Consider the following 60,948-nt stretch of genomic DNA (forward strand, 5'->3'; position numbering starts at 1 on the left):
CGGTGAAACCCCGTCTCTACTAAAACTATAGAAAAAAAAAATAGCCGGGCGTGGTCCTGTAGTCCCAGCTACTTGGGAGGCTGAGGCAGGAGAATGGCATGAACCCAGGAGGCGGAGCTTGCAGTGAGGCGAGATAGGGCCACTGGACTCCAGCCTGGGCGACAGAAGGAGACCCCGTCTCCAAAAATAAAAAGAATAAGGGAGATCTGTTTTCCTCAAAATGGAATGATATTCACAATGTTAAACGAATACAACCAAACTGCACAATAATGTATACAATGTGATACTTTTAAATTAAAATGCATAAATGTTTTTTATGCATTATAAGCATTAACACCCCTTCTCCTAACACTAGGTGCTTCTGAGGGAGAAGGAAAGGGACCAAGAGTAGGACATGGTCAAACATGGTTTTAGTCTCATTTTTTACAAAGAACATGTATTAATATGTTGTTTGTCTAATTGAAAATGTTTATTTCTTCTCTTTTTTCCATTCTGATAAATGTCTCTCAATGTTTTATCACATTAAGTCATTTGGGGAAACATATAGTTTTATATTAATTTATTTGCCTGTATTCTCAGAAGTATTTAAAAATTTATTATGTACTAGTAAATTCACTATGCTTCTGTAAGATACCTGCTGTTCAACACGAATTTACGGAATATTTCTTGAGTTATATTTTTATTCTATATTTAGATTTTAAGATCTGTTTGTTTTTATCTAGAGCTTTTATGTGACAGTTTTTTTAAGATACTTATATACTTACCACAATCTTCTTTAAACTCTTAATTCTAGTACATTCCTAAGGTATTTCTCATTCTAATCTTTGTAACCAGTTTCTCCTCCTTTAACAAAATTAGTCCATACTAAAAAAAATATTGCTTTCTTGTTGGGACTATGCTGTCTCTGGCTTTCTTCAAGGCCTTCTATGGGTTGAAACTTCTCTGTTCAGACTTGTCAAACTAGTTTCATTTCAACTACTTATAATTTGTTTCCTTATTTCTTTGAGCCGTAGACTTCTAATACATCTAGAGATGTCACATTGTTGATTAGAAAGTTGAGTTCAGTGGGTGCAGACCTGCAAGATCATATTCTTCCTCCTGTACATGATGTATCGGTAAGTTCAGTTCTGTTTTATAGATGGCTTGTTTGATGTACTGTCTGTCAGTGGCCAGATTCCTGATGTGTAAGAGGACTGCTAGTGAGGTGTCTTTAGTGGATTCAATCTGCATTGGATTTTTTTAAATTTCTGGAATTATTATAGCATCCTGGATTAATTAATTTCTGTGTTTGAAATCAAAGTTTTTGTATAAAAATTGTTAGCATTATTTCATGTGGCCAAGTTCAATAGTTAAGATTTTAGAAAAGATTAATGTAAAACTATATTACATTGTGTCTTAATTGGTTTTGATTTTTTTGTGTGTGTGGAAGGAGGGTGTTTATGTATTTTAAAACAAGCCTCCTTTCAGCAATATTGACAAAATTTAGCTTCTATGGCGTTTTCTCTTTCGCTGTGTTTACTTGTCCCTTATGGTGGGTCCTTGTGGGACTAATGCAGATTGAGAGGTAAATAGCAGAGACAACTGCCTCCATTTTAGAAGACCCAGGGCTTCCATGTGGGAGAATGAGAAAACAAGCTCAATACTGGGAAAACATGGCTATTCTCTACAATTCTTCCTATTACATTTTGAAGAAAAAATACATGAGTTATTTGGATATTGTTTTTCAAAATGGGGTATGCCATGTGCAAAGAATATGAAAAAATAAGATTCCTTGGCATAACTTTATATACAGTTAAAATAGTGATTTTAAACAGCCATGATGATAATAATATTTCACCATTGTTTAGACTTGTACTATTTTTGAAACATCTTTATGTATGTTATTTCCTTTAATAGCCAAGACAGCTTTGTGGCTAAGTAGAACAAGTATTGCAAGTATCATTAACTCCCATTTTAAAGCAAGGAATTTGAGGAAAACAGAAGTTAGGGGACGTCTCCAGGTCTAGAGGGCTGTCAGAAGCCAGAATCATGGCTATAATTCTTTGGAGTCCTCAACTCCTTGGAGTCAAGTCTTCCTTATCAGCTACTGCAGCCTGTCTGGGTGGCAAGGATTCCATCTGGTGAATTTCAGAGCTGATAATTTGATACGAGATTGGCCACTAAGTTAGTGAACTTCACTAGGCTTCCTTCCCCACTCATAAAATGCATGTTTGCATCAGTCCTTCAGTAACCACATAGTAATTAACAAAAAGTCTCTGAGACCCTCAGAAAGGGTCTTCAATGCTTCAAACATAACCAGTACTCCATAAATATTTGTTGAACAAATGAATGGGCAAGCAGATGTAAATATCTAGCATTAATGTTTTACTGTTAAAAATTATTTTAAAAATTAATAATTTACTATTAAATTATTAAAGTATATTGAATGTGAAAATGCATATCCATGTTTATAGAATCACGATATTGTAAGACAGGATTTCCAGTTTTTCATATTTCATATTCTCCAAATCATTCTTTTAAAATATCAAACTCATAATTATGGGCACCAAAAATGTCCTTTTCTATGAACATTAATATATTTATAGGAGTGTCTGCAGCTTAGGGAAGTAAGTTACAAGGGTAGTATCAGTGGTCAATGCCATTGTTCTGGACATCAGTGACACCTGCTGATAAAGAAAGGAAACAGGCTGGGCGTGGTGGCTCATGCCTGTAATCCCAGCAGTTTTGGAGGCCGAGGCAGGCAAATCACTTGAGGCTAGGAGTTAGAGACCAGCCTGGCCAACATAGTGAAACCCCATCTCTACTAAAAATATAACAATTAGCCGGGCATGGTGGCGCATGCACCTGTAGGCCCAGCTACTTGGGAGGGTGAGGCAAGAAAATCACTTGAACTTGGGAGTCGGAGGTTGCAGTGAGCCAAGATCATGCCACTACACTCCAGCTTGGGCAACAGAACAAGACTCTGTCTCAAAAAAAAAAAAAAAAAAAAAAAGAAAGAAAGAAAAAAAGAAAGAAAAGAACAGAAAAGGAAAGAAAAGAAAAGAAAAAGAAAGGAAATGGTGGGAAACATTGAATGGTTATGGTTTCTTTAAGCCATATTCATGCAATATTAATTTAGGATTTGGAAGATTTGCAGGAGATGTCAGGTCACACCAACAGGTAGGCTTAAGGATTGAGGCAAAGCAGATGGATAACAATTACTACAATACCCTATGTCTCACCTACAGTCATTCTACAATATGTTCTACAGTCATGCTAGCCATTCTTACTTCTCCATTAACAAGAAACACAATATGGAAGCCTTGTCAAATATATTCGATTCGTATCCTTGCTCTTTCTGCTATCATGAACCTTGGATCTCTTCTCTATGGGTTCTGTTACCCTCTTCTGTGTATTGCAGGGATTCTTTCTGTTTTGGTGTGAATCTCTGTTTGAATTTTCCTTTAAGAATAGCCATACACCTACTTTTTCCTGCACTTTTGTTAATTGAATGATTCACTCACTTAAGTACCTCAATTATCTTTCTTACAAAAGATAAAATACCAAATGACTTCTTCAGGTGAGATTCTTATCCTGTTCCCAGAAGTCTGGCATCTCTTTTTCCCATAGCCCTTTATTTTCAGTATGGTTTAATAAATGCAAAAAATCAGAATTCTCCTCTTCCTCATCACGTTTAGAGAAAAAGATAGTCCTGGGCAGGTCCTTTGTAAGCTTTCATGTTTTATATTTTAATTTCACTTCAGATGATCGTTTTAATCAACTTTTAATTTGCCATGAGCAATTCCTAATATATTCTGAAATTATACCTTCAGAATTAAAACAAAAATAGCAAACCCACCATGTTAGTTACTAATTACTAAACTTGTTATAAATTATCAATTAAAAATTACTTTTTGGTTTAGTTTTCAGCAAACTCATAGTGCTTACTATAAATAAGCATTCAAACTGTAATATAAATATTACATTATGTTGGTGCATTTAATTATCTCATCAATCCTATGACTTAGGTAAAATTATCTCCATTTTATAGGTGAAGAAATTAGCCCAATATCACAAGCTAATAAGTGAAGGAGCTGGAATTTCAACCTGAAAAATAGAGCCAGAGCCTGAGTTTAACGAATAGGGTAACTTAACTTTATTTCTTTCTTTTTAGTAATTTCTAAGAGAAGAATAACTGTTTTTTAATTTAATTTTTTTAAAATTTCAACTTTCATTTTCGCTGTAGTGGATACATCTGCAGGTTTGTTACATAGATATATTGCACCCAGGTAGTGGGCATAGCACCCAATAGGTAGATTTTCCATCTATGCCCTCCTCCCAACCTTGCCCCTCTAGTAATCCGCAGTGTCCATTATTCCCATGTTTATGTCCATGTGTGCTCAATGTTTATCTCCCATTTATAGGTGAGAGCATGTGGTATTTGGTTTTCTGTTCCTGCATTAGTTTGCTTAGGATTATGGTCTCCAGCTTCATCTATGTTGCTGCAAAGGACATGACTTCATTTTTTACAGCTGCATAGTATTCCATGGTGTATATGTAACACATTTTAAAAAACTGAAATCCACTATTGAAGGGCACCTAGGTTGATTACATGTCTTGCTATTGTGAATAGTGCAGCAATAAACATATGAGGGCATGTATCTTTTTGGTATAATGATTTATTTTTCTTTGGATATATATTCAGTAATGGGATTGCTGTGTTAAATAGCTCTGTCTTAAGTTCTTTGAGAAATCTCCAAACTGCTTTCCATTGTGGCTGAACTAGTTTACATTCCCACCTACAGTGTATAAAAATTCCCTTTTTTCTGCAGCCTTGCCAGCAACTGCTGTTTTTTGACTCTTTAATAGTAGCCATTCTGATGGATGTGAGATAGTATTTCTCTGACGATTAGTAAGGTTGAGCATTTTTTCATGTTTATTGGCCACTTGTATGTCTTCTTTTAAGAAGTGTCTGTTCATATCTTTTGCCCACTTTTAATGGGGTTATTTGTTTTTTGCTTGTTGATTTGTTTAAGTTTTTCATGGATTCTAGGTATTAGACCTTTGTCAGATGCATGGTTTGTGAATATTTTTTCTGATTCTGTAGATTGTCTGTTTACTCTGTTGATAGTTTCTTTTGCTGTGCAGATACTCTTTAGTTTAATTAGGTTTCACTTGTCAATTTTTGTTTTGTTGCAATTGCTTTTGGAGGCTTCACCAAAAATTCTTCACCAGGGTTGATGTTAAGAAGGTTATTTCCTAGGTTTTCTATAATTTGAGTAAAACATTCACAATACTAGTCACTCAATAGTGTTCTGTCTATAGTCAATGAATTGAAATACATGTGCTTATCATTCAGATTTAAAGGCAGATTTGTAGCATCCTCTTCTTGATTTGTTTTCCTTCTTTTCCAAAACTCTGCCTGTATTATTCCATTTTCATGCTGCTGATAAAGACATACCTGAGACTGCACAATTTACAAAAGAAAGAGGTTTAATGGACTCACAGTTCCATGTGGCTGGGGAGGCCTCACAATCATGGCAGAAGGTGAAAGGCATGGTTGTCTTTCTTACACAGTGGCAGACAAGAGAAGAGAGCTTGTGCAGGGAAACTCCCCCTTATAAAACCATCAGACTTTGTGAGACTTATACATTATCACAAGAATAACATGGGAAAGATCTGCCCTCATGATTCAATTACCTCCCATCAGATCCCTCCCACGACATGTGGGAATTGTGAGAGCTATAATTCAAGATGAGATTTGGGTGGGGACATAGCCAAACCATATCATTTTGCCCTTGGCCCCACCCAAATCTCATGTCCTCACATTTTAAAACGAATCATGCCTTCCCAAAAGTCATCCAAAGTCTTAACTCATTTCAGCATTAACTCTAAAGTCCACAGTCTCATCTGAGACAAGGCAAGTCCCTTCTGCCTATGAGCCTGTAAAATCAAAAGCAAGTTAGTTACTTCCTAGATACAACAGAGGGACAGGCACTGGATAAATAGACCCATTCCAAATCAGAGAAATTGGCCAAAACGAAGGGGCTAAAGGCCCCATACAAGCCTGAAATCCATCAGAGCAGTCAAATCTTAAAGCTCCAAAATGATCTCCTTTGGGTCCTTGTCTCACATGCAGGTCACACTGATGCAAAAGGTGGGTTCCCATGGTCTTGGGCAGCTCCAACCCTGTGGCTTTGCAGAGTATAGCCTCCCTTCCAGCTGCTTTCATGGGCTGGCATTGAGTGTCTATGGCTTTTCCAGGTGCATGGTGAAAGCTGTCAGTGAATCTACCATTCTGGGGTCTGGAGGACAGTGGTTCTCTTCTTACAGCTCCATTAGGCAGCACCCCAGTAGGGACTCTGTGTGGAGGCTCTGACTTGATAGTTCACTTCTGCACTTCCCTAGCAGAGGTTCTCCGTGAGTGCCCTGCTCTTGCACCAAACTTCTTCCTGGACTTCCAGGCATTTCCATACATCCTCTGAAATCTAGGTGGAGGTTGCCAAACCTCAATTCTTGACTTCTGTGTACCCGCAGGCTCAACCCCACATGGAAGCTGCTAAGGCTTGGGGCTTGCATCTTCTGAAGCTATAGCTTGGCCTCTTTTAGTCACAGCTAGAGCAACTGGGACACAGGGCAACAAGTCCCTAGACTGCACACAGCAGAGGGACCCTGGACCTGGCCCACGAAACTATTTTTTCCTCCTAGGTCTCCAGGTCTGTGATGGGAGGGGCTGCCTTGAAGACCTCTGACATGCCTTGGAGACATTTTCCCATTGTTTTGGTGATTAGCATTCAGCTCCTCATTACTTATGCAAATTTCTGCAGCTGGCTTGAATTTCTCCTCAGAAAATGGGATTTTCTGTTTTATTGCATTGTCAGGATGCAAATTTTCTGAACTTTTATGCTCTGTCTTCCTTATAAAACTGAATGCCTTAATAGCACCCAAGTCACCTTTTGAATGCTTTGCTGCTTAGAAATTTCTTTCTCCAGATACCCTAAATCATCTCTCTCAAGTTCAAAGTTCCACAAATCTCTAGGGTAGGGCAAAATGCCACCAGCCTCTTTGCTAAAACATAACAAGGGTCACCGTTGCTCTGGTTCTCAGCAAGTTCCTTATCTCCATCTGAGACAATCTCATCCTGGATTTCCTGTCTAGATCACTATCAGGATTTTGGTCAAAGCCACTTAACAAGTCTCTAGGGAGTTCCAAACCTTCCCAAATTTTCCTGTCTTCTTCTGAGCCCTCCAAACTGTTCCAACCTCTGCCTGTTACCCAGTTCCAAAGTTGCTTCTATATGTTCAGGTAACTTTTCAGTATCACTCCACTCTATTGGTACCAGTTTACTGTATTAGTTCGTTTTCACACTGCTGATAAAGACATACCCAAGACTGGGCAATTTACAAAAGAAAGAGGTCTAATGGACTCACAGTTCCATGTGGCTGGGGAGGCCTCAAATCATGGCAGAAGATGAAAGGCATGTCTTACATAGTGGCAGACAAGAGAAGAGAGCTTGTGCAGGGAAACTCCCCCTTATAAAACCATCAGATCTCATGAGACTTATCCACTGTCATGAGAATAGCATAAGAAAGACCCACCCCCATGATTCAATTACCTCCCATTGGGTCCCTCCCACAACACAACACATGGGAATTGTGGGAGGTACAATTCAAGCTAAGATATGGGTGGGGACACAGCCAAACTGTATCACTGCCGTAAAAGGAATAATATTTGATAGATAAAAGAGAGAGGATGACAGAAATGTGTATAAAGTACTTGGAAGCCTAGTTTGTAAGAATTTATGATCAGATAAGCATATGATTCCACAGTGGGTGATGATTCATTTGTAATGCATCAACAGCTACCATTTATTATATACTTACTAAATTTGAGTCATTTCGTGCAGATTATCTCATTTATTTCTTACAATCTTCATATGAGTTAGTCCCTGTGCCTGCCCTATTTTATAGGGGGAAAATGCTGCCTTAGATCACAGTTACTGGACGTTAAACTGAAGCTATCCTTATCTTCCTATTCCCAACAGATTCATAGATATGTTTCTGAAATATCTCTGGCAATGACAAGAAATTGACCCACTGGAGATATGGAAGTAATATAAGCAAGATCTGAATATACACTATTAAAGGCTTTTTTACATCATTATCAAGGTGATCTGGTTACAAACAGAACAGATGGCTTTGAAGTCAGACAGATAAATCTTTCCCTTACCTTAGCTCTGCCACTTGTGTTGCTTTTCCTCTCTGAACCCAAGTTTCCTCATTAGTAAATTGTTAATAATAAAGCCTACCACATCAAGCTGTAGCAACAATTACGTGAGATCACTTCTATGACAACTCCTGACCCAGAGTAGGACTTATGCTAGAGTCCCTCATTTGCTCATTTCTTGGCTTTACATCTCTAGGTAGTATTTATTATCACCAATTTACAGGGAAGAAAACTGATAACTAGAGAGGTTTTATAAACTTCTCAAGATACATGTTAGGGTCATAAGCAAGGACTGACACCAAAGTCTACTGACCCTAAAAGGTAGTTCCATATCTGTAATACCAAGATGCCTATAGAAGGCCTCTTTTTTAAAATCTTAAACTCTCATTTTTGTTAACTTAATGGAAATTTGTTATTTGTGTTATTTTAAATATTTACAGAAAATAAGTTTACAATGCTTCATGAGTTTCAATGTCATAGCACAACTTGAGACAAAAGTACTAAAGATTGTACCATGAATTGCATGAGGGTAGAGAAACCATGTCTTACTCATTCCTGCCTCCCTAATCCAAACACGGCACCTAAGATATAGTAGAGGCCCACTAAAACATTGTGGGAAACAAAAATTGGTGGATGAGTGGATGGATGGATGGATGGATAGATGGACAGTTAAATGGATCCTAAGACAGACAAAAGAAAGGACAAAGAAGAAATCATAAATATTGTAATGGCTGGTAAATTCATAGAAGTAGTTTGTCAAGGCATATTTGTGTTGTACAGGACCCTGACACAGGCATTTGAATACAAACAATTCCTTTTGCATGCAGGCATATCATTTCAGCATGAGCCTAAACCTCCAACCTGATACCATATCATACAAACTTTAATAGGTGATACTGTACCTAGTGCCAAAACATGTTAAAGCTAAGTGTGTGTACACACACGTGCAAACATACACACACACACTGCACAATGTTAAGCACTACCTACCATTTCTAGAAAGTAGAACATTTTATAATAAGTTTTACTTTGTGGCTCAACCCTTTATTCCATTTTTAATATCGTACTAATTAAACAGCATCTTCCTTTTATTATGTCATTCTAAGCCACACTGGAGTACACTTTGTGTTGGTTAATGTTGCATTAACAGTGTTCCGGTACTTCCTGATACCTTACCTATGTAAACTCCCTCCTATGGGGCAACTCCAAGATGATCTTGAAATCCAAAATGCTACTGTCATGAAAATTACATACAAAATGTATCCTCACACTAAAATGCTCATTTTCTCAGCATGGCTGATTTCTATCAAGTATGTAATAATAATAACAATAAAAAGAATGATAACATCTCACATTTATATATTATTTACTCTATGTGGGTTACATTTAATATGTATTCATGCATTTAATCTTCATACAAATCCTATGAGATAGGTATCAATTTTATTTGCATTTTACAAATGGAAGAACTAAGACACAAAAGGGCCAAATGCTTTGCCTCACATTGCAAAGCTACCAAGTGGCCAACTCGGACTTGAACTCAAGCAGGCTGGCTCCAGATTTTGGCTCTTATTGTTAATGCTGTACCACTCCCAATTAGAAGTCAGTTCATTCATGTCACATTAATTTAAACTAATATGTGACTATGCTCTATCATTAATTCAAAGTCTAAGTTCAATGCTATTTAATAAAGCCTCTGCAGCTATAAGCTAGGATGATAAAACTCCATATTTTGCTAATATCTCAAGGTGAGAGGGAGTTAAATGCCAGCCATAGCTCAGGATACAGCTAGAGAGGGACCTTCAACTGAGTGAGGGCAGGGAGATCTAGAAGGGATAAGAAACTGAAATTAATTTCACTGATTAGGGTTGGATGGATGCTAGAGGAAAGACAGGGCTACAGGAACTTGGAGTAACTCCAGCCTCGCAGGCCAGATGTGATCAACAGTGAGTATCTGTGTGCTTGTCCTGAAGTGGCAGGGGATTGAAATATCCCTCCATGGGGATGAAGTACATCCATGGGGAACCCAGGAAAGGTGCTCTCAGTCCCCTTCAGCCTCAGTCTCCTGAGTTATGCTTTAATTTTTCCGTTTTTCTGTTTTGTTTTGGTTAGTTTGCTTAATTTCTGTCCCTGGGACCAGGATGAAGGCATTTTTCTAGATAAGTGAGGAAATGAAGTATTTTCTTTTCTTGGTTCCTAACTTTCCTTCCCTGAGTTCCTTGAACTCAGCTCAGCCTGAATCTCTTCATCATTTTCCACAGAGAATTACCTTTGGTCTGGATTCACAGTGGTATTTTATTCAATGCTGTAATTCCCTCTTTGCTCCACCTCACCCCTACTTGTATCTGGGAGTTAGAGGCAGAAGGAATAGAAAATGTTTTCTTTGTTTCTTCCTCTTCTGTTGACCTATCTGACCACGAGATATCCCATGAGAATACATCTAGAGCCAACTTTTCAAAACTGTTCTGTGGAGCAGAAGGATCCCAAGAAATACTTTTTTATTTTTTGAGATGGAGTTTCACTCTTGTTGCCCAGGCTGGAGTGCAATGGTGCAATCTTGGCTCACTGCAAACTCTGCCTCCTGGGTCCAAGCAATTCTCCTGCCTCAGCCTCCCCAGTAGCTGGGATTACAGGCATGTGCCACCACACTCAGCTAATTTTGTGTTTTTAATAGAGATGGGGTTCCTCCATGTTGGTCAGGCTGGTTTCGAACTCCCAACCTCACGTGATCTGCCCACGTTGACCTCCGAAAGTGCTGGGATTACAGACGTGAAGCACCACACCTGGCCCCAAGAAATACTTTTTTACCACCATCCCAGTAGAGATGGGAGTAAAAAAGTACATTTGGAAAACTTTTATTTCAATCTAATTCAACAAGTAGTTTTCAAGTCTGTAAGAGCTAGGTGGTGTATTAGGCCCTGGGGTTATATTTGTTATCAGATATATTAAAAAAACTAAGAAAAGCTGCTCATCTTTAATCTCATTTGAAACCAGTAAAGGCGCTAAGACTTGCCTAAGTGAGGATTCTATTTAACTTCATTTGAACCAGGGATCCCCAAGTCCCAGGCTGCAGATCAGTACCTGTCCATGGCCTGTTAGGAACTAGGCAGCACAGCAGGAGGTGAGCAGTAGGCAAGGGAGCATTACCACCCTAGCTCTCCCTCCTGTTAGATCAGCAGAGGCATTAGCTTCCCATAGAGGCATGAACCCTATTGTAAACTGCACATGCGAGGGACCCAGGTTACAAGCTCCTTATGAGAATCTAATACCTGGTGATCTGAGGTGGAACAGTTTCATTCCCAAACCATCCCCCCAAGCCCTGTCCATGAAAAACTTGTCTTCCACAAAACCAGTCCCTGGTGTCAAAAAGGTTGGGGCTGCTGATTTAAACCATTTTTTTCCAAATCTACTTGAATGCATGAAACCTCTCTTCCCTCCACTACTTGGAAACACTATTTGAGAAATGCCCCAATGCTGTGTATGATTTATTCACCATCTTCAGGATCTTGCACACTTAGGGGGAAGAAGATATGCATACACATAACATATCAAGAATTGAAACATATAGAGAATATTTGGAAGCATAGAAAAAAGCGTCAAATTAAATAAAAGCCTTTGAAGTTTACAAACAACCCCAAATATAGTCACTAATTTTTCCATACACACTTACCTCACAGGCCTCCTTTCCATGACATTACTTTGGCCACCATTATGGGAACCTCTGTGGGGATGGGGAGGAAAGGCATTCTAACCTTTTGAAAGTATGTAAGAATTTAAAGCCAGTGGAAAGGGAGGAGATATGAAAGCAAAATCAAATTTGAAACATAATCACAATGAAGATTTGGTGGAGCTTCATATCAGTAAAACCACCTCTACACTCATTTTATAAATCCTTTCACTTACCTTTTATGCTACTTGAAGTTCCACAATTATTCATTTGGGTTAAAAGGAAGCCTATTCTGAAGAAGGAAAAAGAATCTTTCTCAAGGGCAATTTGACATAACAGAGAAAATAGGCTTCTAAGTCATAGCAGCCACACAGTAGGTTCTAATTCTGCGTACTGGCTGTGTGAATTGAGCAAGTTATTGCTCTCTCAGAGTAAGTTATTCACCTATAAAACGATGCCAAATAATTCTACTGACAGCAGTGTTTGGAGAATAAAATGGGAAAATATATCAACAATCCCTACAAAGTCAGCACTTCCTAAATAGCAGTTCTATAGTCTATCATTTCGAGTATTAAATGGTCATTCTAAAAGAGTCATAGCATACCCAGACAGATATCCACATATCAGAGTATATTAAGCCACCACAAAAGGTTGCTTTCCTTGTAGCAAACAACTAAGTTCAGTCCCTCAAAGAGAACCACAATTTCCTTTAGTAAAAGGAGAGTTATCACTTTGCTTCTATAAGAACTTTCTTTTAGAAATAGGTCCTAGGCTACGAAAAGGGAAGCAAAGCTTTCTGGATGAGATGGCTCCATGGAATTTAGTACCTTAGCACCTTTGTTCAGTTACATTAGGAGTTAAGTAGACTTGTAGTTTGGCCTGGACAGCTGACCAATAACCTCTTTTAAAATCAGTTAATGTATTTTGGACTTCTTTATGAAGACTTGTGGAAAAATATCCTGTCTGTAAATTGTCACTTGTGTAATAGTCACATGCATCTACATTTATACACTGTTAATATATATGTACAAGAAAGCAAAAAAAAATCCCCTCAAAAGAAGAGACTTGGAGCTTAGAGATAAAATGACAAAAGCATGTGGTTGATCTTGGAGTGGCCAAAGTGGTTGCCTTCAGGGAAGGCTTTTCTAGGAAAAGTAAGATCCTTGTGAAGTTAAGGGTTTACAATGTCTTTGTCTTGACTCAAGTTATCTTTGAACTCACATACACAGAAGTTGCCAGCTCAGAACTTTGTTACTGAAAAACTGCAATTCCCAGCTCTGATCATTAACAATCCATACCGCTTTATGTATTCTTCAATGAATGTGTCTTTCGGTCTATAAGACTGCAGAAAGCAAAGTCATGAAATTATTCAAATTATCACCATGTTTTCACTGACAGCATCTTTAGAAAAAACCTGGCATGACTACATCCTTCTAAATCCCAAATAATCAAACTGAATGAAGGTCTAATGGATTTGGATTGGTCTAATTGGATTTCACGGAAATTATAGGTTGTGTTACTCTAAGGATAATGTGTTACTGTGAATAAGGATCATCTGTACTCTGGGGACCCACATCCTTTGGGGCTGTCTGTCCCACAGGGGTCTCCCCATCTCTTGTTTGGCCAGATGACTTCCAAAGGTGATGCCTGCCTTTGCCTTGGTCCACCAAGGCTCTTCCACCTCACCAGGGGCTCCTTCTTGGCCACCTTTACATCCCCAAAGACTGCAGAGTGCCAAGTAGTCATAATCAGGGATTACTTTTAGCTTTCTTCCTATTTTAATTTTTAAGCACTTTGTATTTCCAAAATTACTATTTCAGTAAAATATCCCTTAGTTATTTTTAATTCTATGCTTACCATAAAATTCTCTTTTCATCGAATAGTTCTCCCTCAAAAATGAAAGAATATTTAAATCTCACATGCTTTCTTTGAAGGCTATAGGTTTCTGTTCATTTTCCTGAAAGTCATAGTATTTTCAATTATGGTAGGCAGAATTCTAAGAGGGCCCCCAAGATTCCCACCCTCCAGTGTACATACACTTTCTCCCAATTATTCAATCAAACACTAATCTAGGTGCTGCTGTGAGGAAATTTTGCAGATGTAATAAAGTTCCCAAATCAATTGGCTTGAAGATGGGAGAGTATCCCTGATGGGCCTACCCTAATCAGATGACATTTTTAAAGAGCCTGGGCTTCCCCAATAGAGAGATTCAAAGTGTGAGAGAGATTTGATGTGAAGGAAATTCTCCATCGCTGGCTTTGAAGAAGGAGGTGGCCAAGTAGCAAGTAATGGATGGCATCTGGGAGCTGAGAGAGGCCTCTGACTCACAGCCAGAAAGAGAACAGAGACCTCAGTTCAGCTTCAAGGAACTGAGTTCTGCCTAATAACTAAATGAGCTTGGAAGAGGATCACAAATTTCAGATGAGAAAGCAGGCCCAGTCAACTCCTTGATTTCAGCCATGTGAGATCCTGAGCAGAAAGCCCATCCATGCCACATACAGAGCTATGAGCTAATAAATAGGTGTTGCTTTGATCTGCTAAATGTGTAGTAATTTGTTACAAAGCAATAGAAAATTAATACACCCGTTTTTGTTTTATCAGCACAAGCAAAGCACAAAAAAATGCAGGAGCAAAATGGTTCATCTTTAATTTCAAAAAGGTTAGATTCCAAAAGGATTTACCAAGTGTATTTCTTTTCAAATCTGAAGTAATATTACACAAATGACTAATATGGCCTCTCCAGAATGAGAAGGTGATGATACTTTTTTTTGAGATGGAGTCTGACTCTGTCACCCAGGCTGGAGTGCAGTGGCGCGATCTCAGCTCACTGCAACCTCCACCTCCCGGGTTCAAGCAATTCTGGTACCTCAGTCACCCGAGTAGCTGAAATTAAAGGTGTACACCACCACACCCAGTTAATTTTTGTATTTTTAGTAGAGACGAGGTTTCACCATGTTGGTCACAAAGGTCTTGAACTCCTGACTTCAAGTGACCTGCCCACTTCAGCCTTCTGAAGCGCTGGGATTACAAGCGTGAGCCACCACGCCCAGTGGTGATATGCTTTTGTTTTTACGTATTCCTTGTTTATATTCATAAAAGTGGGCAGTAAGTTGAAAATTTATTCATATAGGATTTAGTAGCTGCAGCTTTAACCTATGGCTTCTGCAGCTTTTGTAATCTGGCAGTGTACATCTGCTATATTATCTAAATGTTTCCTCAAAAGGAGAAACACTCTAACAACTTATCACCCTAGTCTGCTGGCCACCATTTTCCCTCAGATGCTCACAGCTCCTTCCGTGGGATTTGAAGATATGACTTCCATGACACTTGATCAGTATGTCAATGGGTATTGAACCACTTTTCAGCTCTGATTCCATGATTCAGTTCCTATCGGTGTGACTATGTGTGTCTTGGTGGTGGGAGATGTGATTCTTTCATCTACTTTCTCCATTTATCTTACTCAGAGGAACTGTGCTCTAATAGGGAAATAGATTGAAAGCTTATAAATTTCCTTGAGTTTTAACTTTTCTCCTTTGGTCTTTTTTTCTTTTCAAATGACTTGAAGACATATTGATAAGATTCTATGAGAAAATGAAGAGTTGAACAAATTGAATATGTATGAGTGAATGAATAGATTAATACATAAATGATAAATTTATTAAATAATTTGAAAGAAATCAATCGAGAAGCACCGAGAATAAATTTGTGTCCTAGAAGTTAGAATACCTGAGTTTGAGATAACTAGTAGTTCTATCATACTGGAGAAATTACTTAATCATCACAGGACTTCATTTTCCTCATTTGGAAAGTAATTCAATCACACTAAACAATCTTTAAGGTCTCTTTCACTTATGAATGTATGTTTCAAGCCATTTAAGAGGTTAAATAATGTCATGTCCCATCGGACTTCTGTTTGTTGTTCTATTCAAGCATGTTAGCTCGTGTCTATCAGAGGACCTGCTGCCTTTCCGCACCCAGTTCTCTAGATTATTTTTAATCAGTCAGTGTACACACAGTCAATATTTACTCAATAGAATTCAGGTTTCTCAAATTCCACTAGGATTCTTAATTAATTTTATTACTTATGCTAAAACTATTATCTTCTTAACTATTTTAGGTCCAAACAGTTTTAACTTTTATCCTGGCATTTCTATATAAAAAACTGTTTTATAAGGCCGGGCACAGTGGCTCATGCCTGTAATCCCAGCACTTTGGGAGCCCGAGGTGGGCAGATCGCGAGGTCAGGAGATCGAGACCATCCTGGCTAACACCATGAAACCCTGTTTCTACTAAAAATACAAAAAATTAGCCGGGCGTGGTGGTGGACGCCTGTAGTCCCAGCTACTCGGGAGGCTGAGGCAGGAGAATGGCGTGAACCCAGGAGGCGGAGCTTGCAGTGAGCAGAGATCATACCACTGCACCCCACCCTGGCAGGCTGGGTGACAGAGTGAGACTCCGTCTCAAAAAAAAAAAAACTGTTTTATAGTCAAAAGAAAAACTTTTTATAAATCAACCAATCCTGTGAAGAAAATATGAAAAATATCCTGTTTCCAAAAAAATTTAGGCTATCAGTATATACACATAAAGAGATAAACTCCAATAAAATGGATAAATAAAATTCACTATAATAGCAAGTTTTAGAGAACAAGCAACGGAGTTAGTCAACCTGGGCCCTTAAACAGATATCCTCTCTCTCATCCTCTGTTATTTCCTGTGTAATGTTGGTATCATTCCTGCCTGACTCTCATAGATTTATATGATTCCTACTCTATACCAGGTGCCTTATTGGGTCTTAGTGGTAAAAAGATGAACAAGACTAATGCAGCCCATTGAGAAGCTGTCTGTAAGTGAACATACATGCAAACTAATACTTGATTCAATGTGATAAGCACTGTTGCTGATCATAGGTGCCAGAAGAACAGCAAAGAGTTATTTTTTCCTCCAAAATTGTGGAAACAATTTTATTCCTGGTGTGATGCAATGTAAAATACACAGCACCACCTTTGAGGTATTCTTGCCAAATGAATTTAACCAAAATCCAATCAAGACTTCAGATCTAAAGAAAATCTAAAGGTTATCCAATGTATAGGAAATGAGGGATATAGAAGAACAAGTTAAATAATACTATAGGAAAGCATTCAGACAAGTCCAGAAAGTAAGATATTCTGAAGGACGATCAGCTTGATCTCTTCAACGGTCAATGTCATTAAAAACCCTAAAACTTAAAGTATAATTTAAAAAAAAACTAAAAAAGAAGCAGGACTCTTTTGGATTAAAAGAGATTAAAAAGGCATAACAACCAAGGGCACTACATTGTCCTCGATTATGTCTTGGCTTTTAGAAATCATTTGTAATTATAATGAAACCATGGATGGAACTTGAAGATGGACTGGGTATTAGATGATATGGCAGAAATATCATTAATTTTTTAGGAGTGTTAAGAGTATCATGGTTATCTTGGATATATCCTAATTGTTTATAATAATGATTTGGTAGAAAGTCATGATGTTTTATTTCACATTAAAGTATAGCAGCAGAAAAAAATAAATGAGCCAAATACAGTAAAAGTGTTAACAATTGATATATTAATGTGATATATATATGGATGTTCAATTATACTATTCTTAGTAATTTTTTATGTCTGAACATTTTCATAATACCTAAAAATAAAAAAGATAAAAATAAATGAGATAATAGATTTAAAATCACTTTGTAAACTCTAAAAGGATAGACAGATAAAAGAGATAACAAAGTGCTGGAGAAAGGAGGAATGGTCCCTTTTCAAGCATGTATGCCGCCTTGGACCATGCTGCTAAGAGAAACCATTCCTGACCACCACAAAGAGGCCGCCAAATGCCTCTAGAATAGAAACCAGGAGCAACATCAGGATTCCCAGATCCTGATTTTTTTTTTTTTTTTGACACATCTTCTCAGACCAAGATGACATTGAACAAAATTAAAGACCAACAACTTTTTGCAGGGAAAGGCAGGCTACAGCAACTTGAACTTGTCTAAGGAGAGCTGGAAAACCTGCAAGCATTACTATCTGAGAGTAACCAGTGGGCCCTTCCTTTTTTCAGGACGGTAGGATTTGGCACCCAAAGCAGAAATCTGAAGCCATGGATGATTGCTGTTCTCACTGTGTTCTTCCTGACAGTGGTGGCAGTGACCATAGGTCTCCTGGTTCACTTCCTAGTATTTGGTAGGTAAAATTAAAGATTTCACTCTATTTGATTTTACTTTTCTGCAAAGCTTCATTTAAATATATGTAAATGTAATTTCATCTAAAAAATTGCACATTTACCTGCAAATTTCCACAGAGTATGTTTAATTGTTTCAGTCATTTCATCAACAAACAAGTACTAAATTCTTATTATATGTGAGTACTTTTCTGGATACTCAAGATACAGCTTTAAGCAAAGTAGACAGATTTCTAATTTCCTTAGAGCTCTCAATCCAGAATTCTTTTGAGAATCTACACAAAAAGATCAAAAATTGTAATAGTCTGAAACTTACTAGTAATTATAATAAACAACTCATCACTTATTATATATTAAAATGAAAAGCTATGATAAATTAGTTATTAAAATTGGCTCTTTTACTCATGAACCATCATTTTCTGTCCAACATTTCTAAGGCAAAAGAAAAGCACTTGTCTAATAAAATGAGGAATTTCAAAATGATTGAAAACCTGTAAGTATGACACAATATTATCATTTATTTTTAGAGAAAAAAATTTTACTCTTTCCAAAACAATATGCAGGGATTATATTTTTATCAATTAATGTATTTGTAATTACACAAATGATGCACTTCAAGATTCTCTTTTTATATTGAGTCTCTTTCTGGGGAGAATACAAGCCATTAACATTTTTTTGCAAATCTCTGCAATGTCACTCTCACATGGATGTATGTGATAAAACAAATAACTCAGGCTGCTCACTTTAATGGTCTTATCTGCTGTCACCTTCATAGACTCAATGGGGGAGCAAAGACTCTATTTGGAGCCTTAAAGGGCTTAAGATCATAGTCCTAGGCCTTATATGACAACCCCAGCTGTAGTTTATACCATTGGCAAAAGATTCTCAGGTCAGTTTATTTGGTTGCATGAAAGCCCGTTTACAATAAGAGTAAGGTTTGTTAACAGTACGGATTATATGGATAAGTAATCAGGACGTCCAAAAAAGTATTACAAGGTCCAGAGATTTCCCACTTAAGACATATGCCTTCCTGATATCCCTGTTTCTTTCCTTGGTTTGTAGTCTCGAAACCCACTGCCTCTTCCCTGAGCCAGGCTTCTCAAGGGTTGAGGTTGTTTTGTATTTTTCCCATTCTCTATCTTTAACTCTGCATCTTTCTTACCCTCTCTGGGCCTTACTCCTCAGATTACCAAATTCCTTAGGAGTCTCAACTGCTTTCCTTTCTTACATTTCCTAATAGATTTATCCCTGTTTCACACTCGTCTCGTCTTCAATCTCAGACAGCTCTTCTCTACGCTTTGTTTTCAGGTTTTTCTTAGTGTGCCTGGCTCTCTTGTTACAAATCAAAATTCACAAGGACGTTCACTTATCTCTACTTCCACTAGAGTGTATGGTGGTACACATTTCAACTCAGCAAGGAGCAAGGTAGCAATGAAATGTTCAAGTTCTACAGCTAGACTGGATTTAAAACTTGGACAGGGCACCTACTAGTTACAGAACAATTTACTTAATGCCTCTGTGCCTTACTTTCCTTATCTGTAAAATGAAGGTGATACCAATCTTAGAGAGCTGGTATGGGGATTAAATAGGCTAATACATGAAAAGTGCACAGGACAGTGCCTGGCATATTGTAGAAACTCAATAAATGGGAGCTATTATAATTAATATAAAACATTAACTGTTATTTTTTAAATAAAACTCAATCATGAAGAGGCTCAGGGACGTATTCAAGACTTTATATTGGCCCCATTGTAATGGGTTCTGAAATCTTTGTCCAAACCATTTAGTTTCCTATTTTTCATTTCCATTGCAGACCAAAAAATGGAGTACTATCATGGCTCCTTTAAAATTTTAGATCCACAAATCAATAACAATTTTGGACAAAGCAACACATATCGACTTAAGGACTTACGAGAGACGACCGAAAATTTGGTGAGTCAGATAAACTTCTTTTTATCATAGAATAATGCAAGTGGAAGGGATTTTTTTGGATCATTTCTCCATTTCTAAACACATGATTTTCAGACCACCAACATTAGAATCATCTTGCAGATTGCTAGGCCCCATCCCAGACCTGCTTAATCAGAGTATGATGAGATGGGTTAGGTGGGGAGAGGAGAGTAAGGGAATCTGCATGTCTAACAAATGGGTAATTCTAATAAGCCTCTCTTTCTAACTCAGCTACCTTATTTAAAGGTAAGAGAATTGAGGCCAGGATATCCTAGCCCATTTCTTCCCCAATTCCGCCACGTTTCCCCAGTAGAAAAGCCTAATCATACAAAAACTAGTTTTTATAAGTTCACACACTTGTTTGTAAGACTACGTTTTAAGATTTTGAGTATTTTCAGAATTTACATTCATCTTGTAAATATGTTGATAAATACAAAAAACCCAGACTTATTTTGTAGTAATCAAGTCAAATGCTAATAATTTTGTTAAAGCTAAAGTGCAAGACTGCTCCCCCCCAAAAAAAGCACACTCAGTTGTATAATCATTCCACTCAGAATACCCACGAACTCTCACTCAAAAACTAGGTTCAGATTAATTTTTCCAACAAGGAAGCACAGAAGCAGAGAGTTATTTTCAAAAGAAAGAAATGACAAATGTATTGGTTTGTTTTAATCAAAGAACCATTTTTAAGACACTTTCTTTCTCAAATCATCTATCATTTTTTCCTGTCATCATTTGCTCTTTGTCCATAGTATACCTAATGGCATCATATTTACAATAATGTCATAGAGTTTATAATCTCTATTTTCAGTTAACATTAAATCATGCACAATTTTTTAATTTTGTGGCTTCATCTTTCCCAACCAATAATTAATGTCTACAGATTGATATAGATTCTTCATTCTTTCACATGCAGAGCATCCTATAAAAGAGCATTTGCAATCAATTCTTGAGTTGTGCTAGGATGAACGTGGAGCCTGCACCAATACACCCAAATACCTTCTCTACTCCTCCAGTCCTAAGTGACTCCACATAACCTCCTCAATGTAAAAAAAGAAAACTCTTAACTTGCCTTAGTTAAAAAGGTAAACACATCTTTGAATGATGGAAAATGTTACAATTTACTGGGAAATTTTGAAATTTGTTTCATTTATGTTTTATGGCCAACATTACTGCTACTGTTGTTGTAAATTAACTAAGCAATTCTGTCTTTACTGAAGTAAATGGACAAGAATGCAATAGGTCTTAAAAGAAGTGAGAGAAATGCGGAGGTGCATGTTGAACAGAAACTCTATTTAAAAGTGGAGTTTTAAGTTTCAGCTAAGCATGTGTTCCTTCAAAGGCTAAGGCTAAGTTAAGTAAGGACACATCATCATGGGTACCTGCAAGGCCCTTCTCTGGTTGTCATTATTTATTTATCCTCCTTTGTCACCATAGCATAAGCCCTTACCCTCCCCCTTGCAGGCAACCATTCTATGTTTCATGTGGTATTCTTTTGTTTGTATTCATTCTTACAAAAATATGTTTTGTTGTTTTGCGTGCACATGCTTTTAACTTATATTTTGTGTTATAAATCACTTTTGTTTCATCTCTTTTTACTGAGAACTTTTTAAAAGATCTATGTTACTAAATATACCTGTAGTTTATTGCTGTTAGCTGCTTATTCATAGTGTGTATTTACCATATTTACCTGCCTGTCATGCCAAGAAATGCCACACTAAACGGACTCCTACTTACCCGCTTATAGACCTATGCAAGTACTTCTGGAAGCAGAATTACTAGGTCACTGAATGTACATATACTTAACTTGACCAATTGGTGCAGGTTTGCTCTTCAAAATGGCTGACTCAGTGTGCACGCTTATCTACAATGCATGAGGATTTCTATGCCCCCACATCTAACCAACACTTAGTGTCTTAGTATGTTAAGGCTACTACAACAAAAAATACCATAGGCTGGGTATCTTAAACAACAAACACTTATTTCTCATAGTTCTGGAGGCTGAAGATTCCAAGATGAAGATGATCAAGCCTCTAGCAGATGTCTGGTGAGAGCCTGCTTCCTGGTTCATAGAATACCATCTTGCTGTGTCCCTCATGGCAGAAGCCATAAGAGAACTTTCTTTTGTAAGGACACTAATGACTTTCATGAGAACTCCACCCTCATGACCTAACTATCCTCCAAAGGCCCCATCTCCTCTATCATCACTTTGGGAGTTAAGATCTCAAAATATAAATTTCAGGGGAACACAAACATTCAGTCCACAGCACTTGGTATTATTTGGCTTTCTAAATTTGCCACCCTAATATGTATAAGGTAGTATTTTATTTGTGATTTAATTTGCATGTTTCTAATTACTAATGAGTTTGTGCATTGTTACGTATAATTATTAACTTTTTGTACTTTCATTTCTATAAATTGCCTGTACATATTCTTTGCCTATTTTTCTGTTAAAATTGCTTTTTTGCCTTATTTGTATTGCTTTTCGGAAGTGCTTTATATTTTCTGGATATTGATAGTGCGTTGGTTGTAGACACTGCACTTATCCATTCTGTCTTCTACTAATATTGACCATGTTGTTCTTTGTGAAACAGAAATCTGTAACTGAAGTAATCATTTTTTCACTGTTTTGCCTTATGATTGTATTTTGAAGCTTTTCTTTAAGAAGTCCTTCTCTTCTAAGACATAAAAATATTTTACTACGTTATTTATTAACCTTACAGTTTTATCTTTTACATTAGGTCTCTAATACATGTGGAATCCACCTTTGGATGTGTTAGGTAGATTCAGTTTTTTAATTCATATAGTGAGCCAGTTTTTGAATAAAACTAGTTAAAATATCTTGGCTTTTCCTAATATATGGTATTATTATTGAGTTCATTGCATGCATTTCTTGGCACCTGGGTCTTGCAGAAGAGGAAACATGATCTGTCTCCTCAAATTGCTTCCAATCTTTTTGGAGAGATGTGAGTAACACACATGGAATTGAATATCATGACATGATATAATTAAGGGCTAAATTATATGTTGAGGACAGTAAGTACAGAAAAACTTCAAAACCGAACAAGGGTTCCCATGGTCAGAAAAGGCTTTATATTATTTTACCTCTGTTTAAATAAGACAGGTGTTTTTCTCCTCCCATCCCGCACCAGGTTAGCTTTAGAAGAATTACAGGAAGAGTTTATGCCTCATCCTGAGCCACACCTGTTTGTTGCTAAATCCCAATGAATACAACCAGCTTCTTCTCTCACTCCTATATGGGTGCTAATTAGACCACCAAGGAAGACAGGTTGCAGGTCCTGTTCTTCCTCACATTGGGCTTCACTGATTTGAATGCAAATTGAGATGCAAAAGTAAAATGAGTTCATTCATATTCAGATACTGCTATAATCCACTCCTGTTCCCTGAGATAGTGGAGCAGACATATATCATCTCTCATATCATTCTTCAGAGAAGGGTCCATTAATCAGACATTACTGATGTCTGATTACTGCCGGGTGGCCATCCTGCAGGTGGAGAAGCATGGCATCCAGCAGAAGCTGACAGCATGCACTTTGAGGGAGGGAAGGATAAGCCAGGAATTTATGCTGAATAAGCTGGCTTAGTATACATGTTCAATAAGTTCTAGGGGAAGTCACAAATACTTATGAAAGGAGAAACATAACCATGTGCAATTGAGCTTTATGTCTCTTCATGTGTTGCACGTTCAAAAAATGGTGGCATTAGCATGATCCAAGGGTGGAGTTTTCAGCCATTTGATGTTCAAAGGTGAAGCGGAGGACACAAAACCCTTACTATGCATCCTCTGTGAGTCAGCCAAAACCAGTCTGGACTGCTAGCTATATTAACAAAGAAAAAAAGAGAGAGAGGATACAAATAAGCACAATCAGAAATGATAGAGGTAACATTACAACCAATCCCACAGAAATACAAAAGATCATCTGAGACTCTTATGAACACTTCTATGTAGATAAACTAGAAAATCTAGAGGAAATGGGTAAATTCCTGGAAAAACACAATCTTCCAAGATTGAATCAGAAAGAAATTGAAACCCTGAACAGACCAATATTGAGTTCATACTTAAATCAGTAATTTAAAAAACATACCAACCAAAAGGAAAAAAAAGGCCCAAACTAGATGGATTTACAGCCAAATTCACCAGACGTACAGGAAATAGCTAGGACCAATTCTAATGCAACTATTCCAAAGAATTGAGGAGAGACTTCTTCCTAAATCATTCTATGAAGTCAGCATTACCCTAATGCCAAAACCTGACAAAGACACACTGAAAAAAGAAAATTACATGCCAATATCCCTGATGAACATAGATATAAAAATCCTCAACCAAATACCAGCAAACCAAACCCAGCAGCACATCAAAAAGTTAATTTTTCCAAAATCAAGTAGGCTTTATTTCTGTGATGCAAGTCTGGTTCGACATATGTAAATCAATAAATGTGATTTACCACATAAACCGAATTAAAAACAAAAACCATACAATTAGCCAGGCACGGTGGCTCACACTTGTAATCCCAGCATTTTGGGAGACTGTGGTGGGCGAATTACCTGAGGTCAGAAGTTCGAGACCAACCTGGCCAACATGATGAAACCCCATCTGTATTAAAAATACAAAAATTAGCTGGGCATGGTGGCAGATGCCTGTAATCCCAGCTACTCGGAAGGCTGAGGCAGGAGAATCACTTGAATCCAGGAGGCAGAGGTTGCAGTGAGCCGAGATTGTGCCATTGCACTCCAGCCTGGGTGACAAAGCAAAAATCCATCTCAAAAAAATTAAAAAATTAAAAAAATTAAAATCATACAATCATCTCAATAGATGTAGAAAAAGCTTTTGATAACATTAAACATCCCTTCATAATAAAAAAGCTTGGACTAGGCATAGAAGAAACATACTTCAAAATAATAAGAGCCATCTGTGACAAACCCACAGACATCATCACACTGAATGGGCAAAAGCTGGAGGCACTATCCTTAAGAACAGGAAAAAGACAAGAATGTTCACTCTCACTACTCCTATTCAACATAGTACTAGAAGTTCTAGAAAGAGCAATCAGGCAAGAGAAAGAAGGAAAAGGCATTCAAATAGGAAAAGAGGAAGTCAAATTATCTCTCTTTACTGACAATATGATTATATGCCTAGAAAACCCTAAAGACTTTACAAAAAGTTTCCAAAACTGATAAACAACTTCAGTAAAGTTTCAGGATACAAAATCAATGTACAAAATTCAGTAGCATTTCTAAACAATAATGTCCAAGCTGAGAACCAAATCAAGAACACAATTCCATTTTCAATAGCAACACACACATAAATGAAATACCTAGGAATACATTTAACCAAGGAGGTAAAAGATCTCTATAAGGAGAATTAAAAAACACTGTTGAAAGAAATCAGAGGTGACACAAATGAATGCAAAAACATTCCACGCTCATGGATTGGAAGAATCAATATTGTTAAAATGTCCCTACTGCCCAGAACAATCTACAGATTCAATGCTATTCCTATCAAACTACCAACATAATTTTCCACACAAAATTAGAAAAATCTTTTGTAAACTTCATACAGTACCAAAAAAAAAAAAGCCTCAATAGCCAAAGCACTCCTAATAAAAAAGAACAGAGCCAGAGGCCTCACATTATCTGACTTCAAACTATACTTTAAGGCTACAGTAGTCAAAACAGAATGGCATTGGTACAAAAACAGACATATAAACCAATAGAACAGAATAGAGAACCCAGAAATAAAGCCACACGTCTACAGCCATCTGATATTCAATAAAATTAACAAAAATAAGCAATGGAGAGAGAAATTTCTATTCAATAAATGGTTCTAGAATAGCTAGCTAGTCAGAAGCAGAAGAATGAAATTGGACCCCTATCACTAAATACAAAAACTAACTCAAGATGTAGTAAAGAATTAAATGTAAGACCACAAACAATTAATACAAGAACCCTAGAAGAAAACCTAGGAAATACTGTTGTAGACATCAGTCTTGGCACAGAATTTATGACTAAGTCCTCAAAAGCAACTGCAACAAAAACAAAAATTGACAAGTTGGACCTAATTAAACTAAAGAACTTCTGCACAATAAAAGAAACTATCAACAGAGTAAACAAACAACCTACAGATTGGGAGAAAATATTTGCAAACTATGCATCTGAAAAGGTCTAATGTCCAGAATCTGTGAAGAACTTAAACAACTCAACAAGCAAAAGAAACCAAATAACGCCATTAAAAAGTAGGCAAACAACATAAAAAGATGCTTCTCAAAAGAAGACATACAAAGCGGTCAAGAAACATGTGAACAAATGCTCCACATCACTAATTATCCAAGTAATGCAAATCTAAACTACAGTGAGATACTATCTCATACCAGTTAGAATGGCTATTATTAAAGAGTAAAAAATTAACAGATGCTGATGAGACTGCGGAGGAAAGAGAATGCTTAAATACTGTTGGAAATGTAAATTGGTTCAGCCACGGTGGAAAGCAGTTTGGAGACTTCTTAAAGTACTTAAAATGGAACTACTCTTCAACCTAGCAATCCTCTTACTGGGTGTATACCCAAAGGAGTATAAACTTTTTTCCCAAAAAGACAGCTGCACTCTCACATTAATTACCACAGTATTCACAATAGCAAAGATGTAGAATCAACCTAGATAGCCATCAATGGTGGATTGGACAAAGAAATGGTGAGATACATATGTATGTGTATATATAAGATACATACATATGTATCTATGTATGTATATATATGTATGTGTATATATAAGATACATATGTATGTGTATATATAAGATACATATGTATGTGTGTATATATATATATATGTATACACATACCATGGAATATTATGTAGCCATAAAAAAAGGATGAAATCATGTCCTTTGCAGCAACACAGATGTAACACCACAAGGAAGGCACTATTATCTCCTCTTCACAGGTAAGAGAACCAAGTTTCTGAAATTAAGGTCCATAGCTGGAAAATGATGGAGGGGAGATTTGAAGTCATCTAGGCAACTCCACACATGTGCTCTTTCCACTAAATTGTTCTACTGTCAGGAAGGGACTCGGCTAAGATAGAAGATAAAATTATTAAAATCTAAATCAATTCTTCTCTCATTTCATTTTTTAAATCCATGAAGATTATAAATCCTCTATGCTGTGCTAGCTCACTTTTTCTTGACAGATACATTAGGTATACTTATTATAGAAAAATATTCTCTTTCTCATTTCCCTGTATTGGTTTTTGTTGAAGAAGGCAAAGGTAGAAGGAACTGTAATAGAGAGAGATGAAGGAAGCTGATGGATATATTGACATATGTATGTATATCTAGTGTGAATAATCTATAGTTGGAAGAAAGGTGTGGATGGGTATGTTTTTGAGGGAAGTTTTTTTGAGAAAAGAAGTAATATGAACTATTTCTAAATTTCCTGATAAAGTTGTAAATACAGCATAGTCTTCGCAGGAGAATCTATTTAGTTTATCATTCATCATTCAGCAAATACAGCATGATGTTAGGCACTATAAAAGGCTAAGAAAAATGATTCTCTCTCTTTCATAAACTAATCCAATTTAGAGATTTAGAAGACAATAAATCTGGAGAGGACATGAACCTTCTAAATAATGACCTTCCCTTGCTTTGGGTATCCTGGTTTTAAATATTTTTAGTACAGCTTTAAATAGATCCAAATGAGATATTTTCCTCTTTTAAAAAAGCAATTCAAAGATCTAGGTTTTTGTGGTACACTGAAAATTAATATTTTATTCTTTAAAATCCTTAATTGCAAATCTTTAAATTCTATAAATATTTTGCCTTGTGATCTCAGAAATATAAACCAATTTGGGATATGGATATCTAATATATTGCTACTTGTTACATGTGATTAGTGACAGATGTCTGTCCATTTCTTTCTGACATTCCACAAAGAAACACTGAAGAAGGTCCAGTGCAATCAAAGAAATGACTGATGGCATCACAAAATATCACATTCCATTTGATGATCTGATTACCTCTTTGTTTAGGGTGATCAGAAAGTCACAGTTTCATGGCACCCTCCACACCCACACACCTTGTATGACACTGGATCCAACTGCTTTCTCCAATAGACACAGCACTTAAAGATGTGGCAGTTAGACCTGACCCCAAGAAGGCCAAAAAGTCTTCTGTGAGCATCACTCAGTGCTCAGGTTGACTAAGCTCTATCCAGGCTTGAGAGAATGGTTCATAGCTGACTTCTTGGATCAAAAAAAAAAAAAAAAAACAAACACCTAGAGTTTTATACAGATATGATACGAACTTTAAAGGATTGCAGTAAAAACTACCAAGATTATGATTCTTATTTTTGGAGAGTAAAGAAAATAGGCTGCCTTTGGAGAGGGGTGCAACAGTTTCTGATCCGCTTACAAACTGCTTGCTGCCCATCAGTGGGTAGGAGGTCTTAGTGAGAACCTACCTGCATGCTCATCCTGAGGTAGGCACTGTGAAGGCATTAACAGGCTCTGAAGCTACACAGCCCTGGTTTCAGTGAGCTCTGTGGTGTCAACTTGGGCAAGTCACTTCCTCTTCTATGAAATGTGAATAATCATAGTACTCACCTTAGAGGGCTGATTTGAAAGCAAATGAGCTCAAACACAATGACATCTGTGCTTGGTGCATATATGGCAGACAATAGTGATTCCTGCTATTATAATTATTGCAGTCTTACCAAGGAGGAGGTTTCCACAAATAATCAATTACCTAAAATGTCCACAAACAGGAAAAAAAAAATCCCTTCCAATAATTCATGTGTAATTTTCTTTTTTCTCTAGGAGCATTGATCACAACCTGATGTAAAGCAAGCACTTTAAAAAGTCTTGTAAAATTTTCCTGGTAAATGCAAAACTTTCTGATAAATAAATTCTCATCTTTTTATTCATTTGTTTATTCAACAAAAATATACTACATACCAACAGCACGCAAAGCACTATACTAGATTTTATAGAGTATGAAAAGATAAATTGCCATCTCTATGCCTAAAGGGTTTGCCATTTAATATAACAGACTATATATTTGCATAAATATATAGTGAATATATTGCATAAATATATAATGAATGTTTACATTAAAGAATAAAAGGTGTAAGAGGGATAAGAAAAAGTGACAGAAGGAAGACAGATCAGTTTGAGATTAACGAATATCCCCAAAGACGGTATTATCTGAGATTGGCCTTGAAGGATAGTTGTGATTCAGGGACACAGAACTTGCAGAATGAGAAGGTTGCTACAGACCAAAGGAACAGCCTGAGAGGCGTGAGTATGCAGGAAAATGAGGGCCATGCCTGAAAGTACTGGTGGTGTTGAAGATGGAGCCAGGCAAGCTGGTCACAGAGGGAGAGGACCTTGAATGTCTAACATTGTGGACAGAGGCTCAAAGGCTCAAATTCCCTATTTTTACCTTGAGTTCAATCCTTGTGGCAATGAAACCTCAGTGAAGCTTCATTTAAGGCTAGAAGTGTCTTTTAAAAAGCCCTTTTATACAATATCCTTTGCATGTTACTCTTGTTATAATTAGGAGAAAGCAATAGGATCTAAAGTTTTTTTTCACAGCATGGTTTTGGTTTCTTTAATTCTAAGGAGCTCACCTGGTGTTATGTTGGAAAAAACAGCTTTTATATCTCATTTATATTCCATATGCCAGTCTTCAGTGACATATCTATCTGAGGTTTGCAGTGTTAGCCACAAAACCCTCCCTAAGTGGATACATTGACTGCTGTAAGGGGAGCCAGTCAGGAAGCACCTGCAGAGAAAAGCAGGCAACATGTATAAACAGACTTAATTCAGGAATGAGAGCTGAATGGCTGGGGCGAGTCTGTTTGTTTGAGTTGACAGCCTCTCCCTCACTCTTTCATTAAATACCCAACTAACCTTCAATTGCCCTCTTGGAACTTAATCTCAGTGTAATTTCCAACATGTCAAAATTATCAAGCAGAAAGAGATGCTACCCTGAAAGAGGGTCTTTTGTTCAATGCTAGGAGACAAACTCCAACTACAAAATTCTAGAAATGCCCTAAAGAGGGAGGTAAGATAGATTTACAAATTGCTAATGCTATTAGGTTGTATGGATAATAATAGATTTATAACAACCTGGCACATAGCTTTAAATATATAAGTTTCTCTGAAACTTCTGGGAACTTGGAAAGCCAGAACGTTGGCAGAAAGAATGCTTCTAATAATGAAAGCCATCATCTGCCATGGAAACAATTTCAGGGTCTTTAGAAAGCTAGTTTATACATAAGCTCCATTCAACAATAAAGCTTATGTTCATGTTTTTTCTGATTTTCCTCCTGCTGTAAATTCATTTTATAAGAATTCTTTTTACCAGTCCCTCTACCCCATTTCTCAAAGCATTGTCCTCAGGCTACCTGTATCACCTAAAGATTCCAAGGCCTCCTCCGATCTAGTAAATGAGAGTTTTCTAGAAAGAGGGTCCTAGAATTTTATAAAGAAGAATCCTTTTTATTATTGTGATCACCAAAGTTACTTTTGCCTAGATTCTTCTTAGGTTATTTTTTCAGCTCCTATCTTCCCAGACAACCTAACCATTCAAAGATAAAATTGGTGCTTGGTTTAGATATTCATAGCAGGCACGTTGCCAGATTGATGATGTCATCCAGAGTCAAAAACTTAATCCAATGCCTTCACCAAAAAGTTACAAATGGCCAGGAATCAATTGTGGTTGAACTTATTCAGAGGGTAATTACAAAACAAATTTCTTTAAATACCCAACTGCTATTTGCTTTTCTTCCTTCTAAATTGTATCACTTCTCTGCCTGTTCCATCTTGTTTGCCTTTTTTTTTTTTTTTTTTTTTTGGACTCCCTCACCTCCATACTGAGTAGTAGAGCTGGCTGTGGGTGATGAGAGAGAAATTATTATAACAAAGTCACCCTTTCAAAAACATGTCTTCCAAAAGAATTTTGTTTCTAGCATATAAACCCCACACCACCTCAGCCCATTTAGGCTTTCTTTATTTAAGTACCAATAAAGACATATTTTGGATACTAGCAATTTACTTTCCAAATGCTATCTTTGATCTTAAGTTTAAGGCTATTACCAAATCTATATCTCTACAAGTTTTATACTTTAGGTCAATAAATTATTTGATAACTTATTACTATGTGTTCTACAAAAAGAAACCAAAGTAAAATTTACATCACATTTAACAGCGTGGTTGTGTGACTGACTGGGAAGAGGCGGACCCTACAGATAGAAGACTTGGGTTTCAGTCCCAGCTTACTAGTATCTGCATGATGCCAGGGAAATTCACATAATGCCTCTGAGTCACAGATTTCTAATAGTAATGAAAATACTTCTTATTTCGCAGAATTGTCATAAGAGTTAAAGAAGATAACAAATAATTTGGTTCCTGATGAAGTATTTATGAATTCCTGAGCGTGCTAAGGAAGTTATAACTTGTTTCTTGATCCCTGAAACAGCTTTCCCTATATTTGTGTGTGTGTGTGTGTGTGTGTGTGTGTGTGTGTGTGTTTCAGTTATGCGAGTTGGTTTTTCTCCTCATTCCTTGAGAATTTAGGATATTTTGTGTGCACATTTGGTTCCTCTGTCCAACATGAACTGTGGTACCTTACCCACATTGAGATGACACTATTTCTACCAAGTGAGTGCTAGGGGATACTGCAAGCCGAATGCCAGGTGTGAGAGACCACAGCATCACAATACCACGGCAGTAGATTAAACAGTGCATATGGACTAAAAGCAGTGGCTTTGCTTCTCCTACCTTGGTGACATAAACTGAGTAACAAATTTGACCTAATACTGGAATACCACCTAATTCTTTTTTCCTCCCTGATTTACCCTAGAGTCCACAGTTGACAAGAATTTTAAAATTTTGGCTCTCTCTTAAATCCCTAATGCCTCCTTCTTACACCTTACCAGCAAAGACCTGCAGAGCTAAGACCTGTAATGCCAGGATGGAGGCTAGAGGACCATCAGCAATTAACTACCAAAACTTACCCAACATTTTATATGTGTTTAACCTTCATAGCCTTATGAGTAGCAGATCAATATCTTTGTTTTACAGGTTAGAAAACTGAGGCTCAAATTGATTCAGTAACTTTGCCAAGATTGCCCAGTTTGTGAAACGTAGCATACGCTCAAATCCAGGACTGAGGCAGGGTTTTCTTTGTCACCACTCAAAGCCTCCCTGAATATCCCATCTCTGCTCTGTATCTCTCTGCTACTCCTTCTACGGTGTTTTAGCAAGATATCTTCTACTCCAGAAACTTACTCTAGCACAGTAGAATTACTTGGGTAGGTTTTTAAAAAATATGAGTGCCTAGGTCCCCTCTTGACCAGTCAAAACCAAAATTCTTGGAGAGGGTCCCTGGCATCCATAAATTTTTTTAATTTAGCAAATGATTCTGTTGCACTGTGAAGGCTGAGATCCACCAATTTAAATAATGATATTAGTTCTGTGAAAAAATTTTCTATTGCTTTAACATTTAATCAAGGATATATTCTTATTATAAAATATATTATTAACACATAGTTTCTCTCTTGCTGTGTAACAGGTGGATGAGATATTTATAGATTCGGCCTGGAAGAAGAACTATATCAAGAACCGAGTAGTCAGACTGACGTATGTATGTTTGAGCAAAGGTGGAATCACAAGACTGGAAGGAAAAGGAACAAAGGAGACAGGGACTCTCATGTATTGTATGTCTCTATGGACTAGGCTTTTGGCTAGAATTTTTCATAAACATTATCTTTAAAGCAATCTTGAAGTATAGGGCTGACCACCATTTTGTCAACAAAAAGACTAAGATTCAGGAAGGGTAAGAAATATGTTCAAAGTTCACCAACTGACAGTTTCCCAAAGTGACAGAACCAGGAATCAAACCCCATCAACTTATTGTGAGGCCTGGAACCTACCAGAACCCATGACGTGGGGAAAACCCAGCAGCTTGTCATTGCATGCACCAAGTTGTATTATTTTGACAACTATATTATTTCAAACACGTTAAGCAGGAAAATTTGGCTACAAAATGGGATCACAAATTTTACCTGTAACGTAGCCTAATGACATGAGACATGCCTAAACAAAAAGATATTCCTGTTGTAATAAATTTTCTTTCTGTTGTGGTGGAGGGGGAAGACTCATATCAGTTGCAGATATTGCTCAGAAGTTTCAACTGTGTTTTGAAAAACTACATAGTAGAACATATGTGTCATATACACAAATCCATGATCCTGTATAACTCATATTTCTTAAAGATAAAGAAAAATAATATATTCAGATTTTGATTTATTTGAAGAAAATAATTGTCACTTTCTTACCAATAGACTAATAATGCTTGGTTGGCAGGTGTACTCCACGTTCTTTATGTCTTTACTGAGTAACTAGTGACTTCCGTAAGGATTTTATAACATAAATTGGGTAATTTTTACAATACTTAGGAGAGAAAAAGCATATAAATGCTAGAACTTTCTAGATTTCATGTTTTCTGTTTTCGAATTCACATTTGCCATCTTATTGTAGCAACATTATTATACTCCTGTGAACTCCCTTGGATGGTAGCCATCATCACTGTATAATACTTGGTAAAAATGTTAATTCCTCAGATTTAAGAAGTAAAATTAGTCATTTGTTTGCCAATTTGACATAAAATTCTAGTTATTTAGATCTTTATATTCCAGAGCCTAAATGAACAAAAATACATAAATTGTCTCAGAATTTCCTTTTAGCCAAAAGATTCAGGGAGATGGGCCTCTAGTGTTTTTCAGTTTTTTGTTTTTTTTTTTTTGTAAAAAAAAAAAAATAGGAGTGATAACAGATCAATATGTATTAGTTTCAGGGTTTTTTGTTTTTTGTTTTTAAACAAAAACCTGTAATTGGTTTTCCTATTTTAAGAGTATTTAAAAGTTTAGTTCCTCAGGTAACAGAACTTGAACCTGTTTATATGATAAAAGTTCAAGAAATTGGGCATGTTTGATTTGGAGAAAACTCGGGGACCACAATATTGTTATCTTCAAATATTTGGGCTAGAAAATTTTATGTGTGTTCCAACTGGTAGACCTAAGCCTTATGGAATGGGAGATATAGAGAGACATATTTCAACTCAAAATGATGAACTCTTAAAAACAGAGCTGACCAAAGAGAAACAAGCCTCTTTAGAAAATTAAACTTACTATCTTTTTAATTACTGCACTGTCGTTAGAGGGCCAATTGTCATGGACCCTGTAGAAGTGATTCAGTTATCAAATATACAATTGATTAGCCTAAGAAAACATGAAGGCTTCTTTTACTCTCAGAGCTTGTAATTTTGATGATGATTTTTTGTATCTGTCATTCCTAGCTGCTGTAACAATCCTTCAAATTAATGGGGGAAATGCACTGAAAACATAATGAAAGCTAGAAGAGCGAACATATGAAATGACCTTGGGTCAGAATGACATGAGAGGATCAGCACTTGACACTCTCAGCAACTGAGGGATCATTCAGGGGAGGAAGATACAGGAAAGACTGAAGGACAATTCCAGGTATATTCTTTGAAAATGTACCTTTCTTTTGTGTGTCATAGTCCAGAGGAAGATGGTGTGAAAGTAGATGTCATTATGGTGTTCCAGTTCCCCTCTACTGAACAAAGGGCAGTAAGAGAGAAGAAAATCCAAAGCATCTTAAATCAGAAGATAAGGAATTTAAGAGCCTTGCCAATAAATGCCTCATCAGTTCAAGTTAATGGTAAGGAGGTCCCCCGTCTATGTGATATGAAGTTCTCTATTAGGTCCATGTTTTGACTAAACTCAAATTTATTTGTCATTATTTCCATTTCAAATAATAGCTAGAATTCAGATGAAAAAATTCAAGTTAAAGATGTGACATTTCAAGGTGTATTAGTCTCTAATATAAGCATGTCTGAAGTTAGTCATCCAGTGGTTTTCCCAAAAGTAATTGATTGGCACTCATCCCAAAATAAAGGCAAGCATTTACAACTAACAGAGGGTTAATCTTACCCAGGCACTGCCTCCGTGACTAAGCAAGTGAAAATACTAAGGGTTTAGCAATAATTGTTTTTCTGGGTGGGACCTTCCTAAAACACAAATTCGTTTGTTGCCATACTTTTATTGATAGTTTCTATATATGGTGATATAAAATTTTTGTTAGCTTTTTTTCCTATGGGCATTTGGGAAAATGGCAAGCCAACTTTGAAGTTGTTAGAGTCATTTTACCATTAATGCTTTAAAAATCACAGTCTAGGAAAACATCACCGAAACTATGTGTACATTGTTCCACTTTTCTCTTTTTTTTTGTTCACCCTTAGCCCATTATACCATTATCACTTCCCTCAATTAAGGAGAACAAACTTTTATCAAGGTCTATCTCTATGGTCTTTACCTGAAGTAAGTAATTTCTTTTTATAGTCCAGTGATGTACACAAATTCACCTTTATAGAAGTGAAATTCACGCAAAAAGAGTTGAGGAATTCAGTAATTAAAAGGAGCTAAGAATCAAATTTAAATCTCTAATTTCTTAAAGGGCTCCAATTAAAAAAGGTTTCTATAGTCAAACACATCTTAAAAATTCTGGCTATGATACTCTTTTCTTGGAAATTCTTCCTTATAGTATCATATTACAGATTCTAAGGCAGCCAGCTAGAGAGAAACTTGCTTACCCTCGTCCACTGAGCTGTTTTCACAGCATCTTCTTCCAACAGACAAGTGTAGATTTCTCCTACAAATTTCAATGGATACCAGACCTAAGAGTTACAGAAGAGATTCAGGGCAGGTGATTTTTATCAGACATGAAACAGGACACTCTGCCCTTGTAAGGGTCTAGCTGACTCTTCAAGAGGAAACCAGATAAGGAAGTAAAAAATGTGAGGTAATGGAATGGGCAGATGTTTGCTGATGTGAGAACGAGTCAGCTACTTAGGGAATAAAGCTGAGGACCTCTCCCAGCCAGAAGGGAGGAAACTGACAAGTGCTTAATCCATCTTCTTTGTTAGATGGGGAAGCAAATGAATAGAAGTTGTGAAACAACAGGCATTCTGATAATTTCATGATGCGTTCTGTGTAATTTCCAATAAATAGTTAATTTGTCAGGAATGTAAAAGCCTGAACTATCTGAAACCAGAGTAAAGCATAAATTGTTCATTGGCTGCCTGGTCTTTTTTTTTTTATAGGCTCAGCTTCTAAACTTCAGCTTATTTTAATAATTGTACTAAATTAAAAGGTAGGATATGCTAATGGAGAACCTGATTTGAGAGTTACTTGAGGCTGGGCATGGTGGCTCACACCTATAATCCCAGTACTTTGGGAGGCCGAGGTGGGTGGATCATCTGAGGTCAGGAGTTCAAGATCAGCCTGGCCAATATGGTGAAACCCTGTCTCTCCTAAAAATACAAAATATTAGTCAGGCCTGGTGGCGGGCGCCTGTAATCCCAGCTACTTGGGAGACTGAGGGGGAAGAATCACTTGAACCCCGGAGGCAGAGGTTGCAGTGAGCCAAGATCGCGCCGCTGCACTCAAGCCTGGGCTTGACAGAGCAAGACTCCATCTCCAAAAAAATAAAAAATAAAAGAGTTACCTGACCAATTCTAACTCCACTAAGTCACTACAGGACCACCCAAATAATTGGCTCATGCCTTTGTCTTCATTTTCTCATCTGTAAAATTCCAATGATAATGTTTGTTCTTCCTGAAATCACAGAGAGATTATAAGAATAAACAAGGAAATAGAAAACACAATGTGGAATAAAGAGGCTGTTACTAATGAGAAAGCTATTATGTTGTGCATCTGCTTTGGAAACCTGAAATCATTAATTTGAGTGATTGACTAGTAGCAGAAAGGTAGATCCTTAAAAGTTTCAGAACGTTCAAATGTAGAAAGAACAGTGTTTGTTAGTGATATGGGAGTCTAGGGGGTGTTGCTTTTCTGGCCAGAAACCTCTGTGGCCAGTGGTTGGTGCCTTTGCCCAAGTTTTGCTCTGGCCCACTGGGCTCGTTCTGCCCACATGACCTGGCAGACTGTGCCCGCCTCCCGCTACCAGCCTGGATCCCATGCCCACCAAGGCCAACCCAGGCATGGAGCTGTGAGGGTTGTCTGAGCGAGCACAGGGTCTGGCCACTGCCCACAGCCAGGCACACTGGCTGCAGCATGATGGGCAGCTCCAGGCACTGGCACAGGTGTGCTGTCTCTCTGTGAGGCTGTGGCTGGACAAAGCTCACTGCAAGCAGCTTCCCTGGCAGGCACCTGGGAATGTGGTGGCACCCAGGAAGCTTGGAGATGCCAGGAACTGCAGGGTCCCAAAGAGGGAGTCACAGCCCTGGCTTGGGGAGCTCCCAGGTCTGGGATCCCTAAAGGGCTGTAGCTTTTCTCTCTTTTTACCCACAATGTGGCGAGCAAGGGGTATGTTTCATTCCTGTTTGTGTTACAGCTCTTTTAGTCTTGCTGTTTGGCAGGTCCTGAGTTCTTGTCCTGAGACCAAGAAGAATGAGGTACGCAGACAAGTGGAGGGTGAGCAAGACGAAGAAGAGGTTTACTGAGCAAGAGAACAGCTCACAGGAGACCCACAGTGGGCAGCTCCTCTTCATAGCCAGGGTGTCCCAACAAGTGTTCAGCTCCTAGCAGAGAGGAGGCCCTGGAGTTAGAAGCTCCTCTCTGCAGGCAGGTTATCCTGTTGAGTGTTCAGCTTTCAGCAGACAGTAGGCAGTAGGCCCTAGAGTGGTCTATCTCTTTGCAGGCAGGTAGTCCCATGGTCTCCCTGTCACCTCTCCATCTGCAAGGGCCCAGTGCTGCCTCCGGCACCTCTCTGCCCACCCCTCTGTGCCTGACCAAGCTGCTCCCCTACCAGTGGGCAACTCAGCCCAGCCCCATTGTGGTAGCTCCCAGGGTGGCAGGCTCTGGGGGGCTCCCAGGGATGGGCTCCAAGGACTGTCCACCTTCTCCCTATGCCTTCCCTGCAGTGGCCATGGTCAAGAATGGCAACATGGGGCCAGGTTCCGGAGCAGGAGAGGCTCCAGGCCTGGAGCGGGTCCTGCCTGGTCACATGAGGTTGGGGGTGGCACAGTCAGCTGCCTCAGGGATGGGAGACACAGGGGACCCACCACCATCACTGCTACTCCCACATCCGCTCCTACTACCACTGCTCCAGACAGCTTGTAGCTGCCATCACTAGTGCTTAAGAAAGGCACATTCAGTGGACAGCTCAGGAGAATCTTTAAGTCAATTTTTTATAGGCAAAAACATTGTTTCCTGGGCACACATAATTTTTGGACTACCAATAAATAGAAAACTGTAGAGATTCTAGATTAATTCTAGAAATAATCCTGTAGCCCAAGATTTATTTATAATTTGTCAAGAATCTGTATTTTGTTTTGACAAAAAAACTGTGTGGTGTGGGTCCTTCAGGAGACGCAGTGTGACAAAGCAAAGCTAAAATCAACTTCTTGGCATTGTAAACACCAAGGCTGTAGTCAAGCAGCTCACTGCCTACGTGTCAGATGACTTTGCTTCATTTCTCATCATGATACTTGTAGTCTATAGAGCCCTGAATATTAACTAGCTGTCTCCCAACTCAGAACCGTGTTAGGAGGTGGTTGCTTTCAAAACTAAAGTGTTAATGTTTATTTTCATTTCTATACCTGGAAAGTAAAAATCTTTGGTCGAAATTAGAAATCTTTAACAACTAGTTACTTGTGTATTGACAGTTTGTTTCCAGGTGTAATCATTCTCCCTAAAAATCCGGTTATATTCACGACCATTATACTTATCCTGGTATCATTTCTGGAAATGGGTAACTTGCATCCTGCTCAGACTAAGTTGACAAAGTTTTAACTGAAGAATTCTAACTTTATGCTATTTTCTACTTTATTGCATTACTAAGGACAAAATATATAGTTTTCTTAAAAATGAAATAAATTTACTGCCTTAAACTACATTTGATGGTAAACTGAGTTCCTTCCATAGAATAACCACTAAGAGCAACTGATGGTCCTGAGCAATTGATTCTTCACCATACAATGATTTGGGATGCCTTTAAGGGTATACTTGAATATTTTCAAAAGCTCCCACTTTGTAGAGTTTATCATCACTAGTTTCCCCAGTGGAATTTGTAGAAAGTTAGTAGAATGAAACAATCTTATTTTGTATAATGAGGAATAGAATACTGAGAATGTGTCTGAGAAACATGGCACTGGTAGGAGAAAGTAAAACAGTTTATTCTCATCTGCTCAGTAAGCTAAGTCATTTTAACTTGAAAATCATCACAATTTTCATGAAACCTTCCACCAACTTTATTTTTCCCCAGATTTAGTAAGATATAATTGACAAATAAAAATTGTATATATTTACTGCATACAACATGATGTTTTGATAAATGTATACAAGTTTAAATATTTGTGTTTCCTTAGTCAAACTCCTCACTTTTTTGGAAGTTGACAGAATTTAATCTTGGATTTTGTCTAATAACTAGCTTTTACCACTATTCAGTATATTTTGGATAAGAAACACATAACAATTTATTATTTAAAAAAAGCAATTTTACTATTTAGGAACTGTGTTTAAAAAGCATTTAAAATATCGTTTATGCAAGAGTTTTCAAGGTTTTTTCATTCTAAACCCTTTAACCAAAAAAAAAAAAAAAAGGTTTATGTGAAATTCGAAGTAAATAGAAGAGATCAAAGCAGATCTGTTCTGGCTGAGGCTGAGTTTGAGACCTGTAAGACAGTTTACTTGCCATATGGTTTGGCTGTGTCCCCACGCAAATCTCATCTCGAATTTTAGCCCCCATAATTCTCACATGTTGTGAGAGGGACCTGGTGGGAGATAAATTAAATCATGGGTGCAGTTTCCCCCATACTGTTCTATGGTAGTGAATGAGATCTGATGGTTTTTTAAGAGGCTTCCCCTTTCACTTGGCTCACATTCTCTGACTTGCTTGCCACCATGTAAGACATGTCTTTTGCCTTCCTCCACGATTGTGAGGCCTCCCCAGCCACATGGAACTCTGAGTCCATTAAACCTCTTTTTCTTTGTAAATTACCCAGTCTCAGATATGTCTTTTTCAGCAGTATGAAAACAAACGAATATAACCTGTTTCCTCTGTCCCATTTATCCATCTTCTGAAGTGGAATGCAAAGAAGCTTTACCCCGAACTGCTGGAAAACCATAGTTCTCTATTAATACAAACTATTTGTGGGTTTTAATCATCCACTATTTGTGCCTTACTCACCCTTTGCTTGTGATAGTATCCACCTAATTAGAGGCTGCCTATAAGTCTCTACAAAAACTGTACACAGATGTTGTTATATCAGATAGCCATTCTCCTAATTAATCTATATGTTCAACTGTCTAGAATCCATATATTGTCAGTATCCTCTGATTATTCCTGGTCATTGAGACCAACCAGGAAAATATCAAATTATCACTATTTGTTTTATCTTGTTTTTCAGCAATGAGCTCATCAACAGGGGAGTTAACTGTCCAAGCAAGTAAGTCGAGTTAGCTTATATGAACAAGTTCAATTTTCACATTAGAAAGGACATTTTCAAATATTTGCTCATACTTGCCCATCTGTGCTCCAGATTTTCTTTGAGAGATAATAACTATTTGTATGATCGATTTAAATACTTTTTTTTTCTAACTCATGGACTGATCTTTTAGTCATGTTCAAGAAAAAAATTGCCATGGTAACCTTCTAGGGCAATTTGAAGAAAGCATATATTTCTGATTGGGAATATTGGACTTGTTTTTCTAATTTTTAAAAATGCCATAAAATGTACTTTCTGCTACAAAATAAAATAATAAGAAAGTAATCAATAGGAAGGAGATAAAACCCATTGTTTGTGACAGACAAGTTATCTGTGAAATATGCTGAGGTCAGGAGTTCGAGACCAGCCTGACCAACGTGGAGAAGAAACCCCATCTCTATTAAAAATACAAAAATTAGCCGGGTGCGGTGGCAGGTGCCTGTAGTCCCAGCTACTTGGGAGGCTGAGGCAGGAGAATCGCTTGAACCCGGGAGGCAGAGGTTGCAGTGAGCCAAGATTGCACCACTGCACTCCAGCCTTGGCGACAGAGTGAGACTCCATCTCAAAAAAAAAAAGAAAAAAAAATGCTTAATATATTCATCTTAATCTCTAACAGTGGCTTCATTAAATCACTTCAAATCACTGTGGCCTAAATTTTGAAAGATTTTACAAAAACAGTGATGAATTTGAGCAGTGATGTTCATGCATTTTTCTCTGTGTCTTGCAAACACCCTAAGTATTTTTATTCATGTGTTTATTCATTCAACAAATATCTTTTAACATCTACCAAGTGCCAGAAATTAGACCAGGAGTTGGTGGTACCATTGTGAATAAAACATGATTCCTGCTCTAAAATTAGAATTCCAAAGTAGAGAAAGATATAAATAAATCAAGAAGTATGAAAATAATGTGATAAATGCTATGACAGAGGAAGTGCATAGTGCTATGAGAGTTGATCAGAGAGTCAGCTAACCTGTTCTCACAGAGTAAGAAAGTGAACCCTGAAATGCAGAGAGAAGAGGCCATGAATCCAGTGACAGGTTGGGTGAGTGTCCTGGGTAGGAGGAGTATACAGAAATGTCTTCAGGCAAGTAAGAATGGGGTCATTTCTTGTAATTACAAGATGTTTCTTATAACTTAATGATCTCATCTTTTTTCAGGTTGTGGTAAACGAGTTGTTCCATTAAACGTCAACAGAATAGCATCTGGAGTCATTGCACCCAAGGCAGCCTGGCCTTGGCAAGCTTCCCTTCAGTATGATAACATCCATCAGTGTGGAGCCACCTTGATTAGTAATACATGGCTTGTCACTGCAGCACACTGCTTCCAGAAGTAAGTTATTGACCTTAAGTTAGAACCCACTTCTGCTAAAAAGCCCTGAGTTTTGTCATATTCTTGGTAACAATTAATGTCTCAAATATTACTGAAGTAAAATAAGAAAAAGTTATTTCAGGTTCTTTTCTAAAATAATGTTACACTTGCATACTTAATCAGAAATTTCATGGGAATAAAGGAAGTAACATTCATTATCCTAGTATCCATCAATCATTTCCTCAAAGTTTTTAATAAGGAAACTGTGTAAGGAATCAGAACTATTTTGTGACATCCTAACACAAAATATTCACTAAAAACATGTACCATTAATCTTTTGTCAAACAATGCTCTCCACTTAAAACTAGCGTCTGTGTCTGCCAAACACTTGGGCCAGTCTCATACTGATCTTAAATAATCAAACTAATTCCAAAGTAAAATGGAAATTTTCAATAAATGCCGGAAGTTGGTAACCGTGATGATGGAGAACCGCAGATCAAATTTAGAGCATTGACATATGAAGATCTGTGGAATCAGAACAGTTTACAACCAAAATGAGAGATTGCTAGCATGATAAAGACAGGCACTTCAAAAGAGATTCCTCTGAGTATCAAAGGATTCAGAGAGGCCCTTGGGCTATTCAATGTGACCTTTGCATAATAGAGCATCTCTTCACAATAGTGCCACAAAAGACAAAGCTGAAGTGAAGAATAGCAAGTTGTGCTATCCTATAATTGTTTCTGAATGCATACATTTTATTAAATATAAGATTAAATGACTTTTTATAACTTTTAATTTTACTTTTCAAGATAATAACCAGTCAGTTTTATCACTATTACATTTAGAATTTTAGATTTGTTTCTAAGTAGATTAACTGTATAGCCTTTCTTCTTCATTGCCAATTATTATGGTAATAATAAAGACTTCTTGAGTATCTCTATATAATAGGTGGCAGCAGGATTTAGGGGGAAAAATATGTCCCAGGCAGTTGGAGAGCTGGGCAAATTATTGAACCTTAGTATATTAGGTAATAGATAGGCTAGATCTTTTCACATTCTTTTTGACCTATAAAATTCTAACTTTTGTTACTGTAATAAATTTCATCTGCCTAAGAGCATAAATCTTTATAGAGACTCTTAATATTCCAAAGAATATACATATTGAGAATCTAGGCTTGGCATGGTGGCTCATGCTTGTAATCCCAGCGCTTTGGGAGGCCAAAGTGAGAGGACCACTTGAGCTCAGGAGTTCAAGACCAGCTTGGGCAAGATAGTGAAACCCCATTGGGCATGGTGGTGCATACCTATCATCCCAGCTACTTGGGAGGCTAAGGCAGGAGAATCCCTTAAGCCCAGGAGTTTGAGGCTCCTGCAAGCTATGATTGCACCACTGCACTCCAGCCTGAGTGACAATGCAAGACCCCATCTTAAAAAAATAGTAATATATTTTTAAAAATAATCTACATAAATTCTTAATGTTTGAAAGATGTGAGAGCTCAGTAAGCTGATATATTAGAAAGCCAGAAATCCCTTATGCTGGTGTCTGGTTTTTCAAAGTAATGGGAAACTTACTTTGCCAAAGTTAGCCATTTTTGTGGTAGATAGTTCTATTTTTGCAAATATCTTTATAGCATTGAACACCAAATCTGTACTCTATTAACTTCTACCATCAATATTTGTTTTTCTTTTAATCTGGAACAACAGGAACCAATTTTATTTCTTCATTCATATAACAGCTATTCTTTAATTTCTCTTTTTCAGACCAAACATAAAATGAGGGAGAATATCCAAACCATAAGTGAAAATAAATATCATTACTGTGTGCTTTAGTTTGCTAAGGATAATGACCTCCAGCCCTATCCATGTCCCTGCAAAGGACATGATTTTGTTCTTTTTATGGCTGCATAGCATTCCCTGGTGTATGTATACCACATTTTCTTTATCCAATCTATCACTAATGGGCATTTAGGTTGATTCCATGTCTTTGCTATACTGAAGAGTGCTAGAGGGAGAGGATCAGGAAAAATAACTAATGGGTACTAGGCTTAATACCTGGGTGATGCAATAATATATACAACAAAACCCCATGACACAAGTTTACCTGTGTAACCAACCTGCACATGTAACCCTGAACTTAGAAAAAAGTATATATATACACACACATATTTATGCATACATATATGCATAAATATGTGTATATATATGCATATATATGTGTGTGTGTATGTGTATATATATATTATATATATTATATATATATTATATATATATTATATATATTATATATATAATATATATATAATATATATATAATATATATAATATATAATATATATTATATATATATTATATATATATATATATAATTACCTCATTTTTCCAGAACCAACTTCCAGATGCCCTACCACATTGGTTCTTATTCTCTCAACATTTGAGACTTTGTCAGTGTCTTCCTTAAAATATGCTTCCAATAACTAAATACACCAAGACAGATGTGTGACTAGTGTCACACATAACAAAATAAAGCAGGAAGTCTTCTGAAAAATACAAATAATGTAAATTGGTGGGAGACAGTGTTTTATAAAGGGAAGAGCAGAGAGAGGCAGGCAGATATGTGATGTGAATCAAATAGTTTAACCTATCCGGGCTTTATTTTCCTTAAGTATAAAACACAGTCTTTACTAGATGATCTTTCATTGCTACTAAATGATTTTTCTGATCCCTGTATGTACCATAATCCACCCACTGCCTAAGCCCACAAGCTACAAGTCAACCGCATTTACCACATTTGATCATCTCTCAAAGGACTATGCAGTCATCTAATAGACTTTACCACATCTATTCTTGACCTTCAAGAATCTACTCCCCAGATGACGAGTTGGTGGGTGCAGCGCACCAGCATGGCACATGTATACATATGTAACTTACCTGCACATTGCGCACATGTACCATAAAACCTAAAGTATAATAATAATAATAATAATAATAATAATAATAAAAGAAAAAAAAAAAAAAAAAAAAAAAAAAAAAAAAAAAAAAGAATCTACTCCCCAGAAATAACCAACATGATTTTTAAAAATGTAAATGAGACTACATTATTCTCTGGCTTAATTTTCCAGTAGATTCCCATATCACTTGAATAAAATTTAAGCACTATATTATGACCTATAAAACACTCTAAAATCTAGTCCCTGCTTACCTCTCCAAGCTCAACCCCAACCATTCTTTCCCTTGTGTTCTGACTGCAGCCCATCCAACCCAAGACCTTGGGATTTTTGCCTGGAAACTTGTTTCCCTCATCTCCTCACACTGACCCTCTTTTACTATGTCTTAGCCCAAATGCTTTCTTAAAATAATCATAACGACCTGTTAGTACTCTATTCCGTTACCCTATTTTATTTTGTTCATAGCCTTTATCAATGTTTAAGATTATTTATCTATTTGTTTGCTTGCTTTGATCCTTTTCCTTCTCTGGAATCTTATACTCCTGTGAGCAGGCACCTTAGGTCTTCTTCATCGCTTTATCCCCAGCAGTTCAGGTAAGGCTCAGCACACAGATGCTCAGTAAATATTTGTGGAAGGGATAAATGAATGATATTTTATGTGTATTACAGTTCTAAAATTCAATAGTTTTGTATTAAATATCAGTTCTAATATGGTGTTTATATGTATTTTATCTTTCAGAACATTAGCAATAGATTATATTTAAATGATCAAAGAAAACTATAACTGCAGCCAAGTGTTCTCAGGATTGTATTTCTCTTATATTAGCCTAAATGCAATTAATCTAGTTCATATACTTTGGGCAGCTTATATATATTCTGTTAATTTCTAACCTCTTCCAGGTATAAAAATCCACATCAATGGACTGTTAGTCTTGGAACAAAAATCAACCCTCCCTTAATGAAAAGAAATGTCAGAAGATTTATTATCCATGAGAAGTACCGCTCCGCAGCAAGAGAGTACGACATTGCTGTTGTGCAGGTCTCTTCCAGAGTCACCTTTTCGGATGACATACGCCGGATTTGTTTGCCAGAGGCCTCTGCATCCTTCCAACCAAATTTGACTGTCTACATCACAGGATTTGGAGCACTTTACTATGGTGGTGGGTATCTCAGGATAGCTAACAGAGCGCTAAGCCCTGTCTAAGGCAATGTGATTTCATCTCCATCAATATTATCCTGACAGCCATTTCCACACAGTCTGGTTGGATTAGTTAGGGTTCTTATTTTGGAAGTGACAGACATTCAATTCACATTAACCAGTGCAGAATAAAAAACAAAGAAACAAAAACTTCCACAAATTTGGCTCATGTAATTTGGAAGTCAAAAAGTGCAGTAAGTTTCACTTCAGACACAGGGGTTTATATGATGTCATCTGGCTCTGTGTCTCTGAATTTGAATTTTTTGCCCCTGCTTTTCTCTATGTTGGCTTCATTCAGAGGGATGCTAGCTTCACCTAGTGTCAGAGGTGGCTAACAACACCTCAACACATCGTCCTCAACCAAGAAAAAATACATAGAAAGGAACATTTATTTCTTTTCTTTGCCAGAATTCACATTAATTTCTATTGTTACAGCTGTGTCTAGGAGGACTCAGATTGAGTGGCTAACTCAAATATTCTTTATGCCTATGTAGCAAAATTTGCTTCAGTACTAAAGAGGCTAATTAAAGTGTGATGGTGAATAAGAATAGTGTAGAGATAAATTGTCAAATTATTTGCCCCCTCTAAAAGGATTCAACTTGATATACTAACTTAGTGTTGTAAGAAATAATAATGATTTAGTTACTGAATGTTCTAGGCAATCTTAGTGAGACACGCTCTGGATTCTACCATGTGGTCCAGGTACATATGTATAACAAAAGCTAGAGAGTTTCTTTAACACTGGGCTTGAGAAAATGCAAAAGGGCTTTCTGAGAATGACTAAATTTATTTGCAGGATTCTATACAATTTATTTACATACAAGAAATCATAAAGAATAAGCTTTTGATTCTCAGTTTACCATTAAGGAACTAGGGATAAACTTTCACTCACATAGGCAGCAATAGGTTTTAGGGTCTTTAGATTTTTTCCAGATGTCCCATGTGGTTTTGTTTCATCTTATACAGAGTGAGACATGCATTGCTTTCTTTAAGGTTGTATTACCAATCACAGAAAATATTACCTATAGTTTATTAATTCTAGTAGATCTAGTGCTGCTGTAAGCCTGACACCTCCCTAGGTCTGCACTCTCTTGGTTGGATTTTCTCTGAAGATAGGGCTTGCATTCTCTGCTTCATACTGGTGGGAAAAACATCACAAATCCCCTTTGGCTTGGTGGGAGAAATCACTTTTAGGAGTTTGAGACTGGCACAGAAACATACCTGTCATAATGCGCTGTGAGTGGCAACAGAATCTGACACTTATAGAGCACTCCACCCTACTTGAATACGGCCTCTCTTGGTGAGTGACCCACAGGTGCTTTTAATCTATTAAATAGATTAAATTAACCTATCATTCTTAATCTGTTAAGCACATTAATAGTTTAAAAGCACCCATTTGTTATTCACCAAGAGAGGCCATATTCAAGTCTGTAAAGCAAACCTTAAGAAGTTTTTTAAAATTGAAATTGTACAAAGTATATTCTCTGATCATAATGGAATCTAACTAGACATCAATAACAGAAAGATAACATAAAAATCCCCAAATGCTTACCAATTAAAAAACATGTAAATAAAGAGAAAATCTCAAAGAAATTTGTAAAAACACATACAACTAAATGAAAACAAAAATATATAAATATATGCCAGATGCTGCCAAAATAGTGTAGAAAGAGAAATTTACAGAAAATGCATATTATAATCAAAGATATCAAATCAATAATTAAGTTCTCACTCCAAGAAACTAGAAAAAGAAAAAATAAACCTAAAACAAACATAAGGAAGGAAATAATAAGGATAAGAATAGAAATGAATAAAATTAAAAATAAGAAACTATAGAAAATTGATAAATAAAAAGCTGATTGTTTGATAAAATCAATATTTTGCTAGAAATGTCATTAAGCATTTTTACAGAAGATGAGATATAGTTCAGGGATGTCCAGAATTTATGGGCTATGCTTTTCATGACTTGGAATACATTTTACCAACTAGTTTAGTTTGCTGAAGAAGTTGTGGATTTGCACTGTCACCTACTTACAATATGTAGATTGTCAGTTTCACCTTACTCTTCTCACCATTATTTTTATTTTTATTTTTATTTTATTTTATTTTTTTTGAAACAGAGTCTCGCTCTGTCTCCCAGGCTGGAGTGCAGTGGCACGATCTCGGCTCACCACAAGCTCCGCCTCCCGGGTTCACGCCGTTCTCCTGCCTCAGCCTCCCGAGTAGCTGGGACTACAGGTGCCCACCACCACGCCTGGCTAATTTTTTTGTAGTTTTAGTAAAGACGGAGTTTCACCGTGTTAGCCAGGATGGTTTTGATCTCCTGACCTCGTGATCCACCTGCTTTGGCCTCCCAAAGTGCTGGGATTACAGGCGTGAGCCACCGTGCGCCAGGCCATGAATGTTTTTAACTGATGATACAGTAGGCAATATAAATATGTGTGTGTGTGTGTGTATATATAATATATATAAACCAATTGTATTCAAATAACAGAATAATCTGAAAAATCTCTTAGCATATTTCTGAGTTACACACTTAAATCTTCTGAGCACTTTTAAATATGTGTTTACAAACATTTCTTCAGAAATAAATCTTGGAAATGGTCTTCTAAAGAAACTGGTGTATTAGGGTTTTCTCAAATGTACTTAGTTTTTTTTTTTTAAATTGATGTATAAAATTGCATGTACTTACCATGTACAACATAATGTGTTGAAGTATAGTATATGTACACTGTGAATGTTAAATCTAGCTAAGAAACGTCTTATTTTACATAATTATCATTTTTGTGGCAAGAACACTTAATATCTACTCTTGTAGCATTTCTCAAGAATACAATATATCATCAGTAGGCAACCAGAAGCTGGGGGTCTTTACAGGGGAAGGAGTTGGGGAGATGCTGGTCAACAAATTCATATTTGCAGTTAGGAAGAAAAAGTTCAAGCGATCTCTCATCCATCATGGTGACTATAGCTGATGATATAATGTATTCTTGTATTAGTTTTTTATAAATGTGTAACAAATAACCACAAACAGTTTAAAACAGCACTCATTTATTTTTATCTCACTGTTTTCATGTCAGACGTTCAGACACAGCTTAGTTGGGTCCTCTTCTCAGGGTCTCACCAAACTGTAATCAAGATGTCAGCTGGGGTTGTGGTCACATCTGTGGCTCCTTTGAAGGTTTCCTCAAGGTTTGCTGGCAGAATTCCTTTACTCGCAGCTGTAGAATGCATGACAGCTTGCTGCTTTAACTCTTTAGGAAAGTGTCTCTGAACTCCAGGAAGGCTCGCCCTTTTTGAAATGGCTCAGCTGATTAGGTCAGGCCCACTTTTGATAATCTCCTTTTGATTAATTCAAAGTCAAACTCATTAGAGGTCTTAATCGCATCTGTAAAATTCCCTCATCTTGGCCATATAGCATAACCTAATCATGAGAATGGCATCCCTCATATTCACAGATCCTGCCCATATTTAGGAGGAGGGTAATCACACAGGAATCTTGGGGACCATCCTAGAATTCTGCCAACCATGGGGTCATGGTTTCCCAATCAATATATGGTTTGGTATAAAGAATCCCTGAATGCTTGTGCTATTCTTAGTTTTCTACATAGCCTGCCGTAATAATGGTTTCTAAAACTCAGAACCTAGCTTAAAGTCTGCAGCCACCAACTTGTAATACATTAGAAGTGAAATCATTGCCATTTAATGCATTTATATATGTATGATATATATGAATATTTCACATATATTTTATATATGTGAAGGCTCATCATAAACTTTAAATAATAAAATAAATGTACATAGTATTATAGGCACTTTATCAAGCCAATGGAGAAAACCATCTAGGCATGCAAAGTTTCTGGGAACAATCTGGAACCCACAAATAAAAGCTTTACAAAAGATAAAAGGCCTTCCTGAAATATATAAGCTGATTGATTATTTTTAAGGTTAGATTTTCCAGAAAAAAGAATCCAAATGGCTTCCTTGCTTTGAGAAGTTTTTATAAAAATGTGATTGGACAATAATTATCATTAGATGTGTCAGATTTAACCAGAAATTCTTTTTTCTAGAAACTGCTTATATTAACTTCATCCTGTATTGACAATTTTGCTATGAAAAAAAATTAGGAAAGTCTGCTCACTTCACACTAGCCAAAGATGCTGATTGTAAATACTAGAATAACTTTATTTTTCCTTAAGGGGAATCCCAAAATGATCTTCGAGAAGCCAGAGTGAAAATCATAAGTGATGATGTCTGCAAGCAACCACAGGTGTATGGCAATGATATAAAACCTGGAATGTTCTGTGCCGGATATATGGAAGGAATTTATGATGCCTGCAGGGTAAGTTGGAGGGATTTTTTTATATTACTAACTCAAAAATTTGTATCTGGCTCAGGATATATTATATGTTCTTTACATAAGGACAAAACATAGATATCATGTCAGCTCAAAAAAGTTACAAATGCAAATTTCATGGCACAAAATACTTTTAAATGTTTTATTAAGATAAATGAAGTAGGAGTTTCTCTGATGCTATCAAACAAACAAAATTAGAATTTCTTAACCAGAAATCCAAACATTAATAAAGCAGTTTATTTTCTCAAGGGGCTCACATTCAAGAAAGAAAATAATCATAAACAGAGAAGTATAAAGTGATGTTATAAATAATATAATGAAAAGCAAATATTTTTCTTGAAGGAAACACTTTTGGAGCAAGTGTCAGAGAGATGAGATGTAAATAAGGCCTGAAGAATATATAACATCCAATTTCAGAATAAGAAAATAATGTTATAGAAAAGACAAAAAGCATAGCCAAAATTATGAAGGTGTGAAATTACAGTTCATATCTGAGGGAACTCCAAGTAATTGGTTGGGTCTCAGCATGAGGAGGATGAGAGGAGAAACAAGTAGATAACCGTGAGAAGGTGGATTAGGCCATGTTGTGATTCCATGGGCCCTCCCCAGTGCCCTCATCTGCCTTCTAACATGTATGTTTCCCAATGAAGGTACCAGTGTGTTTCTTCCTGGAGACACTTGCTTTTTAACATGAGATTCTTTAGAACTCTAAGGAGGCCACTCTATGTGGAAATGATGGAATGATGTATTGATATCAGGTGGCAGAAAGTCCTGTCCAGAGTCCCACAAACTGTACCACATGTGCGACCTCTATCAGAAAAGGAGCAGGGACCTATGTGACATAGAGGCTGGGCAAAAGCAGGATCTGGTCCACAGCCAGCCTCGGTTGCTGATAATGTGGAGGGAGGCAGGCAGAATTTAGGGATTCCAACAAAATGTCCATACCACAGGGAACAGGTGGAAGGTGCAGGAGTCTTGGAGCAGAGAGGACCGGGGAATTCAGGTGAACCATGACATTACTGAAAAGCCTTAGGAGGGATTGGTGGTCACAGAGATGCCTCACTGGATTGGGGAGCAGAGGTAAACTTGCTGCCTAACTGTGCAAAGTAAGTGATAAAACAAGGCTCTAGTCATAGAAAAATACAGTAAGTTATCAGGGCAGCGGTTCAGGTATAAGGATCCAAGACAGGAATACAGTGATTGTAATTGGGGCACATGGTGAGGGGCCTAGTCTGATACAACAGAAGTGCAAGCACCACCATCAGCTAGTCTTTCTCCAATTTACCAATTATTGATATAGAACTCAATAAATCCCATCCTGTATATGCAAGATTGATCCTAAAGCCTGTTTTGGGGGGAAAGGAGAGAGAAAGAGCCCCTAATTTTTCAACCAGAGGTCTAGCCAAGCAAGACCCAAACACAACTGAGAAAAGGATCAGAATTGCTTATAGGAAAGCCAGAAATGAAAGGCTTTGACAACTTGATCGAGATTTGTGATTCCGCTGTTGTTTCCAGTTCAGTTAAGCATTTACAAAAGGATCCCTAGAAAAGGGATCCCTACAAAAGGATTACAAGCATTTACAAAAGGATCCCTAGAAAAGGATCCCTACAAAAGGATTACAAAAGGATGCCTTTGTAATCACCACAAAGGCAGCTGCTACACTGATTAGAGAACTCTGTCAAGATGACACTGAAAAGCATTTTAAAAAATGATAGGTGGATGTTGGCAACATTTTTCTGAAGGACGTATAATTTAAAATCAGGTTGCTGGGAACCTGCTGTAAAGGAAAATTTGTCAAGAACTATCCCTGGTCATTTTTCCATGTATTCTAACTCTCTTCACTTATTCACTAAAAAAAAGTTTGAGTGCCCTACTCTTTACCATACATCGTACATATACTGAAGGTAGTCTCACAAGCAAAAACCTTCCTGGAACCTGCTTTTAGGGAAACTACTGTCTAGTGGACCAGATATGAATGAATCAAACAATTATGCCAGTGAAAAAGAAAACTTGAAAGGAGAAGGTCATTGTTCTATGAGTATATTTGTAAGAAATGAACATGACTAACTAGGGTGGTGAAGCTAAGTAGTGAATGGAGTGAACTAGTATCTAGGAGAGGAGTAGGAGTTAACTAGGAAGACTGCAAATGATGATGGGGCAGGGAGAATTCTAGGAGCTGAAACATCACATGGTGGAACACAGAACTCACATGACCCAGTGGTACAGGAAGAGGTAGAAGAGTTTGTTTGAAGCCAGACTTTGCAGGACCTTGTGAGCCACATCATTATTCCCTGTTTTGTAAGGACAGTGGAAAACCACTAAAAAGTTTTAATCAAGAGATTTATATTAAATTAATTAATATGTGTAAAGCTCCCCAAACACTGCCTGGTATATTGTGAGTACTATTTAGACATTTGTTAAATTAAAAGGGTGGAATGATCAAATTTGAATATTGTGAATAGTGTTCTGGTCAAAGTAAGGAAAACATCTGGAAAAGGGTAATTGAGGATCAATCATCAGATATTGCAAAAATCCAGGTGAAATATGTTAGTTTGGGCTAATACGGTGACATGGAGACAAAGATATTTAGAGGTAACAGTGGTAAATGAAGTAATGGATTTCATATGGTTGGAGAGAAGGGGTGGGGCAAAGAATGATATATAAATTCATGGTTAAAAAATAAAAATAAAACAAACTGCTGGCTTGAGTGGCTGCAGGGATTGTGATAATAATCAATGAGTTAGGAAAGAGTGACAAAGGTCCAGATCTAGAGAGACAGCATGGGTCCAGCATCAGCCACATGGAGTTGGAGGTGCTTTTGAGACACACAAGTAAGGAAGTGAGGACCTCCACCCATGCCAGTCCCCTATCTAGAAGAATGTCCTCTGTCTTCCTACCAATTGATAGCCTAAGTTTTAGCGTAATTCTCTTTTCATGTGTGAAACTCCTAAGTCTGTTACCACTGTATCCACTGTCCTTTTGTGTTAGTAGCTGGCACTCGATTCACCTGACACTCAATATGGCTTCTTGCTGCCTTTGTGCCCTGCCTCTTCAAATAGTAAGGACTGTGGAGGTTCCTTACTAATTGAATTTTTCTTGAGTGATTGATTATTTAAGGAATAGGAAATGAGAAGTAGTGAAAAGAAAGAGAGAAAGAAGGGGAAGGTAATACTATTTGAACTATCATCTGTCTAAATTTATAATTAGAAGTGCTCTGCAGCTGGCCTGAAGCCAAATCAATGGGGATGCTTGTTGAAAGTGCAGGTCTAGGATCCCACCCTAGTCCAACAGAATCTTTAGAGGTGGGCATTAGAGATCTGCATTTAAGAACTTCCCTTCATAACGTTTATTCAGAATGAAGTCTGAGAAACATTGATAGACTGATGTCAGTTATAAATCCCAGGATGTTCATGGTAATACAATTATCTTTTCTCATCTACAGGTAGCCCAATGCCTTTTTAATGCTCTGAATAGGATTTTGAATAATTCCACCTGTCTGTTTCCGTACCCTTCATAGTGCATGGAATGTTTCTTGTTATATTTTAATATATTCCATTATATCTTATCTCAGTTGATCTTTTGAGGGGTTTTTTTTTTTTTAAATCCTGTATTTTCTAACTTAAGGAAATGGTGAAAAGATCATTATACTGTTTTTGTTAACTATATAATCTGTATCACATTAACTAAAAAACTCTATTAAACAATACTTCAAAGGGAGGCAGAAGCTGACCATCCATGAATGTCAAGAAATCATGGTGCTATTAGAAGACACTTAAGAAAAGTCCATTTCTAGAACATAAATTAAGTCCACTATAGCTTCAAAAAATGTTCATGTACAGTACAGTAATCATGGATGTTCCTGATGAAAGCCCAAAGGAACATTTGAACGGATAAAGAAAGATTAAATTATGTTTGGCATTTTATGACTCTTGAGTGGGTTTTAATTTGCCCTCAGTTGGACACTAGACAAGAAGTCGGACTTCCTATTTTTTTCTCTATTCCACTGCACCCTTAGCTATGATTTTGTATTAGCCAGATTTTCTAGGTTTCTTCTTTGTTCGTCTTTAAAATGTGTAGATTGAAATATCTAAGCATGGAGATTTTACATTCAAATTCATCTCTGCTTTTCCACCAAACCCATCAAAATGACCATAAAGGCAGATAAGGTCAGGTGTGGTGGCTCACACCTATAATCCTAGCACTTTGGAAGGACAAGTAGAGAGGATCTCTTGAGCCCAGGTGTTCAAGACTAGCCTGGACAACAAAGTGAGACCCAATCTCTACAAAAAATGTAAAAATTAGCTGGGTGGAGTGGTGCACACCTGTAGTCCCAGCTACTCAGAAGGCTGAGGTGAGAGGATTGCTGGAGCCCAAGAGTTTGAGACTACAGTGAGCTGTGATTGTGCCAGTACACTCCAGCCTGGGAGACAAAGAGCAGCTCAAAAAAAAAAAACAAAACAGAAAAACCCTGTAACAATCATTTTGAAAAATTGTTTGGCATCATCTACAAAACATAATTTTCTATATATCTACAAATTGTACTTTAAAAAAGCTATCAACTAATAAAAACCAAAAGAGAGAAAGCTGAAAAAAATCCCAACAAAATTTTGAAAGAGAAAGAGAAGATGGAGGAGTTTTAACTGACTTAGTAAAGAAGAGGTTAAAACATAAATGTCTTGGGTGGAGAGGGGAGTGGAATACCAATTTTAAGTAAAACCAATATTTTGGGAGATCTTATAAAGCTGGAGTTTGGGGTCTGGCATGAGCTAGAAAATGGGTGCAGAAATGTGTAAAGACTTCACAGAGAGTACTTGGAACTCCCCGTTTCTCCCTATTCTAAATAACCAGTCTAATCCATATCATATCTCTACTTTCCCCACCTCTACCACCTCTTTCCAAATGTATAAGCTCCAGAGATGGGAAGTTTGTACTCTGTAGCAGTTGAATCTGAGGCCCTTTAACTCAGTGGCACTAAACATAGTAGAAAGCAGATGCAAGAGATTGCAGGAATCTTCTCTAGAGAAGTCCACAGTCTAGAGGGGGAAAAAAACCCCTGCCATATACTGATATTTGAGAGGCCCCTACTAGAATGAAGAGTATCAACCCAAAAGCCCTCCTACCTACCTGTATTAGTTCATTTTGTGCTGCTGTAACAGAATGCCCAAGACTAAGTACATATAAGGAACAGAGATGTATTTCTTACAGTTCTAGAAACTGCAAAGTCCAAGGTTGAGGATCCCAAATCTGCTCTTCACCTTGCCCCACATGTTGCCTCATCATCCCATGCAGAAAGGTGAAAAGGCAAAGAAAGCACACAAGATGGGTGGATGGAGAGAAGGCCAAACTCATTCTTCTATCAGGAACTTACTCCTGTGATAACAAACCCGTCCCTATGGTAATAATACTAATTCACTCACGAGGGCAGAGCCCTCATGACCTAATCACCTCTTCTTAGGTCCCATCTGTCAACACTGTGGCATTGGGGATTAAGTTTCCCCAACCTATTAACTCTTGGGCACACATTCAAACCATAGCACTACCCAGCACAAAAGCACAGAACTTCCAATCTGGTTTCTAGCACCATACCCTAGAACCAAACAGTAAGAATCATCTCTGGAAATGTAGCAATAATATAATCATAATTTTTAAAATCCAGTGGAAGGATTGGAAGATAAAATCAAGGAAATCTCTCAGAAAGAACAACAACAAAAAAAGACACAGAGGAGAAAAATAACCAGAAAAATTAAGAAAATTAGAGGATAAGCTCAGGAGATCCAACATCAAATGAATAGGAGTTCTGAAAACATAAAACATGAGTGTACAATATAAAAAAAAATAAAGAATGCTCCTAGTTCTGAAGCTTACATGCATCCTATTGAAGAAAAGGTCCAAGTAGTGCTGGGCACAATAAATGAAGTAGTTCTTTCCAAGACATACCATCGTAAAGGGTCAGAAGCCAGGGATAAGGAGAACAACCTTAACACTTTGAAGGAAGAAGCATCAGAACTACATAGAACTCCTCAACAGTAACTCTAGAAGGTAGAAGACGGTGGAAAACATATTCATATTTCAAAGGGAAGATTATTTCAACCTAGATTCCCGCCCATGCTAACTAAATATCAACTGTGAGGGTGGAATTAAGAATTTTAGACAAGCAATGACTGAAAAAAATGTACTTCTGATACCCTATTTCTTAGGAAACTACTTGAGAGGGTACCTCAGCAAAATGAGGGAATAAATCAAGAAAGTGGAAGACGTAAGACTTGAAACTGTTAATCCAACACTAAAGAGTGGTATCAGATAATCCCAACACCATAGCTCTGCACCAGGCTTAAAGTAACCAGCTCGAATTTGAGCAGAAGTAAGAAAAGATTGTGTGTGTGTGTGTTGATATGGTGGAACAGCTTCAGAGGAAGCAAGAGAACTAACAAGCTATCTGATTTCCTTGAACATTAGTAAACATTATTGTCAGGTGTTGGTAGATCTTTTGGAGCATTCAGCATTTACCAGGTACATAGAAAACTATCCACTTGAAAAAAGAGTTGTGTGATTAATTCTAGGAAAGTGAAAAAATATTTCTGTAATCCAAATATGTTATTTGACTCTTCAATTAATAAAATTTACAAACTGGTATTAAACGTAGGCTGTTAATTGAACCAAAAATAGAGATGCTATAATGTAAAGATGTGGTGTGGAAAAGTTGCAAAGAAATTGTAAAACAACTAAATCCCTAACTACCTAAGAGAAAATAAATATTTACTGTTTAAATCTAGAAGCTGTAATTTGAGCATATTATCTAGTGATAAGGAGTTAGATACTATAAGAAATTATTAAACAAGCATGAAGTGGCTACCTCTTGGAGAACAGCTTGCGTGAGGTAACGTGGGACATAATTGCTTTTCAAGCCTCTTCATGTTTTTTCGTTTTTGCCTTTTTTAACTAAGTACTGTTTACTCTAACAAAATAAATTTTATTTTTTAAATGTGAAAGTTAAACCTTAGGGCTCTTTGTAATTTTAAAATCCATGTCTCAATTAATTATTCTGTGTTGATAGTCTATACATGTACTGTCTAGTAACAAAATATGTGATTCGTCAAAATATCTTAAAAAATGAGCTTTATGTTTAGCTAATTTTCTTTCTCTTTTCTTACGTTTTTATTTTCAGGGTGATTCTGGGGGACCTTTAGTCACAAGGGATCTGAAAGATACCTGGTATCTCATTGGAATTGTGAGCTGGGGAGATAACTGTGGTCAAAAGGACAAGCCTGGAGTCTACACACAAGTGACTTATTACCGAAACTGGATTGCTTCAAAAACAGGCGTCTAATTCACCATAAAAGTTAAACAAAGAGAGCTGTATGCAGGTCATATATGCACGAGAATTCAACTATTTAGTGGATGTAGTACAACAAAGTGATATTAAATTACTGGATCTAGCAACATGAAACACACAACGTAAGTTATTTAGAATCACTTTAATCAACCAATAATCCTTAGCCAATTTATAAGGGACTTTTATTTGTAAAGTAATGGATCTGGCTTGAAAAATACAGTAGAGATACTTAGCTCTTTAAATCACGAATGTTGAAGTACCTGTGAGACTCATACATATTTTTGAAGATAGTCCATGGGATTTTTAGAATGTCGTTGTCAAGGGTCTCCTTTTAACTGAGAAACTTTTTGAACTCACAAAGTGTTCAAGAAACTCTTGTATAATTCCCTACATTTCTCTCGAGCTCACAAACACTTTTTTTTTCTTTTTCCTTATTCAATCAGATTTTCCAAAGTGCCTTTCCACCATAAGAAATGAATTTTCTACTTCTACACCCATTTGAGAGACACCAATAAAATAAAGTCATATGTAGGAAACAAAGTCTGATAGTAAAACAAGCCAGAGATCTTCTAACTTTTTTTAGTTATAAAACCTCTAATTTTTTGGTGACTTTTCTACACACACACGCACACACACACACACACACACACACACACACACACACAGTCACATAGATATTCCTATCCTACAGGTATAACCAGAAAAATCCCGATTAATGAATTATATATGGATAGATAGAGTGACTGGTTAATCAAAACTATATATTTGTTAAAAATTTGGGAGAAGGTGATAGTAATTTCATGAGTAGTCCCAAAACACAGGCATAAGAAATTTGACATTTCACAGATGCACTTACACATTTTGACCACAAGGGGGACATTTTGTGCATTATTATTGCAGGGTTAAATGTCTGAAAAAAAATAAGAATTTACTAATACCTTGAGAAATCAAAGAACATCGTCTTCCTCTGTAGCAAGAAAAAGTTTATGCCCTTGCATTGCTACAGCCAAATAGCTTATAAGGCTTATGGCAATGTCCCAACTATTGCAATCATAAAACCCTAGTTTTAGAAAAACTTGAAAATAAATATAAAATTTGAGCACCTACTGCATATAACACATGTGGCTATAACATATAACATATAGTATGTTTTCTCTTTTGGACCACTTTGTTATATGTGGTCCACAAGAGAAAACATACTCCATAAGCAACGTGTCTCCTGAAGTCATTAGGAGAGTAAGGCTCATGTATTTTGTAATACAATTAAATTAAGGCTTTATGGAAGCAATTATTCTGCTTGGCAATGTCTGTGAAATATTATGGTCTGCAGGCTAGGGAGTCATTTACTCATTTAGCCCAAATATAAGACAAATCATTGGAACGATGAACTTGCTTTATAATAATTTCCCTCACATGCTATTGAGAAGGCATGAAAATAATCCCAAAATATCTAAAAGAGATATGCAGTTCACTCATAAAACACTTGATTCATAATTTAGACTCATAGAATTTTAAAGCTGAGAAGAGATTGCATGTCACATAGGCCGATATACTTATGTTTAAGAGAACTGAAGCCAGAAAACATAAATGACTCAGTGAAGCAATAGGTAGTCTGAATCACCAATGGGCCTAGAACACAGATACCAGTTTCACCTTCCCTTTTGCTTACAAAGTATCTTTATTATTGCCTATTTTTATTGAATCATGAGATCTATAAAATTTTAAGTGAGAGCTATTGAACCTGTATTAAGGTAGAAAACTCTTAAGAATTTTAAATGATGAGATTCATTTAGGCAGCTGGCTGCCAATTCTCTGAATTCACTTCAAGACAAAGTTTCTTCATATATAAATATACATAGGCATATAAATTATTCTATATTATGGTGGTAAAATTTAATGCTGACTTTGGATGTTCAGATTCAGGAAATGATCTTAGAATTATAAACTTTGTATTTTTAAACTATTTGGTGCGGCATTTCATTTTGGGTCACATGTAAGCAGATATTGATATGTCATTTTTAATCTAATAAAGTTGGTGATCAGAGCATTCTACAAACAATATCACTGAGTTTGTTTTAGGTCAATATCATGAATCTTTCAACTGTCATTAAAATCACATTTCTTTTAAATAACTAGTTTGGATCACTCTGAAGCTGAGTTCACAAACTTGGCACTATTAATATTTTGATCTGGATAATGTTTTATTGTAAGGGGCTATCCTGTTCATTGTAGAATACTTAGCAGCATCCCACTAGATGCCTGTAGCATACCCCTTTTCTCAAATTATTATAATAAAAAATATCTCCAGACATTGGCAAAGGTCCCCTAAAGTATAAAATTGTCCCCTTTTGAGAACCACTATTCTGGATTCACTTGATCATTTTTAGAAATGTGAGAGATGACTCAAAGTTATGACATCAAATATTCAGAAACTATAGTTTTCTGATCAAGCTGAACATTCACTATCATGTTCCTAAAATAAATAACAGAATACATGACTGGTGCTTCAGCCTGTGGCTGTTTCAAATACAGACTGATCTCCCCACACGTAATGTCCTCAAAGAATTTGTCTTATGCTTCTGCCTGAACTAGAGTATAGTCATAGAGCACCATTAAAGTTTTCCATGAAGATAGGGCTTCATGAAAAACACCCTCTAGCAGAGTTTCTCAACCTTGACCAAAATCCACAACTCCCTACATATACACCCATATATCACAGCTCACCCATATATCACAGCTCCCTACATATACAACAAAATATATACAAAAATTGAAACAGAAGTTTCATAAAACAATACTTACCATTACAAAATGTAATGAAATCTAATATTTTCTACTTTATTGTACTCTATGCTACTCAATTCTATTCTACTTTTAAAGAAACATTTACCCTGTCGACTAAATTGATTTCACAATCTAATCAATCATGACCGGCAATGCCAATAAATGTTCTCAAATAATCATTCACTATTATATTTTTTATTTGTATAAATTTAAGGGGTACAAAGTGCAGTTTTGTTACATGGATATATGTGCAGTGGTGAAGTCTGAGCATTTAGTGTATTATTAACATTCATTTGGGGAGGAGTGGAGCAGGATAACAGAATAGAAGCCTCAACTGATTGTCCCCCTTCCCAAAGGAAACCAATTTAACAACTATCTACACAAAATGATCACCTTCATAAGACCAAAAATAAGATGAGAACTCACAGTATCTGGTTTTAACTTTATATCA

At 36.9% G+C, this 60,948-nt stretch overlaps 1 protein-coding gene across 1 annotated transcript; it reads left to right on the forward strand.

Moving 5' to 3' along the window:
* The first annotated feature begins 17,995 nt into the window (after positions 1-17,995).
* On the forward strand, positions 17,996-57,550 carry TMPRSS11A (transmembrane serine protease 11A). Its single transcript, XM_054485754.1, has 10 exons — positions 17,996-18,074; positions 19,886-20,004; positions 32,611-32,678; positions 34,621-34,781; positions 40,492-40,530; positions 41,730-41,901; positions 45,725-45,984; positions 50,222-50,364; position 52,452; positions 57,546-57,550. The coding sequence occupies exons 1-10, from the start codon at positions 17,996-17,998 to the stop codon at positions 57,548-57,550; spliced, it is 1,047 nt and encodes a 348-aa protein (XP_054341729.1).
* Positions 57,551-60,948: the final 3,398 nt, after the last annotated feature.

This window comes from Pongo pygmaeus, chromosome 3 (assembly GCF_028885625.2).
Source record: "Pongo pygmaeus isolate AG05252 chromosome 3, NHGRI_mPonPyg2-v2.0_pri, whole genome shotgun sequence".
NCBI lineage: Eukaryota > Metazoa > Chordata > Mammalia > Primates > Hominidae > Pongo > Pongo pygmaeus.

Bases quoted from the DNA above. Each gene is read 5' to 3' on its own strand.
- TMPRSS11A (XM_054485754.1), top strand. From the start codon at position 17,996: ATGATTGCTGTTCTCACTGTGTTCTTCCTGACAGTGGTGGCAGTGACC. The intron at 40,531-41,729 runs GTAAGTCGAGTT...ATCTTTTTTCAG, and splicing joins GGAGTTAACTGTCCAAGCAA to GTTGTGGTAAACGAGTTGTT. The intron at 45,985-50,221 runs GTGGGTATCTCA...TTTTTCCTTAAG, and splicing joins TGGAGCACTTTACTATGGTG to GGGAATCCCAAAATGATCTT.